Genomic DNA, 60,948 nt, shown 5'->3' with positions numbered 1-60,948 from the left:
GACACACTGACACATCCTTCCACCTCACGCATGTGCTAAATTTGACATGTACAATTTCACAACTGTGACTTTACTCATCACCACACGTCTGCATTTTGTAGGCATATTGTGCTACATTAAATGTACTTACTGTAGTAGGTGTGCTGGGTGGGGACTTGGTAGACAGTCTCAGCTTGTACTTTAAATATATGTTTTTGTGGGTTGGGATCTTTGTGGCCACTTATATCACTCAAGGAATATGTGAGCGCTCATTGTTTTTTGTGTGTGCTGCCCAACGGGCTGTCAGTCCCTCAAGTAAACAATGCTATTCTATCCACCATCCAGTGTTGTCCTCAGAACAAGAGCTTCTGCCAAAACCTTCAATCGTGGGTAACATGATGTAGAACATTGACACCCACTTTTGCAGAACAAATAGATGCAATGTAAAGTAATTTGTGTGTGTGTGTGTAGCAATGACTGTGGGTTGGTAGTGTAGGCCTACCTATCTCATAACTGGTGTGTGCAGACATTCTGTAATGGCCACGATATTGCCCAACTACTCACCTGATCCTGGGTTGGTTACTTCACTAGGCAATGGGCAGCAAGCCAACTTGCAGTCTGCAGGTCCATCCCAAACAATTTCAAGATGGAAGATTACAGTTTATTCCTAACGAATGAAAAACATTTAAAATCAGCTTTTTTTAAAGTCACTGCCCTAATCCTGAATCTATCCTGTATTCTACTGAACACTGTCTTAATGAGCAACCCATGTACAGTACATTAGATGTGTCCATGTGTGTAATAACTGTGGAATTGTAAAGCAAGTTTTATTTATTTAGTGAAAAGTACTGTATGGGTCAGATATCTTGCTCAGCAATTGGGTATATGTTTTCCATTCCTGTGTGGTTGATAAATGCACTATGGGTTAGGCAGTTTTATGTAGTTTATAGGGCTAGTGTCTGTTTTTCAAAAACCACTGTTCCATATGTTTTGAGTTACCCTGGTATTCATTCCCATTGTCTCTCGTATTTCTCTATTACCTTGACTGTCAGGATTACTCACGATGTAAATACCCCAAGTCTGTGATGACTCTTTTTGGTTTTGTTCACCCTTGACTACTACTGTCAATAAAATTATAAATTCTCAGTCAAATAAAGCATACTAAATTGACTACAGTATTCATCTGAATTAACCCCTTATGTCATATAATCAGCCAATGGACAACGTGGTCTGAAACGCGGTAGCCAATCGCGTCTAAGCACCTGAGCGATGCGCCCGCCCAGCTGTCAATTTGACACGAGGAGGCGGCGCCATGCAGTGAGGCGTGGGCGGAATCCCCTAGGTCAATGTAGCAATCTGGTAGTTACGCACACATGGGTCAAACAGGGGCTGCCACTGGGAGTCTGACATCCACAACAGTCCTGCCTGCTGTGTAGAAATATACAGGCTGCTGTAACGCATCGAAATTTGGCAAATGCGATTTTAGAAAATGATGTGCTAAAATTTGTTAAGTCTACTTTTTTTTCTTCCGGTGATGAAGGGAATAGAGCAGAGATAATTGAACAGCATATCGCCATAGCATTTTTTCCTCACTCATATCGGATTAGAATATGGGGTTACCTAATCTCTGGTAATCTGAACTAAATCTATCTAATTGTGGTAGAAAACTACACTCCCGCTGTTCTGGCGCACCATCAGAGACGCTTTGCGCATCAGTGGGTCTTTTTGGACACCGCGCCGCCAAAAGGAGATTATCAACTGATCATAAAGACATTAAGAGAGGATATCTGCACCAAATTCTCTTAAGAGTGAAACTGAATTTCGGAGCGCGCATTAGGCTAATTGGAATCTGGAGACCAACGGTTGCATTAAAACGCGCAGCAGCCGCCTTTCCAGAGATTAAGAACATTTTACATATTTTTCATGTTTAAATTTTTTTGGGCCATGGATATTTTTCTACCGCTTTATGATGGCGTTGATATGATATGTGTGAGAGTTCGGACCGGGGTGTCTTACCTCTAAGCATGTTCTGGGAGTAATGTTTTTATGCGCGCCATCCAATGGCAGCAATTATTCCACACCACAGCGCCAGCGCGTCATCATCAGTTCACATCTACGAAACGAGTTTTATTAAATGAGGACATGTGAGGGGATCTGAGAGTGAGAAAGGCAGATTGGAGATTAGATAGGCTACATGTTAGAAATACTAGAGGCGAGCAAGACGTGTGATTAGTAATTTTATCAAGTGGACAAGAACAGACTGATGCTGGACTGTGCACTGTCTGGAAGTGTGTCGCTTTTTTAAAAGACACATGCGACACGATTTTTAAAAAGTATCATTGCAATTGAATTCGGAATCGTTTGCGTGTGACTGTGAATGAACTTGCATTTGCCAGCCTATTCCGTGAAGACTGGAAGATTTAATAATTTACGGTAATCACACATCATCGCTTGTCTGTGCTGTCTGCACAATCCTGTTGATTTTACAATTCTTGTCTATGTTTTGGCGGATTCTTTCGACGGCTCTCTGCATCTCTATTCTCGTTATATGATATATCATCTGTTGCTGCAGCCGGATTAACAAACATTGATAACATGCATTTGGATTGACTCTAGTTGCTGGAGATGTAGGCAATCGACAATTCATAATTTCCCAAATGTAACATGTTTGATTTCAGGTAAAATGGGAGAACGATTATTGTTACTATTATTGCTACTCTTATCGTTACATGCGGGTTGTGATAGCCTACTGCAGACGAGCCATTCAAAATCGTCCATCTCCACAGCAGCCGGCTTGTCTGAGATTTGATCGTTACCTTATATCCGCGTCACGAGACGGATTTCGGCTTGAAGTAGGCCTAGTATTGGAGACAATACGGGAATTGTGGAGGTATTGTATTTCTTTCTAACCGGGTTATTCCTTCACAACTGAGGATAAATGTTGATGATGGAGGACGACGAATTGGTTCATCAGGTTGATATCGATTCGGATTTCGAGCCGCAAAGCCGGGCTCGCTCGTGCACTTGGCCACTGCCTTGTCCGGAGGATTTCCCCGAAGTACAGGAGGTCAATGGGTGTCTTCCACTAACCACCATCAAGGTGGAACCAGATGACAATCTAGCCGTTTCAGCGTGCAGAGCGGGGAGAATGGGTGGCACGCCGACGGAGCTGAAGCATCCAGCAGTCGCCCCGGCTCCCATCGGCGCGTCGCACCCATGCTTGGCCGGCGCGGCACTTGATGTGACTGGACAATTGCGCAAAGCCAAATCCTCGCGGCGGAACGCATGGGGTAACCAGTCGTACGCGGACCTTATCACACGAGCCATTGAAAGCACCCCTGAAAAAAGACTCACGCTATCACAGGTCTACGATTGGATGGTCCGCTATGTTCCCTATTTCAAGGATAAGGGCGACAGTAATAGTTCAGCTGGATGGAAGGTAAGCGCATGTCTACAAAGGTTATAATAGGAAATACTTTATGTCGATATTAAACACACCAGAAGTCTCAGTCAAGACAACATTGGGTAGGCTATTCCTGGGCTATAGGCTACATTATTGCACATAAACTGTATATTAAATTGCCACGTCACACTTTTGGATTCGTTACGCATGAATGGTGCCATGTAATTATCCCTCTCATCAATGGCACTGATCAATGAATTACTGTAGCCTACCATTGACAGCACAATGGAATGCCTACCATTGACAGCACAATGGAATGGAGATGGGTAGAGGTTGGAAAAGCACTGTCCATACCTTCATAATTCCATATTTAGTTTGGCTACATGTATTGTACTCCTGGGTGGCGCAGTGGTCTAAGGCACTGCATCGCAGTGCTAACTGTGCCACTAGAGATCCTGGTTTGAATCCAGGCTCTGTCGCAGCCGGCCGCGACCGGGAGACTCATGGGCGGCGCACAATTCGTCCAGGGTAGGGGAGGGAATGGCCGGCAGGGATGTAGCTCAGTTGATAGAGCATGGCGTTTGCAACGCCAGGGTTGTGGGTTCGATTCCCACGGGGGGCCAGTATATAAATAAATATGTATTCACTAACTATAAGTCGCTCTGGATAAGAGCGTCTGCTAAATGACTAAAATGTAATATACAGTAAAGGCTGATGAGGAACCGCCCCCGTTTCAAAGCCTATGATCATGAAAATGCACACATGGCATGCATTTTTATATTGATTCCTTTGGTTTCTGTCTCCTCTCTCTCGCTCTCACTCTCCTTTTTTTCTCTCTCACACTATCTGTGTTAGACATCAAAATAGGCCCTAGACAGAGGCATATAGCCAATAGAAATCATTTTTCACTACAAATATTTGTTGTAAACCTACTGTATACTCTCTTTTTAAGGTGTCATTTGAGAGACACTTGTAGCTGGTCAGCTGTCCATAGTGTAAATACCCACTGGGCACACACTGGTTGAATCAATGTTGTTTCCACGTCATTTCAATGAAATTACATAGAACCAACATGGAATAGACGTTTAATTGACGTCTGTGCCCAGGGGGTAGGCTATTCAAAAGGTGCTTTTCTCCAGACGCGTGCACACAGGCTACCGCCTGTCTCGCCAGCAGCCTAGAGCAACCTCTCCTGGATGTCTGCCTGTTTTACTGTATCAGCCTCATTATTATACGTCTCACTCATATCCCTGTTCTACATTAACACAACCTAATGTTAAGAACATAAACATGTAATCCCAAAGTAACAAGGACAGTTAGAGGCACAAGTGTGGCTGTTGATCTTGTACCTCTCAGAGAGGAGATCTTGAGGGCGAGACATGATGAGGTCACAGGTGTGAGTGTTATAAACCCACACCCCAACACTTGTCCCTGTAGAAAAACCCTTTATGGTTCCAGGTAGAACCTTTTCACCTAACAAAGAACACTTTTGGAATCCTTTCTTTCATAGAGACAAGGTTCCAAAGAAACATTTTGCATGAAAAAGGTTCCATGTAGAACCCTTGTCCCTGTAGACCAGAAGAGCCCTTTTAGAAACTTTGTGAAATTCACAGCAGTTTGAACTGTGTCGTGCATACAGTGGGATTGACTGTTGTATCCCCTCTCAGGTTTGCTGTCAATCTGCTGTCAGTCATTCCTGTTGGTTCCCTCTCAAGAGGCCTCCTGTAGCTCAGTTGGTAGAGCATGGCGCTTGCAACGCCAGGGTTGTGGGTTCGATTCCCACGGTGGGCCAGTATGAAAAGTGTATGCACTCACTAACTGTAAGTCACTCTGGATAAGAGCGTCTGCTAAAATGTAAGAGGCTGTTTTGAAAGCTACTGTCATTGTCTCTTTTTCGGTCTGTGTGATCGCACCAAATAAAATAAAATAAAATGGTATTGGTCGTGTACATATATTTTGTAGGTGCAGCGAAATGCTTGTGTTTCTAACTCCAACAGTGTAGTAATACCTAACAATACAAAACAATATACACAAATCCAAAAAAGTAAGAAATATCAGGACGAGCAATGTCAGAGTCCAGAATATACACTGAGTACACAAAACATTAAGAACTTCTCTTTCCATGACATAGACTGACCAGGTGAATCCAGGTGAAAGCTATGATCCGTTATTGATGTCACCTTTTTAAATCCACTTCAATCCGTGTAGATGAAGGGGAGGAGACAGGTTAAAGAAGGATTTCTAAGCCTTGGGACAATTGAGACATGGGTTGTGTATGTGTGCCATTCAGAGGGTGAATGAGCAACACAAAATATTTAAGTGCCTTTGAACGGGGTATGGTAGTAGTTATGGTAGCACCGGTTTGAGTGTGTCAAGAACTGCAATGCTGCAGGGTTTTTCATGCTCAACAGTTTCCTGTGTGTATCAATAATGGTCCACCACCCAAAGGACATCCAGTCAACTTCACACCACTGTGGGAAGCATTGGAGTCAACATGGGCCAGAATCCCTGTGGAACACTTTTGACACCTTATAGAGGCCATGCCCTGACAAATTGAGGCTGTTCTGAGGGCAAAAGGGGGTGCAATCAATATTAGGAAGGTGTTCCTAATGTTTGGTACACTCAGTGTATATGTATATGATGGTGTGTATAGACATTATGGACAGTATATGAATAGAAAAGGTGTGTACAACAGTAGTTATATAGGATAATCCTTGACTAGAATACAGTATATACATATGAACACAACCACTGTACATGTAGGCTTTGTTGTGACGGTTTTACCCTCACTTTTTAATGGTGAGATCCTCCAAAACATATGAGAAAATCATCAAGAGTAGTTTGAGTGCTTTACTACTTACTGTCAATAGACTGGTCAGACATGGTTATTTCAGGGTATCACAAGGGGCATGTTTAACAGGGCATAACGTTGTGGAGTGTTCAGATGTTACGTACAACAAACATGCCTCTCTGACATTCTTTTGTAGGATAAGTAATAATGTGAGCTCTATTCATGACATTGCAATGTTTAACAAAGCTAGCCTTGAACATGGCCCAAGAAGCAGCTTTGAAAGGACCACAGCTAGTAATCAACACCAGAACACGTAGACAGAGGATTCAGAACTATGCTAATACCACCCCATAAAAGAGCGAAAATCGCACAGATGTCAGTTCATCACCTACCAGGTATTCCATGCTTGGCAAGTGTCAATTTAGTCTTTCACAACCAGGCTCATAGTAATGACACAAACACTTTATTGGTGTACATGTGAGAAATGCTTGGAGGCCTGGGGTTTTAAGTGTTTCTTTGCCATTTAAATGCAACTTTGTCTTTATGATCTGTATGTCTCTCTGTGTGGATTTTGGTCGTCTTCACATAAACACCCGTTGTAGCCTATGTTTCTAAAAGAGACCTTGTGTGTGTGTCCCAAATGGCACCCTATCCCATAAGGGCCCTGGTCAAAAGTAGTGCATTATATAGGGAGTAGGGTGCACTTAGGTAGTCACGAGTTGAGGAGTAAGTCAAGTTCAGTCCTTTAGTCTGCTTAGCCTTAATCACCAAGCACCTGACTGACTCTTAACTCTGAAGTCCATCCCATTTAAGTGAGCACTGCTAAGGTGTGTCTGCAGGTGGCTTAGCCCTTGTTATCCCTGCCCTGTACCTTGATGACAGTGGCACCGCTAACAGACGCTAACCATGCTAATAGACGCTAACCAATGCTAACAGACACTAACCGCTAAGCGACAGCCCAGCTTTATCTTTAGCACTAGTGTCACCCAGTCAGCGAGCCCGACAGTTACGAAACGGGCAAATTAGGGGGTTTGACTCCTTGGAAGACTGAGGAAGTCTGAGGGCCAGGGTTATTATGAACGTGCGAGGCGAGAAGCGCGGCCCATCCCAGGTAATGAAGGTGTTTAGGTAAGTTGTTTAAAGCAAGGCGTAATGGCAATAGTCCTGGCCTGGTTTCATTGAGAGACGTGGCAGGTAATGTAAACATACACTTAGAGGAGGCACTCGCATACTCAGGCCTGAGGAGACAGTGTTTAATGCGACACAACCCCATCGTCCGTACAGCAGCCATTTGTATGTAATAAAAACAAATGGTATAGTCGATAATCACTTTAAATGATGGACTGTGCAGGGGTTTAACATCCAGTTTTTGACCAACTGCTTTGATGCAAATACTGTCGCAGACTCGCAGCACAGTCCAAATTATGAGTCAGTTGTTTGTAGATGCTATCTCCCTCCCCATACACATTCACATACTTAAACAATCATAGCAGGCTCCCTAATTATTCGTAATGTGCGTGCGAGTGTGTGTGAGAGTTGGATAAGATTGATTGCATCATACACTACATTCCCATTTCAATCAATAGGCAGAAGCATTTGATGTGGGAACAGTTGGTGTTTTTTTTGTTTGCGGGAGAAGAAGAAAAGATAAAAGACGAATATATTTGTAAGCTGCTGATGAAATGATGAAATGTAATGAAATGGTTTGCATGGTTTGTGGAGGAGGATGAGAGGGGGAGGGGTCAGCTAAGAGGAGAGGGACAGGCAGACAGCTATTAAAAGAGGTCTGTATGTAATAGTTCTAATCTGGTCTAAAAGCAGGTAGTCTTTTAAGCTTCCAGTTCCTCTCTCTTTCTTGGTCTGGAATGGACTCTGGATTCCCTCTTGGTCCTAGACAGTACTGACAACAACCAACAGCTGACTGTAAATACCTGCTCTTCTGACTTCTAGGAAGGCTGGAATCTGAGGCCCTGGCCTGAACCTAATCACCTCCTTAGAGGAGGCTACTGTAGTGCATGGGCTTTGTGGTGCTTTGTGGGGTTGGCCACGCACACACGGACACGCACATGCAGGTACGCAAACACACACAGGCATAGAAACGAACACGCACGTATGAGGGCAAGCACACACAGACATAGACCCACACAGAACATACACACACATGATGCTGACAACACACAACAAAGGGTCAACAGTGGGTGGTGGGTGTGTCTTTGTGGGGAATACTGCAGGGGGAGGGGTTGTCTCATTCTATAGACGTGTGTGTTTGGCCCCTCTGATTGGTGTGACAGCGTGTCACTGCAGAGAATGGTGCGCAGCCTTGGCGCTGACTTCCTAATGTCAATAACGGTGTGTTTTAACGGTGCTTGTGTGTGTAATGCCTGCAGGGGCTACTAACTTCATTTAGTTCAAGGAGGTTCAAGGGATTCTCCTGTGTTAGGGGCTAATGAAGATGTTGATTGTGTGTGTGTGTGTGTGTTGCCTGCATATGGAATTTGGTATTTTCCCTTTGTTTGGCAGAGAATTAGTATTTCTATATGACCTTTGTGTGTGTGTGTGTGTGTGTGTGTGTGTGTGTGGTGGGGGGGGGGCTCTGAATGTGTGTGGTTCTTTGTGCTACTTTGGGTATATGTGTGTGTGTAAGCTGCAGGCAGTCAGATGCCAGGGGATTGCGAAGCTCTAATCTGAAGTGACGAGACTGTTATTTATAACGTGTCTTTAGATAACGGGCCGCCCAGACCAGCAGGGCACAGGGTCAGCTGCTAGCTAGCTGCTGGACAGAAATCAACCAAACTAGAAAGCATCAGGAGGATGAGGGGAGGGAGGGATTTTGTATTCATTAGGCATCAAATTAAAGACAATGGACTGAAACAGGGAGGGACTCTTTCGTTTTCTGTTGCAAAACGTTGTAGAACATTTTCCGTTGCCTGCCCTAATGAACACGACCCATGTCTCCGCTGACAATCACACAATCTTATTACAGTGTTACAATACAGTCATTACTCATAAAGGGGATAAAGTCAATTGGATCATATCTGTTTAGTTATTGATTTCTACATACATTACACTGACATGTGTGCCAACCTCTGTGGAGAGATGTCGAGACACTCATAGTACTGTCAGTACACACAGGCCTTAGCAGAAGTAGGCGAGAAACACTCCAGTTGAGAAATAAGAGGGATATGGCTATCTCTGCGTGTGAGAGAGTTTGTGTTTATGAGATAGAATATGTGTATGACTTTGTGTGTAAAAGCTTAGCACAGAAAGGAGACTGAGAACTCTTGATTGTGCGTGAGTGTGTGTGTGCGCGTGAGTATGTGTGTGCGTGCGTGAGTGAGTGTGTGTTGAGGGTGGGTAGTCTGTGGGTGCAAGACTGGAAACCATCCTAGACTTCAGCTGATTCATATTTTATCCTCTCTTTGGGCTCAGGGGAATGGAGTAATTTGAGAGAGACACAGAGAGAGACACAGAGAGAGACACAGAGAGAGACGCACACAATGACAGCACAGATGATACATGCTGGATGTCTGATTATGAACACCTTATACAGTAACTCTCTCTTGGCACACACTCTCTGTTATGTACATGCTTGCACACACCAGCCAGGTCACTCCAGATCCAAGGCAATATTTGACATTCGTTCAGGTCCCCAGGACGTCGGAAGATGCCTTCAAAACCGTCCGCTATGGGCAGTGGTGAGCGCTATTACCATCAAGTAGGCTTGCGGCTTGCTAGCGAGCACAGAGAGTCGCGTGTTCAATCCCAGTACAAGGCACTCAATTTTAACCCTCTCCCAAACCTTAACTCTTTCCTTAACCATTCGGAATTAATGACTAAATTTAACCGTCAAAATTTGATGCTCCCCCCACTTTATTTTAAGAATGTGAAATGTCAGAATAATAATAGAGAAAATGATTTATTTCAGCTTTTATTTATTTCATCACATTCCCAGTGGGTCAGAAGTTTACATACACTAAATTAGTATTTGGTAGCATTGCCTTTAAATTGTTTAACTTGGGTCAAACGTTTCGGGTAGTCTTCCACAAGCTTCCCACAATAAGTTGGGTGACAGAGCTCAGGAGGAATGGGCCAAAATTCACCCAACTTATTGTGGGAAGCTTGTGGAAGACTACCCGAAACGTTTGACCCAAGTTAAACAATTTAAAGGCAATGCTACCAAATACTAATTTAGTGTATTTCTGACCCACTGGGAATGTGATGAAATAAATAAAAGCTGAAATAAATCATTCTCTCTATTATTATTCTGACATTTCAGTCAGGTTTGTAGGCCTCCTTGCTCGCACACGCTTTTTCAGTTCTGCCCACAAGTGTTCTATAGGATTGAGGTCAGGGCTTTGTGATGGCCACTCCAATACCTTGACTTTGTTGTCCTTAAGCCATTTTGCCAGAACTTCGGAAGTATGCTTGGGGTCATTGTCCATTTGGAAGACCCATTTGCGACCAAGCTTTAACTTCCTGACTGATGTCTTGAGATGTTGCTTCAATATATCCACATAATTTCCCTTCTCATGATGCCATCTATTTTGTGAAGTGCACCAGTCCCTCCTGCAGCAAAGCACCCCCACAGCATGATGCTACCACCCCCGTGCTTCACGGTTGGGATGGTGTTCTTCGGCTTGCAAGCCATCCCCTTTTTCCTTCAAAACATAACGATTGTAATTATGGCCAAACAGTTCTATTTTTGTTTCATCAGACCAGAGTACATTTCTCCAAAAAGTATGATCTTTGTCCCCATGTGCAGTTGCAAACCGTAGTCTGGCTTTTTTATGGCGGTTTTGGAGCAGTGGCTTCTTCCTTGCTGAGCGGCCTTTCAGGTTATGTCGATATAGGACTTGTTTTACTGTGGATATAGATACTTTTGTACCTGTTTCCTCCAGCATCTTCACCAGGTCCTTTGCTGTTGTTCTGGGATTGATTTGCACTTTTCACACCAAAGAACGTTCATCTCTAGGAGACAGAACGCGTCTCCTTCCTGTGCGGTATGACGGCTGCGTGGACCGATGGTGTTTATACTTGCGTATTATTGTTTGTACAGATGAACGTGGTACCTTCAGTCATTTGGAAATTGCTCCCAAGGATGAACCAGAATTGTAGAGGTCTACAATACTTTTTCTGAGGTCTTGGCTGATTTCTTTTGATTTTCCCATGATGTCAAGCAAAGAGGCACTGAGTTTGAAGGTAGGCCTTGAAATACATCCGCTGGTATACCTCCAATTGACTCAAATGATGTCAATTAGCCTATCAGAAGCTTCTAAAGCCATGACATCATTTTCTGGAATTTTCCAAGCTGTTTAAAGGCACAGTCAATTTAGTGTATGTAAACTTCTGACCAACTGGAATTGTGATACAGTGAATTATAAGTGAAATAATCTGTCTGTAAACAATTGTTGGAAAAATTACTGTTACTGATGTCCTAACCGACTTGCCAAAACTATAGTTTGTTAAAAATAAATTTGTGGAGTGCTTGAAAAACGAGTTTTAATGACTCCAACCTAAGTGTATGTAAACTTTCGACTTCAACTGTACATGCAAATTACCAAAGCATGGGCAAGCATTCAAATTCACAAAATGCCGAAAAGGCACTAATGTGAAAAACAATAGCGTTTTCCCTTTGAAATTATACAATTATATTCCCACTGTCTCTATCTGTCTATCTCACAGACAACCACACTTATAACACCACACTGTCTGTCTTTATTTACCAATTTCAATATGTTCTCTCGTTCCTTCTCTACGTCTCCCCTCAGGTTTATCCTAGCACGGGCCAATTCAGGTTAAATGTCTTACTTGTTAGGAGTCTCCTGCCTCTGCCAGTTACCCAGAGTGCCATAAGCGGCATGCGTCTCCTTACAGCCATCACATCACATCTCTCACAGATCTTATCTCACCAATAATGATACTGCATGGATTTCCCCTCTCCAGCTGTATCTGTATCATTCGAAATATGTTGGAAATGGCACTCTAAGACGGAGCTGCTCTTCCTCCCGGGGGAGGACTGCCCGCTCCATGATCTCGCCATCACGGTTGACAACTCCGTTGTGTCCTCCTCCCAGAGTGCAAAGAACCTTGGCGTGACCCTGGACAACACCCTGTCGTTCTCTGCTAACATCAAAGCGGTGACCCGATCCTGTAGGTTCATGCTCTACAACATTCGCAGAGTACGACCCTACCTTACACAGGAAGCGGCACAGGTCCTAATCCAGGCACTTGTCATTACTGCAACTCGCTGTTGGCTGGGCTCCCTGCCTGTGCCATTAAACCCCTACAACTCATCCAGAACGCTGCAGCCCGTCTGGTGTTCAACCTTCCCAAGTTCTCTCACGTCACCCCGCTCCTCCGCACACTCCACTGGCTTCCAGTTGAAGCTCGCATCTGCTACAAGACCATGGTGCTTGCCTATGGAGCTGTGAAGGGAACGGCACCTCCTTACCTTCAGGCTCTGATCAGTCCCTACACCCAAACGAGGACATTGCATTCTTCCACCTCTGGCCTGCTGGTCCACCTACCTCTGCGGAAGCACAGTTCCCGCTCAGCCCAGTCAAAACTGTTCGCTGCTCTGGCACCCCAATGGTGGAACAAGCTCCCTCACGACGCCAGGACAGCGGAGTCACTGACCACCTTCCGGAGACACTTGAAACCCTACCTCTTTAAGGAATACCTGGGATAGTATAAAACTAATCCTTTTACCCCCCCCCCCCCCCCACAAAATATATATATATATATAAAAAAAAATATTAAAAAAAAGTGGTTGTCCCATTGGCTATCATAAGGTGAATGCACCAATTTGTAAGTCGCTCTGGATAAGAGCGTCTGCTAAATGATGTAAATGTAAATGTAAATATTTAGTGTACTACTTTTGACCACGTCCCATAGAGCTCTGACAAAAGTAGTACACTATGTAGGGCATAGGACACCATTTGGGACACAACCCTAGTCACATAGGGTTACTCACTTGGAGGGTTTCCATGTTGAGACTTACCACACTAAACCACAATTTCTCTAGTTTTCTCAGGCTGAGGTTTGTAAAGGCAGTGTTGTGAGTGAGGCTTGGTCTCTAGGACTCTGCTCATTTAAAAAGTGGATTGCCATTCCTGCAGGGTCACATCATCACCCTCTAACTGGACTGGTTCCTACCCACACACTATCCCTGTGGCTCAGAGCACCACCCATGGAGGAACACTGTGTTCTTGGTGGTGAGGCCCGTAGGGTGGGGTGGGGGGGTATGATGAAAGGGAAAGTAATGTAATAATGTAGATGTTGTAGTGTTTTTGTTTTGAAACTTGCTGGACTTGGGGCGGATTGGCTCTTTGAGGAGGTGTGGCGTTGTTTGGTAAGAGTCAAAGGCTTTTGGTGACGCCTTTTACAGCTTGGGACTTGGTGTGCCGAGGCGCTTTACGAGTTTGGAACGTCCACAGTCAAGGGAAGGAAGGGAGGATGGGGGGTTTTCTGTTCTCAGCATTGGGCCAACATTGGATCCTCTGAGAAAGCACATCTCTTTCTACATTTCTCTCTCTACCCTGCCAGGGTTGGATGGGGGGTGCCAAAGGGAGGAGGAGGAGGGGGAGCAGATGGGGAAGTAAAGAAGGAAGAGGGGGAGGCCTGCTTTTGTGTTGCTCTATCTATACATCATGATCCAACCAACCAACTAACTCACCCGGTGCACAATGAGTTATCCGCAACTATGCCTACATTCCAACGAAACAAAAAGTAAAAAGAGACACTGAGTTAGAGAGCTAGACCTTTCATTGGTGTTGTATTGTGCCCAATAAAAGCTGGGTCTGGATGTGGTCGGTCCTTATGGTAAAATGCTCTATTTTCACCCCAAACCAAATTCGTATACTTCTGCTTGGCTTGTGTTTACTTACCAAAAGGCTTTGTTTTGGAGGTTTTGGTGAATGTAGATGTGCGCATGTTTACGTGAATGTGAAGGCGGTACGATAGCTCATGGCACTGATATACAGAGTCCTGTCTAATTTATTTTCTTAGATATTTAGCAGTTTATTGGTGGTTATAGTTCCATTGCATGTGGTTGAGAAAACGTATGTACGTTGGTAGCCATCTTGTTTGTCTGTAGGAGATGAGTCTCAATGGGAGTGACTCAAATATTAGCAACAATGTCTTTTAAGTCGATTTCAAGCTCCACATCAAGCTGTCTTCTGCTGAAATCAAATCATATTTGATTTGTCACATGCCGAATACAACAGGTATTTTACCGTGAAATGCTTAGGTACGAGCCCTTTTACATGCGCGTTGGTTGGTTTGGGAGCTATTCATTTGGATAGGTACATAGTGAAGCCTATCTGTTCCCATTCTTTCTTGAATTTGAAAATAAAGAAATTGTAGAGCCCTTTTCATTACATGGAGAAATCACAAAGGCTCATGAAGCAGCTGATAACATATTGCTATTGTGTTCAATGAAAGGTTGTCGGTGCTTGTGAGGAACTTGGTCTAGCTATGAGTGAGTCGGTGAGCTTGAGTCTGTGAATACATATGTGTCTCTGTCTGTGTGTCTGTGTCTGTTTGGGTGCATGTCAATGTGTATTATGCAGTGGAGGCTGCTGAAGGGAGGACGGCTCATAATAATGGCTGGAACGGAGCAAATGGAATGGCATCAAACACATACTGTAGAAATCACGTGTTTGATACCATTCCACTGTTTCCATTCCAGCCATTACCAAGAGCCCATCCTCCCCAATTAAGGTGCCACCAACCTCCTTTGGTATTATGTATATGTGTGCACGTACTGTATACCTCTGTGTGTGTGCCATATGTATGTGTGTGTGCGCTTACATGCGTGTGTGTGTGTGCTTACTCATATACAGTGTGTGTCTGTGTGTGTGTGTGTGTGTGTGTGTGTGTGTGTGTGTGTGTGTGTGAGAGAGAGAGAGAGAGAGAGTGCTCACATGCGGCTGATGGGCTCAGTGGGAGTTTGGTTCCCGGGGGAACGGCTTCTCATTAATAATTCAGACGAGGCTCATTATCAAGGCAGTGCAGATTTCTCCCTGATTTCACCTTAATTGCAGGCAGCCTGCTCCACTCAGGCAAGGCAGCAGTCCCACTGTGTATAGACTCCTAGCACAGCCCTCATATTCACTCTGCCTTCAGTAAACCTGGGTTTACATACTATTCGAAATCATTCAAATACTTAGAGCGTTTGAGCTAGTCTGGAGTGCCAGATGGGCGATGTTTGGGGTTTGGCCATTTTGCTGCTATTCCATTGGTGACATTGTGCCAGGCAAGCTCAATCAAGCCCAGATAAAGGATTTTAAATGATTTTGAATAGTATTTGAACCCAGGTTTGACTCTCTGCCTCCAGTATTCATCCCAGCTCTCTCCTGTTCTCCTTCCTTCATACGGCCACAACAATGTTACCTTCTGTATTGCACTGTACACCTCATACTGTGCACGGAATGTCACAAACATACTATTTATACTTACTTACAGATCAGATGAGCAGTTTCTACAGTAGGCCTAGTATATTGCTATAGCAACGTTTGTGGAATGTCATGTATTGTTATGATTGATATAGTGATAAAGGCCTACAGTGTGTTGATGTTTAGAATGACAACATTGTTTTATGTGAGGCAACTCGACCCTGTGAGTTCCATTTAGGCTTTTTCCAGTCTTTATTGTTGTTATGATAAAACTATCTTGATATACATTGTACAGTGTGATGAAATTATGTTTTATGTAATGCAACACCGTCATTTACATAATGTACTCAGTGATGGTTTTCCGTTCAGTCTTTTGTCCTTCTTTATGTCTGTGTGGAATCCCCATTGAGAAAACAGAATAATGGCCATGAACCTGTCAGACATGCATATGAATAATCAACCATTTGCTGACATGAGGATGGTGTTAAATGTTATTTATTATTTACAAAAATATAAAAATAAAGTAAGAAAAGGATGTTGTTACAAAAACAACATTAATGTTTCTCTCTTCAGTCTTCATACGGAGAAACACTGGAAGCCATATTTCTCTCAGAGCCACAAAAAAAATTATCACAGAAACTCTAGGTGCTCATATTTCATAACTCAATTTTTCTCTTCGTTGGAGATTGTCTGTATGCAGCGATTGATGGCTGGACGTGTGTCAGAAAGGGGGAGAGAAATGGGAAAGAGAGGGAAGAGATGGAGAGGGAAAGAGAGAGGGAGAGAAAGGGGAAAGAGAGAGAAGAGATGGAGAGGGAAAGAGAGAGGGAGAGAAAAGGGAAAGAGAGGGAAAGAGAGAGGGAGGAAGAGAGAGTGAGGAAAGAGGAAGAGAGAGAGCAAGAGGGAGGAGGGGAGAGAGGGAGAGAAGAGAGACAGAGGGAGAGAGGCTGGGTGGGTGATGTATGTCCTGTTAGGTGCTGTATTTCATGACACTCCATCTTTGGCCAGCTTGAGGTGGTGCATCCCCATCTGTCCCACTCCTCTCAGCCTGTCTGTCAGGCTGCCTGTCAGTGTGTGTGTGTGCATGTGTGTGGATCTGGGCCATCTATCAGTGTGTGTGTGAGCCGTGTAGCAGTTTATCTAAGGTTCCCGCAACCACATGGCTCAACAGGTAATCACCCTAAAGGGTGATGAAGAGGGCTGGATCACAAAGGGAAATTTAGTTACCTTTGACAGAACCTTGACATATCGTTGTCAGGTTGATATGAGAGTGAGGAGGAGACAGGGGCTGAGAAGAGTTACAGTGTCTGCTTGTTATGCTAATGGTTAATGGCTATCCCTGTACACCTGTATGTAGCCTACTTCCGCCCATGCAGTTGATGGATTTGGCTGTTGGTGGTCAGCTGGGTCACTCAAGGTACAAGTTGCACTCAGAAACAGGTCTAGGATCAGGTTACCCTCCCCTAATCCCAACTTTATGCAACTGAGGGGGTGGGCACAAATCGGATCTTGGATCAGTGTCTAAACCCAACTTCAGCCTAAGGTACTACATTGGGGGCTCTGTTCATTTGAGGTAGGGGTATAGTTTTAAAAATCCCCAAATGTTTCCAAAGTTCCCTGGTTTTTCAGAAATCGTCTTTGAAGGATTTTTGGAATCGGCGGGGAATGAACTCTGAGGGAATTCTCCAACCTGGAAATCTTCACAAAAAACAGGGAACTTTGAGAACGTTTTGGGAATTTTCCAACCCTATTAGGGACTGTAGCGGCAGGGGTGGTGAGGGAGGTTAGCGGTGGCCAGCAGGCTGGCTGGCCGTCAGCGGCTGAAATATGACGGTCCTAACTAGATTTGTGTGTCAGTGGGGATGAATGTAGGTCAGGACGCGGGGCCCGGTGTTTAGTATTCTGCCTGTGTGAGGAGGGCTGAACTCAGAGCCAGCAGATAGCCCGGAATGAACCCAGCACGTCTGCCTCCCTCTGTTTCAGTCTCTCTGCATGCATCTCTCTCTGCGTCTCTGTCTTTCTCTCACTCTTTTTCTCTCTCCCTCTCTCCTTTGCTCTCTCTTTGTTTCTCTTTGTATCTTGGGCTTTTTTCTCTCTCTCTCTGTTTCCGTCTCCCTGTGTCTCTCTCTCTATCGCTTTTTTCTCCCGCTCTCTCCTTTTGACTCCCTTTCTCTCGTATATTGGGCTTTTCTTCTCTCACACACCCAGTTCCTGTCACTCAATCCCTTCACTTCTCGCCTCTCTTGCTCTATTTCACACTTTCAGTCACTTTCATTCCTCCTCGCAAAGTACCCCTTTTATCACTCATCCCTTGCTAATTTCTTCCCACTCCTTTCATCCTCTTTTGATGTCCTGTTTCATCTCTCCTTCTTTCTCTCCTTCAGTCATTCTTTTATTACCAAAACTAACATGATAAACACCTCTATTTTCTTCTCTCTAAATGTCAGTCTTAGAGTTGTCTCTGCTCTCTGACTGTATCCGACTGACGTTTTCCATAGTGAGTTTGGGACCTATAGTTGCCTGTGACCACAGGAGTATCCGTCATTGATGGACAGCCAGGCTATGGCTACAGTTGGCTGTTATAGCGGTAGGTTCAGCTCCGTATCCAGTCTGATGTACCCGGAAAAGAACCATAAAAGGGTTCTTTGGCTGGCCCTGTAAGAGAACCTTTATGGTTCTACTAAAGAAGAACCTTAGGTAAAAACGATTCTACGTGGACCCAAAAAGGCTTCTCCTACAGGGACGGCTGAATAACCTTTTATGGTTCTAACATTTTAGTAAGAGTGTACCAGAGAGCTTCAAGGATTGATCCAGACAGGTCTTGGCAGGACTTGACAGCTACACCTACCATAAAGTCATTTGACAATGGGGTGCATCTCAATAGTTTAAGTCTCCTTCTCTCATCCCCTTCATTCGGTGGACACATTAAAGAAGGTATAAACTGTTTGATCTCTCCTATCCTTTGTTTTTTAATCAGTACATACAAAGGAGAGAAGGCTAGGAGACGATGCTACTTTAGACTATTGAGATATACCCAATATGTCAGACGTTGCTGCTTTTGGCTATTGAGGTACACCCCATGCGTAGAGGTAAGACGCTCATTCATGTTGCTAACCTAACCTCTCCCTAGCTGTGTCCTGAGGCAGTGAGAGCATGGTAAAGGTCACTGCTGGTTGTTGTGTGTTGTCCTCCTTTCCCCTGTTCTCTCCATCGCCTTGGTGAGGACAGGAAAGAGGGGATAGATCAGGGTTGGCATATGGATCCATGATCTTTTTTCATTTGGGAGAGGATTCAGGAGAGAGTGAGAGAGAGAGTGAGAGAGAGCGCGAGAGAGAGAGAGAGAGAGAGAGAGAGAGAGAGAGAGAGAGAGAGAGAGAGAGAGAGAGAGAGAGAGAGAGAGAGAGAGAGAGAGAGAGAGAGAGAGAGAGAGAGAGAGAGAGAGAGAGAGAGAGAGAGAGAGAGAGAGAGAGAGAGAGAGAGAGAGAGAGAGAGAGAGAGAGAGAGAGAGAGAGAGAGAGAGAGATTCCAAGCAGGACTGGAAGCCAGACTTGGCTGCACTTCAGCTACTCTGCGCACTTCAGCTCAAGTGTGCGTCCATTAGTGCACTCCCACTGCACTCATAAATGCATACAGTCACACACACACAGACACACACACACACATACACACACACACAGAGTTTTATATTGCTATCCTTGTGGGGACCAAATAATTGCTTCCCATCCAAAATCCTATTTTCACTAACCCCTAACCCTAAATCTAACCCTAACCTTAAACCTTAACCTAACCTTAACCCTATGCCTAACCTTAACCCAAAACCTCTAACCCTAAACCTAATCGTAACCCCTAACCCTAACTGTAACCCTAACCCTAAACCTAATCGGCACAATGTCCCCACTTGTCTGAATTTTCTCTGTTTTACTATCCTTGTGAGGACTTCTGGTACCCACAAGGATAGTTAAACAAACACACACACACGCATCCGCAAAATCACATATTCACTGTAAAATTCACACACAGTATATATATAGCCTACTTTCGTACAAATAAAAAACCCACAGGCACACACAGACCTAACCCTCCTTCGCTTCACATATACCTAATTTTACTCAGGTTCTACTCTGGTCTAGACTCACTCACTCACACACATACTGTATGTTACAGTTACTGTAAAAAACACACACACACACACATACTGTATGTTACAGTTACTGTAAAAACACACACATACTGTATGTTACAGTTACTGTAAAAACACACTCACACACACACTGTATGTTACAGTTACTGTAAAAACACACTCACACACATACTGTATGTTACAGTTACTGTAAAAACACACTCACACACATACTGTATGTTACAGCTACTGTAAAAAATACACTCACACACATACTGTACGTTACAGTTACTGTAAAAACACACTCACACACATACTGTATGGTACAGTTACTGTAAAAACACACTCACACACATACTGTATGTTACAGTTACTGTAAAAACACACTCACACACTTACTGTATGTTACAGTTACTGTAAAAAAATACACTCACACACATACTGTATGTTACAGTTACTGTAAAAACACACACACACATACTGTATGTTACAGTTACTGTAAAAACACACACACACATACTGTATGTTACAGTTACTGTAAAAACACACACATACATACTGTATGTTACAGTTACTGTAAAAACACACACACACACACATACTGTATGTTACAGTTACTGTAAAAACACACACACACACACACACACATACTGTATGTTACAGTTACTGTAAAAACACACACACACACACACACATACTGTATGTTACAGCTACTGTAAAAACACACACACACACACACACATACTATATGTTACAGTTACTGTAAAAACACACACACACACACACACATACTATATGTTACAGTTACTGTAAAAACACACACACACACACACACACACACACAACCTTTTTATCCCACCAGATTTTGCAGCGCTTCCCGACAAAATAAATAATTAAATGAGAGCAATAACAGCTTCCGAAAAAAGATCCCTCAATTAGAACAGAATGGGTAAAAGGGGTGAGGCGGGTGCTGTGTGTCTGTCAGGAGGGGGAGTGGTATTTCGGGAACTCAGAAACACTATTACATAAGGGAGACCATGACCCAAGAAGGTTTTATGCAGTTGTGCAATGTTAATTTGTTCCCCCCTTAGCAATCAGCTTAGCAAAAGTATTTTCTCAAATCCTTACAAGTGATCCATGCAGACGGACCGACTGGGGAGGCAAATAAATCAGTGGTGCAGAAGAGAGGGGGGTTGGTGTGTGTGTGTGTGTGTATGCGCACGTAGGACCACGTTGCTGAGGTCAAGGGTGTGTGTAGCTGAAGTTGTGGATGTGTCTGGAGTGGAGATTATAGTGAAAGGGAATGTGTGTCTGAGTGTTATGAATGGATGTTTGTCATAAGGGAGAGATTGTTTGGTTGTTGTGTTATGTACTGTATCTGTGTGTGTATGTGTGTGTGATGAATTTATTTGTGTCATAAGGGAGAGGTTGCTGGGTTGTTATGTTACTCGTTTGTGTGTGTGTGTGTGTGTGTGTGAGCGGCGATCGGGAGAGCAGGCTAGGATGGTAGCTGACGGGATGAACTCGATGTGACGGCGTGGAGCACAAGGAGGTCTGCCCCAGCACCCAGGCAGGAAGTAGGTCATGGTTAGGAGAGGCGGGAAGGCGGGACCTAGAAGGTCTGAGTGACATGCTGACAAGAGCATGGGGAAAGGGGGGTGATCAGATGTCTGCACTCTCAGGCAAGAGAGGGGGAGTGTGGGGGAGATTGACAGCTGAAACATGGTGGAGAGTTTGCAGACTTGACAGAGGGGTTTGTGTGTGTGCATGTGTGGAGGTGAGTGTGTGCAGTCTCAATGTGATTGCCTGTCTTTTGTACATGAGGCGTCTAGGCTGCTTCAGATTTTCATTTACCCACCTTTTCACACTCCATCGCTAGCCGCTCTATCATTCCATCTTTTTTTCAATCATCCCTCAAATACACTGTTCCAACAGTCTCGTAGCCTACTTGCCGAAACTCTCTCTGTCCTCTATCCACCCAGCCCCATTTGCACATGTGCAGTCACGTGGTTCCCAAGCAGTGAGTGGGCATACATGTGTCTAATTTCTGTCTGCATGTAATCTGAGGCTTCAATCTGTTTCAGAGCACTGTTGGCGTCAGGCCAGATTGCATCACTTAGCTTCACTATGCTCCTGTGTTAGCGAGGCTAACGCTGGGCTACGCTAGGCAGCTCTGTGCTGGTCTCACTAAATGTTTCATAGGGACAAATGCAGCATCCCATCATCTGTTTGTGTGTTAAAATGCTAACGGTACCACCAACAGATGTACGCTAAGAAATTATTCAACCCCCTAACCCGCTAAGCAAGCAAGCCACCATTGCATGGGGGACAATTGGTGCCGCGCTTGTATGAATCCTGGGCCGTGTTCATTATGACACTCTACGGAAAATATTTTCAAACATTTTGCAACAGAAAATGTAAATGAGTGTTTCTTGTTGGAGAACTCTATGTAGTCCTTCCCTGTTTCAGTCTATTTTCTTCCATTTGGTACCTAATGAACATGACCCAGCTCTGTAGAAGGATACAGGCAAATGTTAACCATTATCCTAGTAAATGTCATCCATGTTGTTTTCAATATTTAGCATAAGGCATCTCTGCACTGGGCATAGCCCCAGAGCGAAGGAAGGAGATCGGAAAAGGATTGGGAAAACGGATGAGGAATGAAAGATTGTGTAGCAGAGACGTGTGTGTCGGTCTGTGTCTACGTGTGTCTGAAGACATAGAGGAGTAGCTGCATAGCGCCATGGACGAGAGTGCAGGCAAGTGACATTGATGGAGAGAGGGAAAGAGAGGAAATGAATGTGAAGGCTCCAGAGTTGGAGAACATGGAGAGATGCTACGAGTGAAGAAAAAATGAGACTGGAGCATATTATTTGGAGCAAGGGAGAGATATAAAGTGATAATAAAGATAAAGTGAATGAACGGAGTGAACGATGTGGGAAGAGATTTGGAGAGAGTGAATAAGAGACAGGGCGAAGGGGGGAAAAATGGAGGGAGAGAGAGTGACAGAGGAGAAAAGGGGGGCTGAGTCTCTGCCTTTACGGTGGGGTGATTGCGTGACTGAGAGGAGAGTGCAGTGCCGTATGTAATGCTCTCAAGACGGATATTGAGATGCGCTGCCCGACTCTTTCTCGCTCTCTTCCTTCATTCTCTCCTCCGTTCTGCTCCTTCTCTCTCTCTCTCTCTCTCTCTCTCTCTCTCTCTCTCTCTCTCTCTCTCTCTCTCTCTCTCTCTCTCTCTCTCTCTCTCTCTCTCTCTCTCTCTCTCTCTCTCTCCCTCCATCTCTGCTAATGATCCATGCGTCTTGCCACACTGAGTGATACCCACTGACAGTACCACTCAGGCGGAAACTCTAGGAGAAGAGGCAACACACACACACACACACACACACACACACACACACACACACACACACTAGATAGAACGCACCATACTTTCAATGACACACAAAGATGTTCCTAAACACGTGAGGGCATATTGTAACCATCACACACACATGCACAACCACATACAGCAAACCCAAATATATACAAGCACATTCAACAGTACTGTTAGACATATGAGTGCTTTCATCCCTTTATAGAGGAGGCATTGCAATATATACAATATATATCCTGTATGCCTTTCCATATAGCGACCTGTGTATGTATGACCCTATAATCCCTATTGGCCTACGCAGCCACACCGCCACACTCCCCTACACAGCCCCATATGCCCTCGTGCAGTACGACCCCATACATCCTACTACATCCCCTTACAACCCTACTCAGCTCCATACATATGTCTCAGTGCAGCATGAGCCCACACAGTGCTGTACACACCCTGTGAACCAGGTCTAACTTTCCTGCCTCGTACAATCCCATACATCCCTACCCAGCCCCATAGATAGACCATACGTCCCCATGCAGCATACGTCCCCATGCAGCATGACCCCATTCATCCATACAGTCTCATACAGTCCCCCCCGTGAACCAGGTCTCATTACCCCGCTCTAACTCTAATCCGGTGGCCCGCCCAGCCATGACTGCTGCTGAGAGGGAGAGGTTAGGTCAAGAATTAGGTCATAGGCCTAATAACAGCCCACTCCTCCAATTAGCGAGTGGATTACGAAGGGGCATGTGTGCATGTGCGTCAGCACGCTGGCCCCTCCAGCCGCTCCTAATCCAGACACGGCCTCTATGGTAATAGAGGGTCCTGGGAAGACGAAGGAACCCATATTTCCCATTCTTCTGCTCACTAATCCCCTCCTGACTTCATTAAAACACTTGATACCTTCAGGTGTTGCTGATTGTGTCTCGTACACTTTGAGGAGTTGAGGAGAATGCTAGGGTGAGTTAGTGTTCCGTTAGTAGTTGAAGTGGTCCTACGTTCAAAACATTACTACATGGTTCACAGTCAATAAGTAGTCTCGAAAATATACTGAATTGAAATGTTTTCCCTTTTGCTTAACTTTTTCCCTTTATTTTGTCTTGTTTCAATGAGTCGGGGATTGTGCTTAAACTTTTCAGCATAGGGCCTCCCGAGTGGTGCAGTGGTCTAAGGCACTGCATCACAGTGCTAGCTGTGCCACTAGAGATCCTGGTTCGAGTCCAGGCTCTGTCGCAGCAGGCCGCTACCGGGAGACCCATGGGGTGGCGCACAATTGGCCCAGGGTAGGGGAGGGTTTGGTCGACAGGGATGTTCTTGTCCCATCGCGCACTAGCGACTCCTGTGGTGGGCCGGGCACAGTGCATGCTAACTCGGTCGCCAGGTGTACGGCGTTTCCTCGTTTCCTCCGACACATTGGTGCGGCTGGCTTCCGGGTTAAGTGGGCACTTTGTCAAGAAGCAGTGTGGCTCGGTTGGGTTGTGTTTCGGAGGATGCACGACTCTCGACCTTCGCCTCTCGGGAGTTGCAGTGGTGGGACAAGACTGTAACTACCAATTGGATTCCACGAAAAAGGGGAAAAAATACCCCCCCCAAAAAAATATTTTCAGCATAATGCTTTCTTCAATGTGGGGGTTTATCCCAAATCTATTACCCATTTGGTTTTACGCATCCAATCAACAAGGCCGAAATAGTGCATTGGTTTTCTACTGAGAGACTATCTCTCTTGAAGTAAAACTGGATCACTTTCAGAAGTCATTGTCAGAAACTCTCAGGCTTCTACTGTCTGGCCTGTGTGGTTTTCTCCACAGCCCTAAAGCTGATTACATTCTATATGAGACATTTCTATGTTTACATTCTATATGAGGCATTTCTATGTAAGGGATTTGGAGACAACATTCAGACCCCCCCATCGCTATCTATCCCGCCATCAGCCCCCCCATCTGTGTCCATTAGCCATTCATGAACCCACTCATAGCCAATCATTAGGGAGGGAAGGGGTTTGAAGCGATTGCATTCAGAGGAGCGGAGTCTGTGACCGGAGCATACTGATTAATATTTCAGCGTCTCCCGTCGAGGAGCTGAGAGCAAGTTTTTGCCCCGCTTAGGCTGTAGAGTAGTGTGTCTCTCTCTCTCTCTCTCTCTCTCTCTCTCTCTCTCTCTCTCTCTCTCTCTCTCTGTGGCTGGCTGCTCTCCCCTCCTCTCTCCCACACGAGTGAGCGATTGAGAGAACGACCCCCCCCCCTTCTCAGACACTTTCTCTACCACATACCACGCACTAACCCCCCCCCTTCTTTCCCTCTCATACACACACAGACAAATGTACAGACACACACCACCAGACCCTAACTCAATCTGACTTAATTGGGCTCTTTTTGTTTCGGGAAATGGAGGGAGAAGAGGAGGCAGAGGAGGAGGGGTGAAATCCCCCACCCCCCCATTCCTCCTGACTCACAGCAGAGGGGTATCTCTCCTTCTCTCATTAGTCTAGACAGTGAGACAAGTTACCCCAGCAGACAGGGGCTTCTGTCCCCCCCCCACCACCACCACCACCCCCCATTGAGAATCAAACTAGGCAATAAAGCCCCTCATTTATACAGTAGGTTGGCACTTCCAATCTTGAGGGTGAAGCAACCATAAAAATAGAATCCATTTTATTTATATGGAAGCAGCATGGTTCATACAATGTCCACTATATAAAGCACTCTTACTGTATGTGTATGCACTTTAGTGTAAAAGGAAAGGTACCTTGACCTATGAATTCAGCATTATCACTTTGCTATATCACTATCTGTACTCCATTTAAGCAATCTCGGAGGCCTGTCTTGAGGAATGAGTAAGTCCTGAATGAGGCCTGAATGAGCACTTCAAGACTCTCTTAATCTTCAGTATGGGCTTTTGTTTTGTGAAGAAATGCTGCTATAGTGTGTTTGCTTGAGGATGTTGTGTAGTAGGTTCCCATTGAGCTGTTGTACTGCATGGTTGGATATACAGCATAGTTGTATGTGAAGTGGAAATAATGTATTGTTTGTTCATTCTCATAGACTGAATTTCCAGGAAGTGGATGGAATGGGCTCACTGGATGCGAAATTTCCTTTCGTAGGATAGACAAAGTCATTAATATTAATGAGTTACGTTGGGTGATTGGTTGAGCCTTCTTGGGTGTGTGATGTCACACAGATGCGCTGCAGAGCTGTCTGTTTAGCTTGCTCACCGGCATGAGCAGTAAGCACTGAATTACTTGGGAAACCCAGCTTCAGCTTTATTAATTGTGAAATAAATTGAATCCTCACCAGCTAGCTGCCAATCTATTTTAGTTTCACTGTCCGGTCATTCATAAAACGAGTTCACTAATTGTTATTATTACCTTTACACAAATTGTCTGTTGCTTGATATGAGCCAGTTGACCCAAATCTATCAAAGAATAGGAAATCCACGATTAGTTGGTGAGCTAGCTAGCTACATTTCAGTAATTTAGCTATCCTCCTAAATGCAGTGGTCAGTGGATAAACTAACTATGAGTTGAGCATATTTTGGTGAACACGAACTAGTAGCCAGTTGATGTTGCCCATGGTGGAATCCTATCTAACCAGCTGGCTCCTGAAGCCTATGTGACCTGTCAATGTGCCCTTGAACTCCCGAGTCTAGCTAATGTTAGCTAGCTAGCTAGCATTGCTAGCTGAGCTGTTTCATAAGAAAACGTCTGATGTGACTAGCTAACAAGCCCTCCTTGGCGACAATGTTATTGGGGTGCGGGAATATTAGATATAACAGTCATATTAGATATAACGGTCCTTGAAGTTGGTTGTTACTACTGGTTTTAGATTCGAAGGGAGAGAAGTTGTCCGTCATTGTTTTGTGGCTCAACCAATCACCCGACGGCTATCCTACGAAAGGTAATTTAGATCACTGGACGGCCATAGTGTCTCAAAGAGACAGTGGTAACAGTGTGTTTATATAAAGGAATGTCTCAAGATGGCTCCATGGTTAACAGACGCCTCCATGGTTAAGATCCCCAATGTTCTCCATTCACACCAAAATTCAAGACCCTCTTTGATCCTCCTTTGTTCTCTTTCTCTCTTTTCTTATTTTCCCTCGTTCCTTCTATAGCTGCCTTTTCTTGACCTATGATTCTGCATATACACTTAATCTTTTCAATGTCATCTGTAGGCGTACACCATAGGTGGGTGTAGCTCTCTGAATAAGTAGACTTGAGTGTAAGTGTATAGCATGTGGTTTATATTGTTGAGGAGCAGTGGTTGGTTTGGTACACAGGGCGTTTAATGAAGATCCCCAGCACCTCTCCACTATTAGACGGGTGCCCTCTACCTCTCCCTACTTCACCCCCCCACCTCTCTCCCTAGTTGCCTTTCCCTCGGGGGATAGTTGGCAGGGAGCAGGCCGGCTGCTATGGCAACAAGGAGCCTCCCTCTCCCACAGGTCTCCTTAGCAACTAGTAGCTTGGCATTGCGGTAATGATGAGCGTGCCCACGGTGCCAGGCTCTTTGTGTGTGTATGTGTGTGTGTGTGTGTGTGTGTGTGTGTGTGTGTGTGTGTGTGTGTGTGTGTGTGAGTGTGAGTGAGTGTGAGAGAGAGAGAGAGAGAGAGAGAGAGAGAAGGAAGAGAGAGAGAGAGAGAGAGAGAGAGAGAGAGAGAGAGAGAGAGAGAGAGAGAGAGAGAGAGAGAGAGAGAGAGAGAGAGAGAGAGAGAGGTTTATGTGAGAAGATGAACGTGTGTGTTATTGCATGACTGATACATGTGATATATGTGTAGACATGCCTGAGTTTTGATCTAAACGTAATCTGTACCTCACAAGTAATGATGGCTACCCTACTGTGTGTGCGTGCCTGCCTGCTTGCGAGGCGTTCGTGCATGTATGCGTGTGTTTTCTGCATCTTTGGACGCTTCCATCTGATTGCAATGATATAATTTGTCTCTGTGCTATGAAATTGCAAGCAATTAAAGGGACTATTCTATACATTTTGCATGCCATAAGGCAACCGCTGCTGAATGAGTTTCCTGCTCTGCTGAAATTATATTAAACCCTGAGAATGGTGTTTATTAAAGTCTGATCAGAGGTGTGTACTGACCTTTAGAATGCGGGAAATTAGATTCTTATTATTATGAACGAGATTATGTTGGAGAGTGAGAGGAGGCGAAAACCGCGACGGCATTGATTCCATTGTTGCATTGTCTGTTTCTTTGTATATGGCAGAGGGTGGTTTCAATATAATCAAATCCACACTCCGCCCACCTGTGGGCCATTAAAAGACCTGACTCAAGCACACACACAAATAGACACACACACACACACACACACACCTACTCTTCCTTGCAAAAATTAAAAGAAAAAAGCTGTAAAAGCCTCTCCAGAAACGTGCATGACTTTACGATAGCATGATGGCAGGCCCAGTGGAAAATGTGAGTCTTATGAATCCCCAGACTTTGGGTGAAGTGTGAGCTGTGAGCAGGCGGCAGCCCCCACAGGTGGACCAACCCAAACACCTGTTTTGTGAATCCTCACAGGGGAAAGTGAAGCCTACCTCCCATAGCCCCTGTGGAAAACCATACCCTCTTGCATGTGCCCGCCTTGTGCCTGCCTTGTGCCCTCCCTGGCACAGGTCTTACCCACGTTTGGCGTGGGTGTCAGACGTGATTGCGAGCCCAGGCGGGGGCTTTCATCGCGTGGGTGTCATAGATGTCGTGTCCCCCTCACGCCGGCCAACTGGAAAGCCGCCACGATCGTCCTGGCATTCCGTGGTGGATTTTCCGATTCCCTATCCTGGTCTCAGATGGTCTGCTAATCTGTTAGCGGCTATTTTTAGCCGCCAAAGCTCGTGCAGCCCTGTGCAGCCCTTGATGCACTGTTCCACACCCGACCGCTAACCATCCCCCTTGGTGCTTATAGAAGTATAGAGGCAGTGATTTGCCAGGGACTGGCTGCAATTAGAACACAGCCAAGCAGGAATTCCCCACCAACTCCATTACACCCTCTCCCCACAGACTTCCTGACTGTGGGCACCATGGCATATGGCAGCTCAAACTCTCAATTGACTTTCTCTCTTTTCCCTTTGGAATGGCACTGAGTGGTGTATGGAATGATGTAGCAATTCTGAAAGTGCTTTGTATTGTCGTAAGAGGGGGAACTGGCCTTGTCTAAGTAAGGCTCTAATGGCTAAGGTTCTCTGGACTATATCTTAGGTACACAGATAGTAGCCAATGGTCTGTACTGTAGCTCAACCTGGTTCCTAGCCTAGGTTTCTAACAGGGCTTGCCATGACTACACAACTAGACCTACTTGATAGTTCTGTGACTATGTACTATGGACATACATTGGACCATATCAGTGGCACTAGGTTGTAGTGATAAGTTGGTTGCATTCACTAGGAAAAGTAAAATACCAAATGCTGGCCCTAAGGTAATCTACCGAAGGTCCTACAGAGTGTTCAATCAGGACTCATTTGTGGATGAGATTAAGAATGTGCAATGGTTAGATGAGTGTAGTAAGGATGATCCTGAAATGTCACTTAAGTTTGTTTATGAAATTATTTTTGAGTATTGCTGATAAGCATGCCCCTTTAAGAAAATGCACTGTGAGGTCAAACGGTGCCCCATGGATTGATGATGAGCTGAGAAATGTAATGATTCAACGTGATGATGCCAAAAAAGCAGCAGATAAATCTGGCACTCTGTTTGTTAAGCAAAGTTATTGTAAATTAAGAAATATTGTGACCAAGCTAAACAAAGGAAAAAATTGATGAAGTAAAGGGTGATGGGAAACTGTGGAGAACGTTGAATGCTATTATGGGTAGGAATTCGAACATGTCCACCTCTTTTGTTGAATCAGAGGGTATATTTATCACAAAACCACATGACATCGCAAACTACTTTAATGAATATTTTACAGGCAAAGTGGACAAGTTGAGGAATGCCATGAGTCCAACTGATGGCTCCATGTCATATACCCTTATAAAAGACTGTATCATGAAGGAGAGGCAATGCATGTTGTAATTTCACCAAGTAGAAAGGGAAGAGGTTGAAAGGATGCTGTTGTCTCTTTCGGATGACAAGTCACCTGGTACAGATAATCTTGATGCCAAATTGCTTAGAGTTACAGCTAACCAAATATCTACCCCAATCTCTCATATTTTTAATAAGTGCTTGATGTATGGGGTGTGCCCAGAAGTCTGGAAAGAGTCAAAGGTTATTCCAGTACCTAAGGATAAATCTGCATTCACTGCTCCTAATAGTCGTCCTATAAGCTTGCTGCCTGTGTTAAGTAAATTATTGGAAAAAATGGTATCTGTACAAATCAAGGATTATTTCTCATGTAATGGTCTGATAACGGGTTTCCAGCATGCATACAAAGAAGGGCATTCTATGAGTACGGCCTTAGCACAAATGACAGATGATTGGTTAAAGAGTATGGATGACAGGAGGTTAGTTGGTGCAGTGTTGCTAGATTTCAGTGCTGCTTTTGATGTAATTGAGCATGAACTGTTACTAGGTAAACGCAAATGTTATGGTTTTAAGTCTGCAGCTCTATCCTGGACAGAAAGCTATCTATCCAGGAGAAGGCAGTAAAGATATACACTGTGGTGTTCCTCAAGGAAGCTGCCAAGGCCCACTTCTCTACTCTATCTTTACTAATGATTTACCTTCAGCAATGAACAAAGCAAGAGTGGTAGTGTATGCTGATGACTCTACAATGTATAGCGCAGCATCAGAATGTAATGAGTTAACAGATGTACTGAGTAGTGAACTAAGAATGGTGTCTGAGTGGGTTGATATGAACAAATTGGTGTTTCTAAAACTAAATGTATTGTATTTGGTTCAAGATATATGCTTGCTGAGGATCCCCAATTGAATTTGTCGATGGATAGAACGCATGTAGAGCAAGTGAAAAAAACAACACTACTAGGCGTCATGTTGGACGCAGCTTTATCATGGTCAGAACACATATATAATATTGTTATTAAGATGTGTAAGGGAATTGCTGTTACAAGAAAATGTTCAGAGTATGTAACATCTAGCACTCTGAATCAGGTGATTCAATCCCTGGTCATATCATACTTAGAGTACTGTCCAGTTATATGGTCATCTGCAGCAAAGAAAGATATAAAAAAGCTCAAAATTGCTCAAAACAGGGCTGCCCGATTAGCTCTTCATTGCTCTATCCGTATGAATATTATCAAAATGCATCAGAATCTCTCATGGCTTCACGTTGAAAACAAACTACTATCCAGTCTTCTGATTTTCTTTAGGAATGTTCTATTTTTCAAAAAAACACATTATTCTTCAGACCAGTTAGTACATACTAGCAACACACATAACCACCAAACCAGACAGGTAAATTCAGGGCATCTAAGACAACCCAAGCCAAGGATAAATCGCCTTAAACCTACAGTTTTATATAGAGCTATAGCTGAATGGAACTCTTTACCAATCCATATTTCTCAGGCAAAAAGTAAATCCACCTTCAAGAAAAAAAATGAAAATGAAAGAACATCTAATGCGATAGACCATATAACTGGACAGGAAATAGAAAGCATCAACTGAATTTTAAATGTGTTACCTGTCAGGTATTTTAATTGTCTGTATTGTCTACTTGTTAAATGTTTGTAAAGTCTTAATTTGTAATTGTTTGTAATGTCTTATTAATTGGTGTTGGACCCCAGGAAGATTAGCTAACGTTACGGCGTTAGCTAATGGGGATCCTAATAAAAATTAACACATTCCGTGACCATGGCAATGATGATGGCATTACATTTTTGTCATTCAGCAGATGCTCTTATCCAGAGCGACTTACAGGAGAAATTAGGGTTAAGTGACTTGCTCAAGGGCACATCGCCAGATTTGTCACCTAGTTGCTAGGGGATTCGAACCAGCGACCTTTCGGTTACTGGCCCAATGCTCTTAACCGTAAGGCTACCAGCCGGCCCTGTGGCATGTGGCGGCTAAATTAGTTTCTCACCTAATAAAAGAAGGTCTTCTTTTCTAAATCTTTTCAATTTGGTCGCAGTCCAGAAAACAGGCTTGTCCATCTGCTCATCTGTCTCCTTAAAGTAGGCTCTCCTCCTCTAAAGGGATTTTAATCAACGTCTGACTTTGGGCTTCCTTCGCAGGCAACAAGATCTGTGTTCCTGTCTGTACCTGTGCCACTTGGGATAGCGTGCTTTATCCGCTCTGTTCCGTATAGAGCCATATCTTAGCTACCATTAGGCCCTTCAGTCCCCTTGAAGCCCTCCCATCCCTCCACTCCACCCACCCCACCCCTGTAGACAGAGAATGCTGAATGCACCAACCCCCCGATTCCCATTAATCTATGCGCCTCTAAATTCTTTATTTCCCTTCAAAGGGGGACAAGCCGAGCCGTGACATCAATCACGGGAAGCGAATATTTAGCCGGTGCTAATTTCCATCAATAGCCTGGAGACAGGCTTAGCTGACAAAACTCATTCCTTTGCCTGAACAAAACTGCTTGTGTTTGAGCCTCCACCTCCCCCCTCCTCTGCAGAGGCACAAACAGGCATCACAATAAACACAGCCAGAGCCTCTCCTGGTCCCCCTTGATTTGTGCTTTTCTAATGAATGGTGTGCCATGAGGAGATACCCATAGACAGCAGAGGAGCATAATAGCTTTTTTCTGTATGAAATGGGATTGATAAACACAGATTGAGTACATGGCAAATTCCAGACAGATGCTCGTCTTTGCAGAACGAACATGCCAGTCATCCAACCCTTTAAGTTATTTGAACCGGGTGAGTGGTTTCTTTTGGCGTTCCCATTCGAGCCGTCTTGTCTTTGGGCTCGTCACTCAGTTCTATTTGAATGAGTACACTCTCTCTCCACAAGATGGGCCCTAAACAGTTTGACCTGTTTCTTCTATCCCCTCTTGTGAGTACGTGGGGGGTAGAGGGGCCCCATTTTGAGGGCAGCCCATTGTGTGGCTCGAACGGTTCTCACACACTGGGCTCCACGCTATACCTCCACATTCCCACCCCTCTACCCCCCTTACCCCCTCTATCCCAGCTGCCCGCCATGCCAGCCAGCCAGTCAAACCAACCCAGACGGTCTATTGCCCCCCCACCACCACTCTCACCACAGTCTTAATGGCAGATTGCTACCCTGGGAGTGGCGGCAGAGGGGACACATTGGTATTGCGCCAGGCTGGGCAACTGGGCACTCTCACCCTACTCACGGAATGCCGGGGGTATCCTCGGGGCAAGGGCATTGGAAAGGGAGCCATATTGCCTTCACAAAGCTAGTCCAATAGAATATCTTCCTACAGACAGTCAGACCTTGATGTGTCTAAAGCCAAGCCTTAGCACTGAAGGCTATTAAGTTGAATCGATTCTCCAAGTTGAACTGCCTGCTCCAGATCCAAAATCAAACTCAGTGGGTGTGTGGAGGGAGGACTGAGCAGGAATCAATGTGAATGGCCAGAACGCTGAGGGGCAAATTAAAGGGTTTGAAAGAGAGGGGAATTATTGACCATGACCAGGGCCCGTTTTGTTTTTGTTCATTTTCGGAACATGAACAAAGCTTGGTCGATCCAAAACAGGAAGTCTTGTAGTCTCTATTCGCTTGACTTTGAACAAGTACCCGGTCTTGGAAAAGGAGAAATCCCTTTCTGCTGCTCTGAGGTCACCTGTGTTGGAAAGAGCGTGAACATGTCAGATTTGAGGGGGATAATAGGTCTTAAATGTAATCTAGGGGGCAAAGAGGGCTGTGGTGGAGTGGCTTGGTGGAGAGCGAATAAAGAAGACGTAAGTCAAGTATCAGGATCGTGGGCTCTAATGAGAGTTGAGCTCAAGCCGATTGTCTCTCTGGGGCCACACCATATAAATATAATTACTAGAAAGGACATTCCCATTCAAGTCAATGTTAGTTATGTGATGGTGAACCGGCTGCCATATTGAATGTACCCATGAGTGTTCTGTGAACTTGATGTGGTCTGAGGGGCTTTACCATTTTAGTAATTAAATTTATATGTGCTACACAGTCCTCCACTGGCTACAATAGTTCTATAATCGGACAGATGCCCTTTTCACAAATAACAGTGTAAGGCTACTGCAAGCTGGCTGTTGTTGTTTAAAATCCCACTCAGTGATATTTACATATCCATAGAAGTTTGATTTGACAACTTTTGATATACAGTACGTCTGTTTACTTAAGTCGGATGGGATCAAGCAATACATTTTGTGTGTTAGCTCTCCCTTTCACTTCATTTATTATTTCTGCCTTCCACAATATGTATTGTATAAATCAGCCTGATTTCAATAGGAGATAGCTGCCGGACCAAGGGTTGGAATGTGTGTTCCGTGTCATTGTATGTTTTTGTGTGCTTCCCTTCATTTGTCTGGTCCTGAAAGCCAGGGGGCTGAAGAAACATTTTATCAAAATGTAATAGACAAGAAAGTTTTTAAAATCTATTATTTTATAAGCCTGTGGGGAGAAATATGGAAAAAGCCACCCTCGAGGACAAACTCAAAGTAAGGCATTCCGCTTAGCTCTGTCAGATAGGACATTGAATTGTGGTTGTATTACATGGCCTTGTAGACCATGGCCTTTCCTCCCATTGTTTTACATGGACAGGTTGCGTAACAAAGGAATCTCCTTAGTCTGCCCCCTCATCTTCCTCCCCCCATTGGATCATACCGTATCCGGACTGCCTGCGGTACACACGATGACCTGGCAGTGGACTGTGTGAGACACCCAGCTGGGAGTGCCCCGAATCAACTCCAGGATTAGCCTGGGATTACTCGGGATGGAGTGGGATTAGCACCGGCTGCCTGCGACTGCCTGTTTTGGGGGCGTGAGTGAGAGGGGCATGGGCCGGTCAAATTGCCCCTGACTCAGCCCGAGATTGGGCGAGAGGCCAGGGCTAGGCTACACCCACACAGGGAGGGACACCTGTAACCTGGAAGGGCTATTCTTAGTCCTTAAACCCACACCCAAACAGGATGACTACTACTGAGAAACACCGGGTTTGAAAACAAAACAGAAAGGCCGGCAGACAGGAAGCAAACAGCTAGCTGACTACGCCATCATGGTCGACTTACCCACGCAATGGCTGTCTCCCAAATGGCACCATATTCCCTATATAGTGCTCCACTTTTGAACAGAGCCCTATGGCCCCTGGTCAAATGTAGTGCATTATACAGGGCATAGGGAGCCATTTGGGACGTAACCAATCTCTTAAATCTCTCTTAAGCAGGTGGATTCAGGATTCATCAGATAAAGAGGGCTTGGGGATGATGTTCAAATCCCTCTCCCAAGTCTATAGCAGGTTACTTTTTTGATCATACATGCTACATTTGGAACAGATCAGAGATCATATGCAGTAGCGGCTTCAACTGGTCTGGTTCCATTAAAGGAGGTTCATTTTAATTCGGCCTTAAATCATTCTGTCATCTAACCTGATGGACAATATTTGTTATGATCTGATAAGATAATGTTCTGGTATGGGAGAGACAGGTATACTCTGTTTTTTCTTGGATACTTTTACCCCTTTTTCTCCCCAATTTCGTGATATCCAATTGGTAGTTACAGTCTTGTCCCATCGCGGCAACTCCCTACAGACTCAGTAGAGGTGAAGGTCGAGAGCCATGCGTCCTCCGAAATACGACCCTGCCAAGCTGCACTGCTTCTTGACACACTGCTCACTTAACCCGGAAGCCAGCCGCACCAATGTGTTGGAGGAAACACCGTCCAGCTGGCGACCGAAGTCAGTTTGCAGGCACCCGGCAACCACAAGGAGTCGCCAGAGCGCGATGGGACAAGGAAATCCCAGCCGGCCAAACCTTCCCCTAACCCGGACGACGCTGGGCCAATTGTGCGCCACCTTATGGGTCTCCCATGTGACACAGCCTGGGATCGAACCCGGGTCTGTAGTGATGCCTCAAGCACTGCGATAAGGTATACCCTTTTTACACTAGCAAGCCGGACCGAACCTTGCTGAACGAAGCTGTTTGAGCTGGCTGGGTATCCACCATAGTTGCTCGAACTGTGCTGAAAAGCACAATGTGAAAATAAAATATGTGAGCCAACAGTTCCTGGTTGGCACGATAGTGTGAAAAGGGTAGTAGTCGGCTCAGGCACGTAGTTGCCCGCCCCTACTGCCGACCAGGCATCCCCAACGGACTGGCACGGCCCAGATGAAAGAAAGGCTGTTTAGAGTTAGAGAGAGAGCTGCAGCATCAAACAACCAACGTTTCTCCTCATCCCCCACTACCCTTACTCTGCCTCCCTGCTCTACCCACCACAATATCATATACTCCCTCTCCTGCACGTTTACCAACAGTTGCCATGGTTACCCAATGCTCGAGGTGTCACAGCGAGACAACCGAAAAGAGGCATTCACAGATCACCTGAATTCAGTCAGTCGCCCCTTTTCAGTTGGTGCTCTACAATTTGATTTGTGTGTACTCAGACTGTGTCATTCGCCATGAATACAAATAATGTACAACACAATGGTGCTGTTGAAAGTATGAATGCTTAAATTACACCACATGTACCTCAATCTGAAACAATCTAATATAGCAGTATAGTACCAATGTAAGGCTTAGCCACACTAGGTGCTTTGGTTTCATTTTGCCGTTCAAGTTTCAGAATAACAACAAAAGCAGAACAGAACAACTATTGTCAATCAATCAATATTTCTTAGTGTTCACTTGGCCTTCACTTGGCCTTGAACGAAAAGTCTAATACACCTACGAATAGTTTTTTGAATGAGAAAGTGAATGAACAGAGACATCTATTGAGACTTTATCATTGAATTTGAGTGTTCAAAACAAAATTGGGAAAGAAAGTGACATACAATAAAAAATATTTCTCTCAGCAGTAAATAATGATTACAGTATATTAAGAAACACAAGAGACATGGAGAGAGGGAGGAAAGGGGATGAGAAGAAAGGAGAGAAGCAACAAGTTGCAGAGAGCTTAGAGTAGAGAAGGCTATAAAGAGAGAGAATACTGATAAACGAGAAACAGAGATTAAAGGTGAGAGAGAGACGGTGAGAGGGGAGAAGGTGATGGAAAGAGAGAGGGTTATTGAGACAGAAAATTAATAAGGTGATAGAGAGTCTGTGTAGGTAGGAGGTGGTTGGTGGGCTCCATCCATTATCCCTGGTAGCTCCTAGCTCAATCTTCCGATCCATCTTCACACTCAGGCCATGGGAGAGGGGGCTGGTGCTGGGCCAGACTGGCAGCCACATCAAACACTATCCCCAGCCAGGCACGTCGAACCAGGGATTAGCTTACATCCACCAGGCTGAGGAGAAGAAGTGGAGAGGAAAGAGACAGAGGGAAGGAGAAAGAGGGAGGGATACCCTCCGCTTCACAGAGATAAAGTGGACGTAGTGTCTTCAGTTCAGACGAAATCTTTGGCACTCTCACCTGATAGGTCACACAAAGAGTCTGGCTCACTCCAGTTTAGACTACAGAGTGAAGAACAGATTTTCGTGAGTCCACTGGTTGGTAAAGACACAAGTAGCTAGTTTGTAGACCCATGATGGTAAATAGGCAGGAGAGTTACTGAGAGTCTGGGTCACTTTGTAGACTACTGAGAGTTATACTACAAAGCATGATCAATGAGTTAGCCAGCTAACCTAAATATTCTGAAATAACTTTTTATTTTTGTTGAAAGATGAACTTGAAATGGACATGGTCTAATTGACTCAACAACCAAAAACACATATCTTAGTTTAGATGTCTTAATGAACAAGAACATCTGTAGTTATTTAGGGTTGTTTATCAAAGTTAGCTCTCATTTATCCTGCTTTGTAGTATACCCCTCTGGGCTACCTAGCTGACAATTGAGTTCTGGGCCCATTTTTTCAAAAGTTATCTATCTGGATTTCGCCTATAGGATAGGATTGAATGTATAGAAATATAATTATTAGAATGGGCCATTGATTGACTGGGGACTCCCATTCTATTCATTCTATTTCTATGCATTTAATCCTATCCGATAGGTGAAATCCGGATAGATAACTTTTGCAAAACTGGGCCCTGGTGTCTACAGTTTAGTAGGCAGACAAGGCACTAGTAAGTCTTTTGTAGACCCATGATGGTGAGTTGATAGCAGCTCTATAAGCATAAACACAAACTTTCTGGTACATATTGATCAGACAAGCTCTTCTTAGAAGGGGAATCCACACACTCCCCAGTGGCATCAATGTGTGTGAGATAAGCATTTAAACAGTAATTAATACGGAGTAGCAGGCTTGGGATCAGATTGGCAGGTTGCGCGTCGTCAAAGTCGCTGAAACTCTAGTTTCCTCTCCAACAAACAGTTGTTTCATATGAAAAAGGTCATATGCATACTTGATTCAGCTAATGTCTACAGATGAGGAGAGTTATGATGCACTGGGACACGCACAAAGGCGACCAGAACTCATTGCCTGGAATTCACACACTATGCTCACCCAGAGCTAAAGTGTGACATTTAGTGGCAGCGGTGGGATCCAGTGTGTTAAACAGTGAAAATGCTTACCATCCATAATATGATGAACAATGTAACGTGCACTCTAAATCAACCTCTCTCTCTCTCTCTCTCTCTCTATCTCTCTCTATCTCTCTCTCTATCTATCTATGTCTGCAGAACTCCATCCGACACAACCTGTCCCTCCACACGCGCTTCATCCGGGTGCAGAACGAGGGCACGGGCAAGTCCTCCTGGTGGATGCTCAACCCTGAGGGGGGCAAGATGGGCAAGGCCCCTCGCCGGCGTACCGTGTCCATGGACAACAGCACCAAGTACCTGAAGAGCAAGGGCCGGGTCAGCCGCAAGAGGGTGGGCAGGCCGGGGATTAGTTCTGGGGCTCCAGTGGGGCTCCAGGCTTCCCCTGAGCAGGGTAGCCCACTGGGGAAGGTTCTCCCATGCAACGTAGGGGGAGCTGGGGGTGTGGAGGGAGAGTTTGACGCCTGGACGGAGCTCCACTCCCGGGCTAGTTCGTCCACTTCGACCCTGAGCGGGCGTCTGTCGCCTATTCTGGCCGAGGGCGAGCTGGAAGAGTCAGAGGAAGGCGGGCTGTCCTGCTCGGCCTCTCCCCACCTCTACCCCTCCCCCTCCTCCAGCGCCCGCTCCCCGGCCATGGGGGCCGCGGGAGGCCACTGTCCACCCGTGGAGCAGCTGCCCCAGCTGGCTAATCTCACGGGGCGATCAGCCTGGAGGAGAGGCTCCTGGAGAAGGCTACCACCATCATCATCCTCACCGCGGCGGCGCACCACAAACTCCCCCGGTCTATCATTACAACCCTGGGGTTAAAGGTCAGGGTCGAACTGCGGCGCGGTCTACAGCCAGGCTGGGATGGGCATGCTGCGCCACCACTCGCCCATGCAGACCATCCAGGAGAATAAGCCTGCTAGCTTCTCCGGCACCATGCGGGCCTACTCAGGGACCAACGCCCTGCAGAGCCTGCTGACAGGGGGCCCAGGGGTTCCAGGGGGCCCCGGAGGGCCACAGCAGTACTGTGCCAAGGACATGATACTGGGCCAGGAGAGGGATGCCCACCCCATGATGGGGCCCTCCACGAACGGAGTGAGCTCCACCCGTCACAACCATCACCCTGGACACAACGGACATGCAGCACACAGTCACCATGGCACTCACACAAACCACAACTCGGCTCACGGCCACAACGGAACTCAGAGCCATAACCACAACCCTGTGACCAACCACAACAACCATAACCACAACCACAACCACAACTCTCCTCATCTTGGCCACAACCTCAGTCAGAACCACAGCAACCACACAACACACACACCGACTCGAGCCCCAGCCCTGGCCCCACGCATCAGCAGTGGACACCTCCAGCCCTATAGCCACAAAGCCCCCTATCTGTACAGCCCCCCTTCCCACGCCCACCTCCCCGCTTCCACCACCCTGCCACCCAACCCGGCCAGCATGCTGGGGATGCCCCAGGACTCCTGCCACCTGGCCACCGCACCCCACCCCTCGCACCCCTGCCACAACACTTACCCCAGCCCCCAACATCAAGGAATGGGCAATGGACTGTACCACCACCAACGGGGCATGGTGGGAGGCGGCACAGGTGGCAGCTACTATGGTAGCTCATACCACCAGCCTCACCCCCACGAGAGACTACCAGCTGACCTGGATCTGGATATCTTCCATGGGAGCTTGGACTGCGACGTGGAGTCCATCCTCCTCCACGATATCATGGACTCTGGAGAGGAAATGGACTTTAACTTTGACAGCTCCCTGGCCCAGGGGATGGGCATCGGGATGGGCATGAGTGGACTGGCAGGCCCTCAGCAAGCCCACAACAACCAGAGCTGGGTGCCCGGCTGAGACATTACCCAGAGTGCTTCAGGGCAGGCCTCAGAAAGACTCTACAACCCAGAGTGCTGCAGGCCAGCCCTCACTGCCCCTCAGATAGACAGACTCCACCCCCTCCCCACTAACATGTTGGGGAGCACTGTGCTTAACTGTGTTTTCCTGGACTGAAAACAGAGGAGATGGGACAAACACTCAGTCACTCACTCCCCATCCCTTTCTATGTTGTGTTATAAAATGGCCCCGTCCTATCCCTCCCTGCCCGGACTCCCTCTGGAGATTCTAGCTCATGTCACATTGGTTTTTCTCACATCAGCTGTATACTGTGATGACAATCTCAACTGTGTAGTTGCCCAACATTGTCCCTTTCTCATCTACTATCATGAGACCTGAACTCACCAAGCACTTTAAAACAAGTGGGCCAGACTCCACAGCTCACTCACATACAGACCTGGGTTCAAATACTATTCAAAATCGTTTGCAACACTTTATCTGGGCTTGATTAAGTTTGCCTGGTGCAATGGAACCAATAGAATTGTCGCAAAAGTGCTAACCCCGCCTATCTTGCACTCCAGGAAGAATACAGCAAACACTAAACGTATTTGAAATATCTCAAATGGTATTTGGACCCAGGTCTGCTCACGTAGCAGGCAAATTCATGCAGAGTTTGGCTGTTTGCAAGGCGGGTACGGTATTTGACATATCATTTTGCTGAACAAATCAAGAAAGTGCAAGAATCAGGATCTGTAGATACATTTGTGGCATAGATTTATAATGGGGTTGCTATGCTGCTATGCTGTAACGTTTACAGTCAGTGGGAAGCAGGAAAAATGTCAACAAAGATTGCTGATTGATTGGTTATTTGGTCTCTTTGTCGTTGGCTCCTATTAGGTCAAATCATATTATACATTTTGGAAAAGACTCTTACAACGACCTGTGCCTCCTCACTGACCTAATTGAAAACTATAATCTGGTACTTTACTTTACTGTGCAAGTGAAAATGTATGTTATATTAGTCGGTTGCATTCTGTCATTATGTTAATTTTATTAATCTTTGGAATAATCAGAAGACAAAATTCAAAATGGCGTATCACCTTGCCTCAACCAGGGTTTCTTTTCTCTTTAACCTCTCTCTCTCTCTCTCTCTCTCTCTCTCTCCTCCCTGTCTCCCCTCTGCCAACAGAGACAAAGTGATCATCCCTCAGACCGACACATTAAACTGTGCTTGATTGAAATTCAGCATCTTGCTTTTAATCTCCAAAGTGATGCTGCAGCCATGCATCATTATTGTGAATCTAAACGCAAAAGCCTCCCTCCCATCCCTCCCTCTCTCTCTTTCTCTCTCTCATCCCTTTCTCTCTCACCCCTGCAGTTGTCGCTAACGTAATGTGCTGACTGATAGCCGTGATTAACGGCAAGTCATCCTGACCTGAGGGAGACAATGCCGTCGGTTTGTCTGTTCGGAAAGGGCACCGATGGGAAACAAACCCCACACGAAATAAGTACACAGGTCGATAATAGGTCAAAAGCAAGATAATCATATGATCATGTCCCTTTCCCCATCCTTTTTGGGCGTGTGTGTCTTAAACGGGTAGTGTATTTGTGTCGTAAGTCATCAGCATCGTCATCGTCATCTGTATTTTTGTGTTCCCTTGCACATGTTATGAGGTCGTTTGACTGTGCTTTGGGCCTGGTGGAAGTTTGAGTTGAACTGGTTCTCTGATATAAGGTACTGTACATATAGGCGGAGAGGGGTAGAAAAGACTACAAAAACAATCAGCTAATCAGATTGGCATTCATCTCTGTCAGACAGGGTTGTTGTTCCTTCCTACATTCCTTCCACACATCTCCACATTCAGCGTGTTTCTTTTGTCGTCGTTCTCGCTTGTTGTTGTCGTTGTAATGTTGACGTTCTAAAGGGACATACAGGGACAGGGTGTACATGGTGATGTGTGAAAGCAGATATCGGGATTGTGACCCCCCCACCCCCCCTCCACAGCCTATACTCTAGGCTACACCCGCCCCCATGAATTGGACCAATGTGTCTGTGTGTATGTGGGGAGTCTGTTTACTGTAGCTCTAGCCACCACACTCTGGTTCCACACAAAGCCTCGGGAGAGGAGAGAGCCCTGGATCATGTTCATTAGAGCACATCATTGCGAACCGTCTTAAAGCGCTTTGAAACAGAAACCGAAAATGAATGTTTCTTATTGGACAAAGTCCAGGTTGTCCCGCCCTGATTCAATCCGTTTTTGTTCGTTTGATGCATGACCCAGCTCTCCTGGCTCCCTCAGTAGACACACTCTGCTGTGGACTGTACTGAGTACTTCTAACAGGCATGGCCTAAAATGTACACCGTACCAGGGATTTCCTAACATGTACACTGTACCAGGAGCATATCATTACAGCCAAAGGTCAAGTGTGGCACACACTATCAGGTCCTATCCTCGAGATCAACATCCTTATTCTAGGATGTCGTCTCTTGTACAATCTCAGTCTGTAAAGTATGTGTGGAAGGTCGTTGCGAAAGGACCCCTGGGTAGGGCTATGTTATAACCTGCGCTAAAACGGTTTAGTGATGCCCCGATATTGGAAAATAGAGTTATATATAATATCACATTTTAGCATACTTTTATCATACACATATTTATTTATGAAAGAAGTGGGTCTTTTTCACCTCTCAGTGTTGTGGTTTGTGAGCCAACTCCCATTTCCCTCCCATTTTTTTTGTCTTTGTTTCCGCGTCACACATCCTTTACAGTTGTAAGGATTTTTATTTTGTACAAAAATCTATATATTGAGGATATTGTATAATAGTTTTTAAACTCAAAAAGAAAATATTAATTTTGTTGTCTATTTCTTTTTTTAAGAGAATGTATCTTATCATCTGGTGACTGTTAAATAAATGAAATGAAAAGAAAGCATCTGTTTCTTGCTCTTTCTATGCTTGTGTGGTTCCGTGCAAGGATTTGTCACAATTGTTCGATTGTGTGATGACATTTCCATTGTAATCCCCTGATTCCTCAGTTGATGTCTTGTGCTGGTGTGTGCTCGAGTCCTTGTTCTTTCATATACCTGTGTGAGCGTGTTGTGTTGCATATGAATTTGTTCTTTCATTTGACATTATCCAAGGATAATCTGTCCAACAAGGTTCTCTTTTTGTACATACAGCACACACAGACTCACGTTGCTTCAACAGTGTGTGTGTGTGAACGACTAGGTTGTTTTGTTTGAAAGCGTGTATGCATATGTTGATGCGTGTCAGTTTGTATGTGCATAAGGGAAATGGTGTGTGTGTGCGTGCGTATGTGTGTGTGCCCTTGTGTGTGTATGCGTAAACGTGTATGTTAGTGTGTCTCCTTTTGTATGTGCAAAAGCAAACATTTGTGTGTCTGTGTGTGAGAGAGATATGGGGGGGGGGGGGGGGGGGTGGGAGTGTCTAATAAGGCTTGTAATCGCCGCTGAAGCTGTAGGTTGGTCACAGCTGTCCCGGTCCCATCGGAGGCGTTTTCACAGGAGGAGAGTGCTGCGCTGAAGCGCAATACTGCCAGGCCCCAGGGGAGCCTCCTCCTCCATACATACTGTACACACACACACACACATGCACACACACGCATGCACACACAGACATGCACACACAGACATGAATACACACACAGGAGCGCACGCACAGGAGTGCACACACACTCCTCTCACTGAAATGTACGCTTTTAATTGACTCCACTCGGCAGAGGCTCTCGGGAGGGAGGGAGGGAGGGAGAGAGAGAGAGAGAGAGTGAAAGAGGTGGTGGACCGTACGGAGGGAAAAGCCAGAGAGAGTAGAGAACCAGAGATAGAAATACAATTGAAAAAGACCCAATTCTCAATACATAACAGTTATCACTGTACTGAATAATTCAAACAAACCATTATACATCTCTACATGATGTCTGCGTAGTTCCATTTCTCTGGATCGTACGCTAACACAACAGTCAATGTGATTAAGCAGAAAAGGGAATGGAAGAAGGCATTGCTCTACAAGTCTGGCTGATATCCCCATCCATCCATTCTGCCATCCCCACCTCTAGAGAGAGGGAGAGAGGGAGAAAGAGCTAGAGAGAGAGATGGTGAGAGAGAAAAGAGAGAGACACGCACAGACAGAGAAAGAGAGGAGAGGAGCAAAAGCAGACGGCCCAGTCCAGGTGCTGTGCCTCAGGGATGGACCAGTCTTCTGTTGCCTCATTATGAGAGAGAGAGAGAGAGAGAGAGAGAGAGAGAGAGAGAGAGAGAGAGAGAGAGAGAGAAAGAAAGAGAGAGAAAGAAGAGAGAGAGAGAGAGAGAAGAGAGAGAGAGAGAAAGAGAGAGAGGAGAGAGAGAGAGAGAGAGAGAGAGAGAGAGAGAGAGAGAGACTATGCATTCAGGTGCCATTATTCTCCCATTCAAACAGCTCAACGCAGGTCTCCTTCACTGAGCCTGGTGATGGTAGAGCATAGAAAAAACTCACAGGGTGAAAGGCTGTGTCGGTGGTGGGCACTGCAAACCAGGACTTCTAGGTTAATATAATATTGAAGACAGATATATTTGATGTAATGCTGATCACCTGCGTTTCTACTTAGAATAGAATAGAGCTTTATTTCATTCTCAATGTAGATGCTAATATAACTGTCATCAGTATACATTATGTAACTGTTCAGATGGAAGCACGATCTTGGTCTGTCATAAATTGCCCTCAATATAGGTCCATGCTGACCTGCTGTCTGTAGTTCACCCGGTTTAAAGGGTGAATATAGATGAAATCAGCTATTCCCTGTAGCTTACTAATACTACTGCAGGGGGTTGGGGAAGCTACAGAGGTGATGACACAATTAATATCAAATTAATACCCCTGAGCCCCCTTCTCAAATCTGCATCCCCCCTCACCCACCCCCCTTCTCTATCACACAAGGCCTAATCCCACATGGGGGCTAAGCGTTAAGTGTTGTAGCCTGATTCAGCAAGCGTAGCACTGGCGTAGCATTAGCGTATGGGGAACAGGGCCGATTGGCGTCTATAATTACGGGCTGATACTGAAAGAGTAATTAGCGAGTGTGGCTAATAGCTGCGGCTTTGGAATGTCAGGGTTGATCGCTAGGAGATAGCGATGCTTCAACTAGCCTCCCATGGGCAAGAGCAGACACACAGGTTCTGGATCAGAGATGGTTCTGGTGCTTAAATACTAGGTTGTGTGATGCTGTAGGGGAGGATTGGATTGTGGCTTGGGGACTGCAGAGCTCAGAGTGAGGGGTCAACTGTAGGCTGTGGTGGTGGTTGGTAGTTCATGTATTATTGGTGTGTGTGTGTGAGAGAGAGAGAGCGAGAGAGAGAGAGAGAGAGAGAGAGCGAGCGAGACCTGGTCCCTGACAGTAAATCTCAGTAAGACAAAAATAATGGTGCTCCAAAAAAGGTCTAGTTGCCAGGACCACAAATACAAATTACATCTAGACCGTTGCCCTAGAGCACACAAAAACTATACATACCTCTGCCTAAACATCAGCGCCACAGGTAACTTCCACAAAGCTGTGAACGATCTGAGAGACAAGGCAAGAAGGGCCTTCTATGCCATCAAAAGGAACATAAAATTCAACATACCAATTAGGATCTGGCTAGAAATACTTGAATCAGTTATAGAACCAATTGCCCTTTATGGTTGTGAGGTCACCAACCAAGAATTCACAAAATTGTACAAACACCAAATTGAGACTCTGCATGCAGAATTCTGCAAAAATATCCTCTGTGTACAACAAAAAACACCAAAAAATGCATGCATGCAGAGCAGAATTAGGCCGATACCCGCTAATTATCAAAATCCAGAAAAGAGCCGTTAAATTCTATAACCACTTAAAAGGAAGCAATTCCCAAACCTTCCATAATAAAGCCATCACCTACAGAGAGATTAACTTTCAAATCAGTGAGGGGACATGAACAAGTGCACACTTTGGAAGGAAGGATAGATAACTGAGAGAAGAGTCCCCTAAGCAAGCTGGTCCTGGGGCTCTGTTCACAAACACAGACAGACCCCACAGAGCCCCAGGACAACAACACAATTAGAAAACAAAAAGAGAATTACTTGACACATTGGAAAGAACTAACAAAAAAACGGAGCAAACTAGAATGCTATTTGGCCCTAAACAGAGTGTACACAGTGGCAGAATACCTGACCACTGTGACTGACCAAAACTTAAGGAAAGCTTTGACTATGTACAGATTCAGTGAGCATAGCCTTGCTATTGAGAAAGGCTGCCGTAGGCAGACCTGGCTCTCAAGAGAAGACAGGCTATGTGCACACTGCCCACAAAATGAGGTGGAAACTGAGCTGTACTTCCTAACCTCCTGCCAAATGTATGACCATATTAGAGACACATATTTCCCTCAGATTACAGAGATCCACAAAGAAGTCGAAAGCAAACCCAATTTTGATAAACTCCCTTATCTACTGGGTGAAAAACCACAGTGTGCCATCACAGCTGCAAGATTTGTGACCTGTTGCCACAAGAAAAGGGCAACCAGTGAAGAACAAACACCATTGTAAATACAACCCATATTTATGTTGATTTATTTTCCCATTTGTACTTTAACTCTTTGCACATTGTTACAACACTGTATATATACATAATATGACATTTGAAATGTCTTTATTCTTTTAGAACTTCTGAGTGTAATGTTTACTGTTAATTTTTATTATTTATTTCACTTTTGTTTACTATCTACTTCACTTGCTTTGGCAATGTTAACATACATTTCCCATGCCAATTAAGCCCTTAAATTGAAATTGAATTGAGAGAGAGAGGGGGTTGAATTGAGAAAGTGAGAGGAATAGAGAGAGACTGTGTGTGTCTGTCTCTATGTGTGTGTCTGTCTCTATGTGTGTGTCTGTCTCTATGTGTGTGTCTGTCTCTATGTGTGTGTCTGTCTCTATGTGTGTGTCTGTCTCTATGTGTGTGTCTGTCTCTATGTGTGTGTCTGTCTCTATGTGTGTGTCTGTTTCTATGTTTGTGTCTGTCTCTATGTGTGTGTATGTCTCTATGTGTGTGTCTGTCTCTATGTGTGTGTATGTCTCTATGTGTGTGTCTGTCTCTATGTGTGTGTATGTCTCTATGTGTGTGTGTGTAGACAGAGTGGCTCTGAATTGAGGGCAGCTGTAGTGTAGTTAATAGGCCTGCAGTGGAGAGCCCTCTGTGTGTGTTGCGTTATCTAGTGTTCAGTCTACCCTGACCCTCAGTAAGCATCACCTGGAACCAATGGACCTCAGAGAGACAGACACGAAAGAGAGAGAGAGAGAGAGAGAGTGTGAAAGGGAAAAAGCAGTGCCTCTCACTCCGAGTAACTGGAGTAGCATTTCAACCTGGCTGCTAACAAGCATTCTCTCTCTCTCTCTCTCTCTCTCTCTCTCTCTCCCCCTTAATCACCACAGAGTTTGTGTACACAGCAGCGTCCAGATTACCGGAGAAGACGCCTTGCAAGAAAGTGACTGATTAAAACCCAGGAGAGAGGAAGAGAGAGATAGAAAGAGAAGAGAGAGAGTTCATCCCTCCCTCTGGAGAGAGAAGCTGCAGCTTATCAAGGACCAGCTGGGTACGAGCCGTCAACAACTGTCGACAAACGATACCAAGTCTGCTTCCACATACAATGTGTAGGCATGTACCACTGTAATAGTAAAAATAATAAAATAGAAGTGTGCCATTGTTGAACTCAAATGAAAGATAGCAGTGTGTGTGGAAATATACTTGGGATGTGTCCCAAATGGCACCCTATGTAGTGCTCTACTTTTGACCAGGGCTTGGAAGACAACTGTGGAAGACAACTGTGCTTCGTGTGGCCCTGGTTCTCTGTATGAATGAGTGTTGATATGAAGCAGTGTTCCTACTAAATCAGGGCAGAGCAGAGGGGTGAGATATGCACGGGAACCGATGCAGCTATAGCTGCCGTCATGTCTTTGCCACTGGTAAGGTTTCTGTGGTGGTATTGCCCGACTGAGGGCCAGCCTGGCAGGGGCGGAAATTAAGGGTGGAGGGGAGGGTATAGGGTTTTGGGTGGGGGTGGAGGGAGAGGGAGAAAGGGTGGTGTAATTTGGAGGGCAGATTTTTATGTCAGCCTTTTAGCGATACCTTAACAGGCAGTTACAGTGGTGTGTGTGTAGGGTGGGGAGCTGTTTCTGTGTGTTGGGGGTATCGATGGTGGGGAAGAGGAGGGTGTTGTGTTGGTTAGGCCATCCATCACAATATTGAGAGGCAATGAGGCAGCATCGGACACACTCAAACTCACTGACGCACACACACACAGCTATATCTACTCTCATGCAGGCTCTTGCAATTACCCCTTGCAGGCGCGGCTGTGGCGTCGGTTCGTCTTCGCTGAGAGGAGAGAGAGTCTAGACTGAGGCAATAGACATCTCATTAGAATCTCCTACAGATCCACCGGCTAACAGCCTGTCTTCCCTCTTACTGCCAGGAGAGAGTGTGTGTGTTTGTGTGTTGTGTGTGCGTGTGTGTGTGCGTACATGCGAGAGGGAGAGAGAGAGAGAGAGAGAGAAAATGAGACAATGATAATAGCAATAATAGTCTTGATCCTTCAGGAGGCTCTCTCCCACAGGCGAACAGCGCTCTCTCTCCCTCTCTCTCACACACACACCCGCTCTCTCTCTCTCACACACACACTTGCTCTCTCTCTCTCACACACCACTGTTTCACTCTTAATGAATTTCGAACTTGTTAGTGCTGCAGCCCACAGCCCGTCTCTTCTCGTCTCCACCTCCTTCAGGACTGGCCTCAAATCTGTTTCTACGGTCTCTCACTGCCAGGATATTTAATATGTGCCTGTATCAACTGTTCTTAGATCTCTAACCATATACCTTTTAATCTGTTCCTGTATCAGACTGTACTCAGATCTATTTTTATACCTTTCATAGCCAGGTCATTTAATCTTGGTCAATTATCAGATTGTTCTTGGATCTGTTCCTATACCTCTCACAGCCAGGCCTTTATGCATTTAATCTCTGCACTTTTAGGGCTCTATTTTCATCTGGCACTAAGGAGGTGCAAGTGTCAAGCGCATGTTAGTTTGCAATTTTGTCATGTAAAAACTGGCGCACTGGCATTTTCAATAATAAAGCAATGCAATTAGAACAATATGGACTGCAAACATGTTCAACATATTTAGCAAATATCGGGCAGGCTATTTAACGAACTAGGCTATAACGGACTAACATTCGAATTGGAGTTGATGACAATGCAATATATAAAAGACCATAAATACACAACTTGAAGAAACCACATATTTAGCCATGGAGCACATTCTGATTGGCCAGTGAGAGGCCAAGCCTCGACACCCACAACATGTTTATTCATCAAATAAATGGCGCCACCGCCAGCTACTGCATCCATAATTCCAGTTGTGAAAATAGCAAATATTTCTGACATACCCCTGAACTAAGAGCTAAGATTTACCATTGCGTTAGTTTTGTTAAAATAGAGCCCTTATAAAAAAAGGTGCTACATAGAACCAGAAAGGGTTCAGCAGATGAAAAGATCCCATGTAGAACCCTAAATCTCCACAAAGAACCATTTGAGAACCCTTTTTCTAAGTGTGTGCATGTACCACCCCTGTCCTCAGATCAGATTCGCTTCTCCCCCTCCTTTCCCAGCCAAGACCATTTACACGTTGCTTATATCAGCACCCGCGCACACACCGTGTCCCTCCCTCACACTTACCCTTCTGACCCCTCTCTCTCTCCCCAAGTCCCAGCCGTGAGTTAGTCATCCTAGCCCCAGGCCAGCCCCAGAGCGCTCTGCTAAAGCTATTCCAGTGCGTAAGGAGTAGTGCTGTCTGTGTGAGGCCTTGACCCCGTAGGTTTAGAGTCTCTCTCTCTCTCTCTCTCTCTCTCTCTCTCTCTCTCTCTCTCTCTCTCTCTCTCTCTCTCTCTCTCTCTCTCTCTCTCTCTCTCTCTCTCTCTCTCTCTCTCTCTCTCTCTCTCTCTCTCTCTCTCTCTCTCTCTCTCTCTCTCTCTCTCTCTCTCTCTCTCTCTCTCTCAACGAGCCTCCAGGGAGAGGCAGGCCCATACCTAAGCAGCTGTGTTTCCCAGCTGGGAGGCTCTCTCCTTAGGTGCCCCACCACCATCTGTCCAGCTGGGACTGGAGACAGCACACCTCCTGGAGCTGTATAGTAGTGTCCCAGCACCCTAACTACTGAAACAGGGTCTGATATGTCTACATCCACAGGTAAAGGTTAGAGGTAATCTGATCTTAGATCTGTAGTCAAGGCAGGGGTGGAAAGTATGGAGTAAGTAGAAGACGACCCCTAACCATGGCCCCTAACCACTGACTGATACAGGGTCAGATATTTGTTAATCCACCGACCACATTTTGGTAAAGGTTAGAGGTAATCTGATCCTAGATAAGTGGTTAATCCCAGATCTGTTAATGCTGTCTCGCCATCTCCTGGTTCCTCCTGGTTCATTGTCTTGCCAAACATGACAACTACCATTGAAGTTGGCTACACAGCACAAACTGATCTGGGAACAGGGTTAAGGTTGTGGGTGGTTGAGGTGGGTGGCTTTTGGAGGCAGGGCCCAGGGTGGTCCATCCATCCAGGCTGGAGTCCCTGGTTCCTGTGTTGTGGGAACAGGGGGGAACCAGTGTGAGCCTGTGAGGACCAAGAGGGGTTGTGTGTGGAGAGCCCAGCCCAGGAGTAGACAGACTGCCCAAGCCAGCCAGCCCTCCCCTCAGCCCCCCGCGAACACTGACACTAATTGAGGGGCCATGAATTATAGATGAATTTTGTGGTGAATTCTCCCTCTCTCTCTCTCTCTCTACTCTCCCTTGCTCCCTCCTTCACTTTGCCTGCTTCAGTGACTCGATCAGGCGGCAGACACAGCGTTGGCATGCACATGTATGCTCCAGTGCACTATGGACCTCCAGTGGGGGGTTATGGATATCAGAGAGGGTCAGGCAGAGATGTTTGGGGGGGGGGCAAAGGTGTAGCTGGTCACAGCTAGAGAGAGAGAGAGAGAGAGAGAGAGAGTCAAGGAGAGAGGACAAAGAAAGTGTTTCAAGTTGCTTGCTCTTTCCCAACAATGCAGTAGTACTATAAAACATGAATTAAAATGTCAAGTAGAACAAAAACACAGCAGAATAGAAATAAGAAGAACCAGAGAAAGTAAGTAAGCTATATACAGGGACACCATATTTACAATGTGCAGGGATACTGGAGTGGTAGGGTTAGATATGTATAGGGGTAAGGTGATTAGGCATCAGGATATACAGTGGGGAAAAAAAGTATTTAGTCAGCCACCAATTGTGCAAGTTCTCCCACTTAAAAAGATGAGAGAGGCCTGTAATTTTCATCATAGGTACACGTCAACTATGACAGACAAAATGAGAAAAAAAAATCCAGAAAATCACATTGTAGGATTTTTAATGAAATTATTGGCATATGATGGTGGAAAATAAGTATTTGGTCAATAACAAAAGTTTCTCAATACTTTGTTATATACCCTTTGTTGGCAATGACACAGGTCAAACGTTTTCTGTAAGTCTTCACAAGGTTTTCACACACTGTTGCTGGTATTTTGGCCCATTCCTCCATGCAGATCTCCTCTAGAGCAGTGATGTTTTGGGGCTGTCGCTGGGCAACACAGACTTTCAACTCCCCTCCAAAAGATTTTCTATGGGGTTGAGATCTTGAGACTGGCTAGGCCACTCCAGGACCTTGAAATGCTTCTTACGGGAAGCCACTCCTTCGTTGCCCGGGCGGTGTGTTTGGGATCATTGTCATGCTGAAAGACCCAGCCACGTTTCATCTTCAATGCCCTTGCTGATGGAAGGAGGGTTTCACTCAAAATCTCACGATACATGGCCCCATTCATTCTTTCCTTTACACGGATCAGTCGTCCTGGTCCCTTTGCAGAAAAACAGCCCCAAAGCATGATGTTTCCCACCCCCATGCTTCACAGTAGGTATGGTGTTCTTTGGATGCAACTCAGCATTCTTTGTCCTCCAAACATGACGAGTTGAGTTTTTACCAAAAGTTATATTTTGGTTTCATCTGACCATATGACATTCTCCCAATCCTCTTCTGGATCATCCAAATGCACTTCAGACGGGCCTGGACATGTACTGGCTTAAGCAGGGGGACACGTCTTGCACTGCAGGATTTGAGTCCCTAGCGGCGTAGTGTGTTACTGATGGTTGGCTTTGTTACTTTGGTCCCAGCTCTCTGCAGGTCATTCACTAGGTCCCCCGTGTGGTTCTGGGATTTTTGCTCACCGTTCTTGTGATCATTTTGACCCCACGGGGTGAGAGATCTTGCGTGGAGCCCCAGATCGAGGGGAGATTATCAGTGGTCTTGTATGTCTTCCATTTCCTAATAATTGCTCCCACAGTTGATTTCTTTCAAACCAAGCTGCTTACCTATTGCAGATTCAGTCTTCCCCAGCCTGGTGCAGGTCTACAATTCTGTTTTGGTGTCCTTTGACAGCTCTTTGGTCTTGGCCATTGTGAAGTTTGGAGTGTGACTGTTTGAGGTTGTGGACAGGTGTCTTTATACTGATAACAAGTTCAAACAGGTGCCATTACAGGTAACGAATGGAGGACAGAGGAGCCTCTTAGAGAAGAAGTTACAGGTCTGTGAGGGCCAGAAATCTTGCTTGTTTGTAGGTGACCAAATACTTATTTTCCACCATAATTTGCAAATAAATTCATTAAAAATCCTACAATGGGATTTTCTGGATTTTTTTTCCTCAATTTGTCTGTCATAGTTGACGTGTACCTATGATGAAAATTACAGGCCTCTCTCATCTTTTTAAGTGGGAGAACTTGCACAATTGGTGGCTGACTAAATACTTTTTTTCCCCACTGTACGATAAACAGAGTAGCAGCAAGGTGTATGATGATTGTATGTGAGTGTGTGTGCGTGTGTGTAGAATCAGTATGAATGTGTGTTATGTGTGTGTGAGCAAATTAAGTGTGTGTGTGTGTTGGAGTGTCAGTGTGAGTGTGTGTGAGTGTGTGTGTAGAATGTGCATAGATAAAAATTGAAGGGTCAATGCAGTCCGTGTAGCCATTTTGTCAGCTATTTAGCAGTCTTATGGCTTGGGGATAGAAGCTGTTCAGGAGTCTGTTGGTGCCAGACTTGATGCTCCGGTACCGCTTGCCGTGTAGAAGCAGCGAGAACAGTCTATGGCTTGGGTGGTGGTTCCTTTCACACTGCCTGATATAGAGGTCCTGGGTGTGAAGAAGCTCGGCCCCAGTGACGCACCACCCTCTGTAGTGCCATGTGGTCAGGGGTGGCGCAGTTGCCATACCAAGCGGTGATGCAGCAAGTCAAGATGCTCTCAATGGTGCAGCTGTAGAACTTTTTGAGGATTTGAGGGCCCATGCCAAATCGGTGCCGTCGCGTCGTCTTCACGACTGTTTGCGTATGTGTGGACCGTTTTAAGTCTTTAGTGATTTGGACACAGAGGAACATGAAGCTCTCGACCTGCTTCACTGCATCCCCGTTGATGTGGATGGGGGCTCGCTCACCCCCCATTTCCTGTAGTCCATAATCATCTCCTTGGTCTTACTGACGTTGAGGGAGAGGTTGTTTTCCTGGCACCACTGCCAGGTCACTGACCTCCTCCCTATAGGCTGTCTCATCATTGCCGGTGATTAGGCCTACTACCGTCGTGTCATCAGCAAACATGATGATGGTGTTGGAGTCATGCACGGCCATGCAGTCGTTGGTGAACAGGAGTACAGGAGGGGACTAAGCACAATCCCCTGTGGGGCCCCCGTGTTGAGGGTCAGCGTGGCGGAGGTAATGTTGCCTACCCTCACCCCCTGGGGTTGGCCCGTCAGGAAGTCCAGGATCCAGTTGCAGAGGGAGGTGTTCAGTCCCAGGGTCCCAAGCTTGGTGACGAATGCTGAGCTGTAAGTCAATGAACAGCATTCTCACATAGCTATTCCTCTTAGGTGGGTGAGGGCAGTGTGGAATGCAATTGAGATTGCATCGTCTATGGATCTGTTGGGGCGGTATGCAAATTGGAGTGGGTCTAGGGTGTCTGGGATGATGCCGTTGATGTGTGACATAGCCAGCCTTTCAAAGCCCTTCATGATTACAGATGTGAGTGCTACAAGGTGGAAGTCATTGTGGCAGGCAGCCTTAGAGTTCTTGGGAACAGGAATGATGGTGGTCAGTTTGAGAAACGTGGGGATTACAGACTGGGACAAGGAGAGGTTGAAAATGACCATGAATATACCTGCCAGCTGTTCTGTGCATGCTCTGAGAATGCGCCCTGGAATACCGTCAGGCCCCGCAGCCTTACGAGTGTTGACCTGATTATAAACCTTACTCACGTCGGCCTCGGAGAGCGATTTCCCAGTTCCCTGGGTCAGCAAGGGCCCTGATGCACGACACGGTGTTGTTTTTGTCGAAGCGAGCATAAAAGGTGGTTAGCTCGTCGATGCTATCGGCGGAGTCCCAGAACGTATTACAGTCAGCTCTGGCAAAGCAGCCTTATAGCATAGCTAGGGGCATGGGTCTTCAGAGGCATATTAACATCACTATGTCTCTGGCGAATATTTCTCTCTTTCTCTCTGTCTCCATCTCCATCACCCTTCACCCTCTCTCACCCCCTCTATCTCTCTCTCTCCTCTCCCTCCCTCCCTCTCTCCTTCCTGTCTTTCTAGTCCCAGCTGAATGCTGCTTACCATCAGCAATTTGGCTTGGCTGTCACTTGTTTCCTTGTTTACTCCATTGGCTCGCACTCAAGTGGGAAATCACAAGTGTGTGTGAGGGTGTACTTGTGTGTGTGTACAGTAGAATTGAAGGGGTTTGCATAGCTCATATTGAGGCCCATACTGTTGGTGTTTTTATTTCTTGTACATTGAAAGGTCATCCATTGATTCTTAGTCCTGTTCAAAATGATAAATTAATAGTTTATAAAAGAGTGACCAAAACAATTATTAACCAGAGCCTATAACTATTAGTCCATTGTATTTTCTATAGAGACTTTTAAATCGTATTATCTGTATCAACTGCCTCTGCAATACATTGTCTCGCAAATGTCACATGGACAGAATCCAAGAGTGTACTTCTCCACAACTCTTTCTTACCTTTCTTCAGATGACTAGTGAGGCTATACAGAGAGAGAGAGAAAGATACGGGAGTGAGAGGAGAAAAATAGTTATTTGTGTGCCCTTGCATTTGTGCATGTAGTGTGAATGTACAAGTCTAAGTGGCTGGTGTTACACTATGTCCTTCTCTCTCGTCTCTTGCACTCCCTCTCCCCTAAAGCACTAAAGTCCACAAACGAAGGTTAAAGGTGAGAGGAGGAGAGCGCGTAAATGCAAGAAGGAATTATACAATGAGCAAAGTGATGATGCTGTATGTGGCTTCTATGAAAGTTGAAAGTGAACTGTGTGTGCTGGTGATCAGGGGTCTATTCATTCCACCGATTCTGTTGCAATACGTTTCTTAAACGGAAGAAAACTGAATGAAATGGGGAGGGACATACCGGAATTTGTCCAATAGAAACTCTCGTTTTAGTTGCAATACAGCTGTTTGGACTAATGATTACACCCCAGATCAGCTAGATGCAGGCAAGAATGTGCAAGGCGGTATTGAATGTGTCACTGTCTGTCTACATGATTACTCCCATTTGTCTCGACCTGTGCGCCTACGTTATATAAACTTTCATTTGTAGGCTAGGGTTGTAGCAACCTCATGATGGGTATAAGCAGTCCTTCATTTGAGCCAGATCCTGCCGGAACAGGATCTGGCACTTCTCCGTTTTGGACTAATTCGTTCCCGAACCTATTTGGCTGGATCCAGTACCTCTGTGGCATGAAAAAAGAAATGTCACTTCTGCAGTGTACAAATTTGAATAAAAGAGAGCAAAGTTCATTCGAGATGCCTTTTGTTAATTCTCCTGCCGGGTCTGATATTCTAAGAGTTGATTCGGTTGGGCACTACAAAATATTTGAATATCTTTATAAAGCAAAACAAGAGAGAGATAGGCTTTTGGCATGAGCGCATCGCCATCACCAGCGAGTGAGCTGCTCATCATTGGCTGAGTCACTGAAACTGGAAAGCATTTTTAGGACTATAATTTCCTCCTCATATTGTAGCCTACAATATGTGTCTCCACAGACTTAGGCCTAGGCTATTGATGGATTCAAGACAAGGTCGTTTTTTATTCATCTCAGATTTTCAGTTTGTCAGTGTCAAAGCAGCATGTCATTTCGATGATTTGTGTGGTATTAAAAAATATTCCGCCAAAGTCTCCAGTCGTGTAAAATGATGTAGAATTGCATACCTCAGAGCTCCCCAGGTCACCCCCCTCTCGCACTCACTTTTTGTTCCGGCACCTCCCGATTTACAAATTAAGCACTGGGTATAGGGCAAATTCAAGTATCATGTAGTAGTATAAACCTATCGATGTTACATTGAGCTGAGTGAATGGAATATGAATGACAGTCATCCAATATGCTGTAATAGCAATAAGGCCATGCTCATGAAAAAAATGTTGTCCTCCGTAATCGTAAACGGCACCAACCGCCACTGACCTGTATGTACTTTGAATGGATAGTCTGAGTAGCCGTTATTTGGTATTGCACCCCTGCCCCCCTCGCCTCCTTCTCCTCCCTCTGTGACACACACACACTACCCCCTCTCTTTCTCCCTCCCTCCCTCCCTCCCTCCTGGTTGTCATCTGCCACTGTGGCGTACTAACTCCTGACAGTGTAGCCCAATTAATAATTTATGGTAGGGATGTGAAAGTTTGATGCGTGGCTCATGGGCAGATTTAACCTGCAGGCTGAGCATGCCTCTCTCTCTCTCTCTCTCTCTCTCTCTCTCTCTCTCTCTCCTCTCTCCTCTCTCTCTCTCTCTCTCTCTCTCTCTCTCTCTCTCTCTCTCTCTCTCTCTCTCTCTCTCTCTCTCTCTCTCTCTCTCTCTCTCTCTCTCTCTCGTTGTCATAAGGAGCACATGTTGAACTTCATACAAAACAAGTGCCTATTAATTGCCAAATCTAGTAACAGGGTTGACCGTAACAGGGTGGTGGCCTCAAGGAAAAAAATGGACCTGTGTGTTAGAAATGTCTGGGCAGAATTCTGGTCCCAGTCCGCCCCTGTCTACGTGTGTGCAACAAACATCCATGCTGAAGGTCTAAAGCTCTGTCTTTCTCTTGATTCCCCTACTGCTATGTGTGGATGTGTCATGAAGGAGACATCAGAACCCTGCCTGCTGATTTATTCATGATATGACTTTTAATATCATTTACTGTGACACAGGAGTCTGCATCTCAAATAAGCCTGCAGGCGACTTTGTGTGTGTCTCTCTCTCGCTCTCTCTCTCTCTCTCGCTCTACACGGGTGAGGAAGGGGACTATGTGTGGGACTCTGGTATGATATGCCTGTAGGCCTAAGAGTGAGTAGTCATGGGGAATGCAAGCTATAAGCTTGATATTAATATGTAAAGCAATATAAGGTTTATAGTGGAGTCTGTCCGTCTGTCTATAAATAATGATGGCGCATCCCCATATTTGGAATATATGTCAAGGTGGCTGTCAGTCTACATCATAAAGTAAATGCTTTTTCACTTTCAATTTGTCTCAAACCTCAACCCCATCCAGCATTTCCTTGAAATGTTACATCGACATTGTTCTCCCTTAGGCTATAAAAGCGTAATTTTATATAATTTTCTCAAGTCAATCTTTCTTCACACACGTCAATGTATTCTTTTTTTTGTGCTTATTATCTATTAGTGTATTTAATTTAACAGTGAGGAATAGGTGGGTGGATGGAGCAGGAGGGGAGTGCAGGAAGTGTGATTTCATTTGGTTATAATCTAATTTGCTTTGATTAAACATGAATGCAAATCCCTCTTAGCATGGGGATCAGCAAGACGAAGCGACACATTTCTCTCTCTCCGCCTCCTCTCCTTCTCACACTCCTCCATTCCAGCCCTCCTCCCTCCCTCCTCCCTCATTGCCCTGACCACTAAATTAAGAGTTGTATGAATTGGAGCTGAGACCATATCATTGCTGATTCTGTAGATGCTGTATAGATACGGTAGACATATGGAGGTGACATTTGACCTTAGCCCATCAAACAGGGTGTGATGTGACTCCTGCTGGCCACATATTTACAGCCCTCGGTTCTGATGTGGTTTGATTTGAAATGTGTAGAGTAGGCATGTGTGTGCGTGTGTGTCCACAACGGTGAGTCAGTGTTTGTGTGTATGCTCATGCTGTCTGAGAGTGACTTTGCCAAGACTCACATGTCTCCTCGAGGTTGATACTCTCTTCAGCTGCCCACTGCTGAAAGTCACTCTGCATCTTCCTGGTCACTCACACACACACACCCCTGCCCTCCACCTCTCAGTGTCCCCAGTGTCTGAGTGTCTCAGTGACCTATGCCCCAGGCCACTGACAACCTTCAGCTGGAGAAACAATAGTGGACAAGCTCCCTGCACTGTAGCACAGGCTGTGTGGAGGAGGCCTGCAGAAGTATGTATGTATGTACAGTGGGGAAAAAAAATATTTAGTTTTGTGCAATTGTGCAAGTTCTCCCACTTAAAAAGATGAGAGAGGCCTGTAATTTTCATCATAGGTACACGTCAACTATGACAGACAAAATGAGAAAAGAAAATCCAGAAAATCACATTGTAGGATTTTTAATGAATTTATTTTCAAATTATGGTGGAAAATAAATATTTGGTCAATAACAAAAGTTTCTCAATACTTTGTTATATACCCTTTGTTGGCAATGACACAGGTCAAACGTTTTCTGTAAGTCTTCACAAGGTTTTCAAACACTGTTGCTAGTATTTTGGCCCATTCCTCCATGCAGATCTCCTCTAGAGCAGTGATGTTTTGGGGCTGTCGCTGGGCAACACGGACTTTCAACTCCCTCCAAAGATTTTCTATGGGGTTGAGATCTTGAGACTGGCTAGGCCACTCCAGGACCTTGAAATGCTTCTTACGGCCACTCCTTCGTTGCCCGGGCAGTGTGTTTGGGATCATTGTCATGCTGAAAGACCCAGCCACGTTTCATCTTCAATGCCCTTGCTGATGGAAGGAGGTTTTCACTCAAAATCTCCAATGATACATGGCCCCATTCATTCTTTCCTTTACACGGATCAGTCGTCCTGGTCTCTTTGCAGAAAAACAGCCCCAAAGCATGATGTTTCCACCCCCATGCTTCACAGTAGGTATGGTGTTCTTTGGATGCAACTCAGCATTATTTGTCCTCCAAACACGACGAGTTGAGTCTGACCATCTGACCATATGACATTCTCCCAATCCTCTTCTGGATCATCCAAATGCACTCTAGCAAACTTCAGACGGGCCTGGACATGTACTGGCTTAAGCAGGGGGACACGTCTGGCGCTGCAGGATTTGAGTCCCTGCCGGCGTAGTGTGTTACTGATGGTAGGCTTTGTTACTTTGGTCCCAGCTCTCTGCAGGTCATTCACTAGGTCCCCCCGTGTGGTTCTGGGATTTTTGCTCACCGTTCTTGTGATCATTTTGACCCCACGGGGTGAGATCTTGCGTGGAGCCCCAGATCGAGGGAGATTATCAGTGGTCTTGTATGTCTTCCATTTCCTAATAATTGCTCCCACAGTTGATTTCTTCAAACCAAGCTGCTTACCTGTTGCAGATTCAGTCTTCCCAGCCTGGTGCAGGTCTACAATTTTGTTTCTGGTGTCCTTTGACAGCTCTTTGGTCTTGGCCATAGTGGAGTTTGGAGTGTGACTGTTTGAGGTTGTGGACAGGTGTCTTTTATACTGATAACAAGTTCAAACAGGTGCCATTAATACAGGTAACGAGTGGAGGACAGAGGAGCCTCTTAAAGAAGAAGTTACAGGTCTGTGAGAGCCAGAAATATTGCTTGTTTGTAGGTGACCAAATACTTATTTTCCACCATAATTTGCAAATAAATTCATAAAAAATCCTACAATGTGATTTTCTGGATTTTTTCCCTCATTTTGTCTGTCATAGTTGACGTGTACCTATGATGAAAATTACAGGCCTCTCTCATCTTTTTAATAAGTGGGAGAACTTGCACAATTGGTGGCTGACTAAATAACTTTTTCCCCACTGTACGTATGTATGGCTGGCTGGCTGGCTGGCTGGCTGGCTGTCTGTCTGTGTCAATCTGCACACCTCTGTTGTCTGTCTCATCTCTCTCTTCTCTCACTTGGTGAGTATGCAGTAATGAACTCTGCCCAGCTCCTCTCCTCTCTCTTCCTCTCTCTTCCTCTCTCTCCTCTCCTCTCTCTCCTCCCTTTCTCCCAGCCCCAGCCAGCCTGTTTCTTCAGTGTTACATAACCACAGAAACAGATGCTGAATCATCAGCTGCCCCTTGGCAGTCTCTCTGCCCAGAGGGTGCCAGGAGGAGACTGCCCCCCTCTACCCCCCCTACACAAACACACACGCATGCATGCATACATGCATGTACGCCCACACACACACACACACACATACGCACACAAACACACACACACACACACCATGAACTAATTCACATTAGCCCAGACACACACACATGCTCCACGATGGAACTCTAGTGAGAGGGGAGGTGGATGAAG

General features: G+C 45.4%; 1 protein-coding gene across 1 annotated transcript; it reads left to right on the top strand.

The window, feature by feature from the left end:
• The first annotated feature begins 1,376 nt into the window (after nucleotides 1–1,376).
• LOC121561841 (forkhead box protein O6-like) lies at nucleotides 1,377–43,249 on the top strand. The gene is given in 2 exon segments (XM_045226493.1): nucleotides 1,377–3,418; nucleotides 38,662–43,249. Coding segments are annotated over 2 exon segments (2,217 nt in total). The 5' UTR covers nucleotides 1,377–2,917; the 3' UTR covers nucleotides 40,378–43,249.
• The last annotated feature ends 17,699 nt before the right edge of the window (nucleotides 43,250–60,948 follow it).

Source organism: Coregonus clupeaformis, chromosome 17 (assembly GCF_020615455.1).
Source record: "Coregonus clupeaformis isolate EN_2021a chromosome 17, ASM2061545v1, whole genome shotgun sequence".
Lineage (NCBI taxonomy): Eukaryota > Metazoa > Chordata > Actinopteri > Salmoniformes > Salmonidae > Coregonus > Coregonus clupeaformis.
The sequence above is the reverse complement of the archived record's forward strand: the minus strand, read 5'-3'. Positions and strand labels throughout refer to the sequence as shown.